Source organism: Rutidosis leptorrhynchoides, chromosome 4 (genome assembly GCF_046630445.1).
Source record: "Rutidosis leptorrhynchoides isolate AG116_Rl617_1_P2 chromosome 4, CSIRO_AGI_Rlap_v1, whole genome shotgun sequence".
NCBI classification, from domain to species: Eukaryota; Viridiplantae; Streptophyta; class Magnoliopsida; order Asterales; family Asteraceae; genus Rutidosis; species Rutidosis leptorrhynchoides.
Genome location: NC_092336.1, coordinates 634,140,407 through 634,212,495, shown reverse-complemented (window position 1 = coordinate 634,212,495; position 72,089 = coordinate 634,140,407). Strand labels below are relative to the sequence as shown.

General features: G+C 33.1%; 1 non-coding gene across 1 annotated transcript; it reads left to right on the top strand.

The window, feature by feature from the left end:
- Positions 1–40,180: 40,180 nt before the first annotated feature.
- On the top strand, positions 40,181–40,287 carry LOC139845674 (small nucleolar RNA R71). Its single transcript, XR_011758438.1, has one exon. It is a non-coding gene; the product is annotated as a small nucleolar RNA R71 (small nucleolar RNA).
- The last annotated feature ends 31,802 nt before the right edge of the window (positions 40,288–72,089 follow it).

Below are 72,089 nucleotides of genomic sequence, written 5' to 3'. Positions count from 1 at the left end.
TCATAGACTTTGCTTATCGTGTCGAAGCGTTAAATCATTTAAAGATAAAGTTTAAATTTGGTCAAAAATTTCCGGGTTGTCACACACAAGTACTTAAAATATATTCTACGTTGAGTTGTACCACCTTACATATCTTCCCTAATAGCTTGGTAACTAATATTTACATGTTGTAAGAACATGTAAGCGCGAATCCTATTGATAGATCTATCGGGTTTGACAACCCCAACCGGGCTAGCCGCTCTAGTATCGTAAACGGTTGCATAGTACTTCATTTTTACTACACTTGGTACAGTGTAGGGAGATTTCATAATAAAGGGAATATGCCACATTAATGGTTAAGTATGGTTACCGAAGCGCTCAACAACCTATAGAATACTTTTATACACTTGCGAGTGTACATATATTTATAACTATGAAAATCTTGTGATCTATATTTATATCGATGCTAAACCTATATATCTCACCAACCTTTGTGTTGACTGTTTAAGCATGTTTATTCTCAGGTCCTTAAGAAAGTCTTCCGCTGTTGCATTATCTGAGCAAGCTGTGCATAGAGTCTCATGCTTTTGTTTAAATAAAGTGTTGTATTCAATAAAACCTTTGTCATGTATTATATTCGATTGTTATGTCACGTATGTAGTATTTGGAAACCGATGTATCATGGGGATTATTTCTTAAATAATCGCCCACTTGTTTAAAACATGCATTATATATAATAATGGTGTGCTTTTTATGAAATGAATGCAATATTTTTCTAAAACGTATCATATAGAGGTCAAATACCTCGCTACGGGACCAATGAATAATGTACTGCGTTTATAGTAATATGGACTGGTCGTTTCAGTGCGGATGTGCATCGATTATCGGGAGTTGAATAAAGTGACGATCAAGAATCGTTATCCATTGCCTCGGATTGACGATTTGTTTGACCAAATCCAAGGTGCGACGTATTTCTCAAAGATTGTCCTACGGTCCGGCTATCACCAAATGCGGGTCCGTGAAGAAGATATCGAGAAAACGGCTTTTTGAACTCGTTATGGGCATTTTGAATTTGTGGTAATGCCTTTTGGTCTTACGAATGCGCCGGCGGCATTCATGGATCTTATGAACCGAGTGTGCCAACCTATGTTGGACAAGTCAGTAATTGTGTTCATTGACGACATACTTGTCTATTCGAAGAGTATGAAGGAACATGAACATCATTTGCGGAGTGTGTTAAAGACGTCGCGGAAGGAGAAGTTGTATGCTAAATTCTCTAAATGTGAGTTTTGGCTAAGGGAAGTTCAATTCCTTGACCACATTGTGAACAAAGACGGTATTCAAGTAGATCCGGGGAAGATAGAGATGGTGAAGAGTTGGAGAAGACCGACTACGCCTACGGAAATCCGAAGTTTTCTCGGATTGGCCGGTTATTATCGTCGGTTTATCCAAAACTTTTCTAAGATCGCTTCTTCGTTGACGAAATTGACGAGGAAGAATGCGAGATTTATTTGGGAGAACGAGCAAGAAATTGCTTTTCAATTGTTAAAAGAAAAGTTGTGTCAAGCTCCGGTGTTGGTGTTGCCGGAAGGTGCGGAAGACATGACGGTCTATTGTGATGCTTCACAAAATGGGCTCGGGTGTGTTCTAATGCAAAGAGGTAAAGTCATCACTTACGCCTCTCGACAATTAAAGGAGCACGAAATGAGATATCCGACTCATGATCTTGAGTTGGTGGCGGTTGTGCATGCGTTGAAAATTTGGCGCCATTACTTGTATGGTGTCAAGAGTACGATTTATTCGGATCATAAGAGTTTGAAACATCTCTTTAATCAACGAGATTTGAATTATCCTCAACGTAGGTGGATGGATGTGGTAAAAGACTATGATTGTGAGATACTTTATCATCCGGGCAAGGAGAATGTGGTCGTGGATGCGTTAAGTCGAAAGAGTCATCACCCGGTGTTAAGAGGGATTGTTACGTATAATTATTACTAACGATTTTCTTGAAAAACTTGGTGTGATCCAAATAGAGGCTTACGTTCACAACAAGCATGCGGAATGAATTGTGGGGCAATCGGAGTTCATTACTATGGGCTCGTGTGGTTTGTTGTCTTTTCAAGGAAGGGTGTGGGTGCCTAAGATGGGTGATTATCGACAAGTGCTACTTGATGAAGCACATAAGTCAAAGTATACCATTCATCCGGGCATGACGAAAATGTTTCTTGATTTAAGAAAATAGTATTGGTGGCCAGGCATGAAACGTGATGTTGTAAAGTATGTTGAGCAATGCGTCACTTGCTTGCAAGTTAAAGCCGAGCACCAAAAGCCGTATGGTAAGTTGCAACCGTTAGAAATCCCGAAGTGGAAATGGGAGCACATTACCATGGATTTCATCACAAAGTTACCTAAAATGGCGAGAACCCAATTTTATTCGATTTGGGTGATAGTTGATCGATTGACGAAAAGTGCTTTGTTTCTTCCCATTCGGGAAGCGATATCGTCGGAGACCTTGGCTAAATTGTTTATCAAGGAAGTAGTTGCTCGACATGGAGTTCCTATATCTATTATTTCGGATCGAGATACCCATTTTACATCTCGGTTTTGGGAAAAGTTTCATGACGATATGGGTACACAATTAAAATTGAGCACGGCGTATCATCCTCAAACGAACGGTCAAACCGAACGTACGAATCAAACATTAGAGGATATGTTACAGGCGTGTATTATTGATTTCGGTGGTAGTTGAGACGAGCACTTACCTTTGGTGGAATTCTCGTACAATAATTGTTATCATACTAGTATCGGGATGCCACCGTATGAGATGCTTTATGGGCGAAGATGTCGAACTCCAATTTGTTGGGGTGAAGTGGGACAAAAGGAAATCGGGAGTACCGATTTGGTTTTAGAGACGAATAGAAAGATTGATGTGATTCGGGATCATTTGAAAAAGGCGCAAGATAGACAAAAGTCGTATGCCGATAAACGTAGGCAAATGATTGAATTCCAAGAGGGCGACATGGTGATGCTTAAGGTTTCGCCATGGAAAGGCATTATTCGGTTTAGAAAACGGGGAAAGTTAGCTCCTCGGTTTATTGGGCCATTTAAGGTTTTAGCTCGTGTTGGTGAAGTCGCATATTGTTTGGAATTACCCGAAGAACTTGCGGGGATTCATAATACATTTCATGTTTCCCATCTCCGTAAGTGTCTTGCGGATGATTCTTCGTGGGTGTCATTAGACGAAATTGAACTAAACAACAAGCTAGAGTATATTGAGGAGCCGGTTGCCATACTTGACGAAAAAGTGAAAAGATTGAGAAATAAAGAGGTGAGAACTTTTAAAGTTCAATGGCAGCGTAGTATAGGTTCCGAGTTTACTTGGGAGCCCGAAGAGTTTGTTCTTGTGTATCTTCCTGCTTGTCATGCGGCTTGGATTGCGAGGTCGCAATCCGGTTCAAGTGGGGGAGAGTTGTAAGATCCAATTTTTCCCTGTTATGTTGGACGCCGTCCATCAGGGTGGGTCGCCGTCTCGTTTTGAAGGGATGGACACCGTCCAGAAATCTGGATACCATCCAGATGGCCTGACGAGCCAGCTTTGGTATTTTGATATTTTAAAATGGGGTAGTTTGGTAATTTCACATTGTGGATGACTTTAAGACCCTAGATCAGTTTTGGTGAGCCTCATTACTCCATTTCCATCTACTTTATCTCCCTCCACTAAATTCTAGAGAGAGAGGAAGTTCTAGAGTGAGAGAGCTCCATTAAAGAAAGAAGGAGGTTAAATTGGGTCTTAGTGCGAGTTCTAAAGTTGTTCATCTAGTCGCTAGCTACGTGGTGATTGTGTTGGTAAGTTATAAAACTTAATTTCTTTACTTAAATTGTGTTAAGGGTTAGGGTTTGGGTTAGTGTTGCACTTAAAACCCATTTGTTAATGATTTGGGGGTTTTGGGTAAGTTTGGGTCATGAAGACCCAAAAGATGACTAACCTAGGGTTTTGAAAAGTTAAAATGTGTAATTGGGTCTTAAAGGCTTATTAAATCACTAGCACATTTGTAGTTAATGTTAGTGGGTGTCATTTGGGTTGTGGGTGACCCAAATGGGCGTGTTGACCTCGAAATGGGTCAAATGGGTCTTGGGCGACCTAGGTTGTTAAATGTGTATGAGAACATACTAAACTTGTGATTATAAAATGTTTAAGACCATATTTGGCTAGTGTTAGGATTTTGTTGGTGTTGATCCAAATATTAGGGTTAAGGGTGCAAATGGGTCGGAATTGCACCTTGGGTCAAAATGGCACTAGAATGGGGAGTAAGTTGGTTGACCAACTTGAGTTGTGATTGATTATGTGCTAAATGTGATAGGTACGTTACATTAAAGTTGCAAGCTCGGTTATCTTTCGCAAAAGATTCTAAGGTGAGTGGAATAATTATATGCGTAGGTATATAATGTATCTATTTGTTGTAGCGTGAGATGTGAAGTGTCGAGGTGCTAAGACACCACGTTTCACGCGACGAGTGAAGTGTCGAGGTGTTAAGATGAAATGTCCCGTTCTTATTGATTAAAAACGTTCCATATTAATTGATTTCGTTGCGAGGTTTTGACCTCTATATGAGACATTTTTCAAAGACTGCATTCATTTTAAAACAAACCATAACCTTTATTTCATCAATAAAGGTTTAAAAAGCTTTACGTAGATTATCAAATAATGATAATCTAAAATATCCTGTTTACACACGACTATTACATAATGGTTTACAATACAAATATATTACAACGAAATAAGTTTCTTGAATGCAGTTTTTACAAAATATCATACAAGCATGGACTCCAAATCTTGTCCTTATTTAAGTATGCGACAGCAGAAGCTCTTAATAATCACCTGAGAATAAACATGCTTAAAACGTCAACAAAAATGTTGGTGAGTTATAGGTTTAACCTATATATATCAAATTGTAACAATAGACCACAAGATTTCATATTTCAATAAACATCCCATACATAGAGATAAAAATCATTCATATGGTGAACACCTGGTAACCGACATTAACAAGATGCATATATAAGAATATCCCCATCATTCCAGGACACCCTTCAGATTTGATATAAATTTCGAAGTACTAAAGCATCCGGTACTTTGAATGGGGTTTGTTAGGCCCAATAGATCTATCTTTAGGATTCGCGTCAATTAGGGTGTCTGTTCCCTAATTCTTAGATTACCAGACTTAATAAAAAGGGGCATATTCGATTTCGATAATTCAACCATAGAATGTAGTTTCACGTACTTGTGTCTATTTTGTAAATCATTTATAAAACCTGCATGTATTCTCATCCCAAAAATATTAGATTTTAAAAGTGGGACTATAACTCACTTTCACAGATTTTTACTTCGTCGGGAAGTAAGACTTGGCCACTGATCGATTCACTAACCGATAACAAATATGTACATATATATCAAAGTATGTTCAAAATATATTTACAACACTTTTAATACATTTTGATGTTTTAAGTTTATTAAGTCAGCTGTCCTCGTTAGTAACCTACAACTAGTTGTCCACAGTTAGATGTACAGAAATAAATCGATATATATTATCTTGAATCAATCCACGACCCAGTGTATACATGTATCAGGCTAGATCACAACTCAAAGTATATATATTTTTGGAATCAACCTCAACCCTGTATAGCTAACTCCAACATTACTGCATATAGAGTGTCTATGGTTGTTCCAAATAATATATATACATGGGTCGATATGATATGTCAAAACATTTGCATACGTGTCTATGGTATCCCAAGATTACATAATATATTAGAATACATGTATAATACAATATAAGTTAGCTAGGATATGATTTGTATAGAATTGTTAATATTTCCCGTAGCTACAAAAATAAAAAAATATCCAATCTTGTTTTACCCATAACTTCTTCATTTTAAATCCGTTTTGAGTGAATCAAATTGCTATGGTTTCATATTGAACTCTATTTTATGAATCTAAACAGAAAAAGTATAGGTTTATAGTCGGAAATATAAGTTACAAGTTATTTTTGTAAGAGGTAGTCATTTCAGTCGAAAGAACGACGTCTTGATGACCATTTTGAAAAACATACTTCCACTTTGAGTTTAACCATGAATTTTGGATATAGTTTCATGTTCATAAGAAAAATCATTTTCCCAAAAGAACAACTTTTAAATCAAAGTTTATCATAGTTTTTAATTATCAAACCCAAAACAGCCCGCGGTGTTACTACGACGGCGTATGTCCAGTTTTACGGTGTTTTTCGTGTTTCCAGGTTTTAAATCATTAAGTTAGCATATCATATAGATATAGAACATGTGTTTAGTTGATTTTAAAATTCAAGTTAGAAGGATTAACTTTTGTTTGTGAACAAGTTTAGAATTAACTAAACTATGTTCTAGTGATTTCAAGTTTAAACCTTCGAATAAGATATCTTTATATGTATGAATCGAATGATGTTATGAACATCATTACTACCTCAAGTTTTGTGGATAAACCTAATGGAAAAGAGACAAATGGATCTAGCTTCAAAGGATCTTGGATGGCTTGAAAGTTCTTGAAGTAGAATCATGACACGAAAACAAGTTCAAGTAAGATTTCCACTCGAAATAAGATTGTTATAGTTATTGAAATTGAATCAAAGTTTGAATATGAGTATTACCTTATATTAGAAAGATATCTTAATGTAAATAAGAAAGATTTCTTGAGGTTGGATGATCACTCTACAAGATTGGAATTAAGCTAGCAAACTTGGAAGTATTCTTGATTTTATGAAACTAGAACTTGTAGAATTTATGAAGAACACTTAGAACATGAATATAGAACTTGTGAGAGATCAATTAGATGAAGAAAATTGAAGAATGAAAGTGTTTGTAGGTGTTTTTGGTCGTTGGTGTATGGATTAGATATAAAGGATATGTAATTTTGTTTTCATGTAAATAAGTCATGAATGATTACTCATATTTTTGTAATTTTATGAGATGTTTCATGCTAGTTTTCAAATGATGGTTCCCACATGTGTTAGGTGACTCACATGGCCTACTAAGAGCTGATCATTGGAGTGTATATACCAATAGTACATACATCTAAAAGCTGTGTATTGTACGAGTACGAATACGGTTGCATACGAGTAGAATTGTTGATGAAATTGAACGAGGATGTAATTGTAAGCATTTTTGTTAAGTAGAAGTATTTTGATAAGTGTCTTGAAGTCTTTCAAAAGTGTATGAATACATATTAAAACACTACATGTATATACATTTTAACTGAGTCGTTAAGTCATCGTTAGTCGTTACATGTAAGTGTTGTTTTGAAACCTTTAGATTAACGATCTTGTTAAATGTTGTTAACCCAATGTTTATAATATCAAATTAGATTTTAAATTATTATATTATCATGATATTATGATGTACGAATATCTCTTAATATGATATATATACATTAAATGTCGTTACAACGATAATCGTTACATATATGTCTCGTTTCAAAATCATTAAGTTAGTAGTCTTGTTTTTACATATGTAGTTCATTGTTAATATACTTAATGATATGTTTACTTATCATAATATCATGTTAACTATATATATATAACCATATATATGTCATCATATAGTTTTTACAAGTTTTAACGTTCGTGAATCACTGGTCAACTTGGGTGGTCAATTGTCTATATGAAACCTATTTCAATTAATCAGGTCTTAACAAGTTTGATTGCTTAACATGTTTGAAACACTTAATCATGTAAATAACAATTTCATTTAATATATATGTAAACATGGAAAAGTTCGGGTCACTACAGTACCTACCCGTTAAATAAATTTCCCGAAATTTTAAGCAGTTGGAGGTGTTGACGTATCTTCTGGAAATAAATGCGGGTATTTCTTCTTCATCTGATCTTCTCATTCACAGGTGAACTCGGGTCCTCTACGAGCATTCCATCGAACCTTAACAATTGGTATCTTGTTTTGCTTAAGTCTTTTAACCTCACGATCCATTATTTCGATGGGTTCTTCGATGAATTGAAGTTTTTCGTTGATTTAGATTTCATCTAACGGAATAGTGAGATCTTCTTTAGCAAAACATTTCTTCAAATTCGAGACGTGGAAAGTGTTATGTACAGCCGCGAGTTGTTGAGGTAACTCAAGTCGGTAAGCTACTGGTCCTACACGATCAATAATCTTGAATGGTCCGATATACCTTGGATTTAATTTCCCTCGTTTACCAAATCGAACAACGCCTTTCCAAGGTGCAACTTTAAGCATGACCATCTCTCCAATTTCAAATTCTATATCTTTTCTTTTAATGTCAGCATAGCTCTTTTGTCGACTTTGGGCGGTTTTCAACCGTTGTTGAATTTGGATGATCTTCTCGGTAGTTTCTTGTATTATCTCCGGACCCGTAATCTGTCTATCCCCCACTTCACTCCAACAAATCAGAGACCTGCACTTTCTACCATAAAGTGCTTCAAACGGCGCCATCTCAATGCTTGAATGGTAGCTGTTGTTGTAGAAAAATTCTGCTAACGGTAGATATCGATCCTAACTGTTTCCGAAATCAATAACACATGCTCGTAGCATGTTTTCAAGTGTTTGTATCGTTCTTTCGCTCTGCCCATCAGTTTGTGGATGATAGGCAGTACTCATGTCTAGACGAGTTCCTAATGCTTGCTGTAATGTCTACCAGAATCTTGAAATAAATCTGCCATCCCTATCAGAGATAATAGAGATTGGTATTCCATGTCTGGAGACGACTTCCTTCAAATACAGTCGTGCTAACTTCTCCATCTTGTCATCTTCTCTTATTGGCAGGAAGTGTGCTGATTTGGTGAGACGATCAACTATTACCCAAATAGTATCAAAACCACTTGCAGTCCTTGGCAATTTAGTGATAAAATCCATGGTAATGTTTTCCCATTTCCAATCCGGGATTTCGGGTTGTTGAAGTAGACCTGATGGTTTCTGATGCTCAGCTTTGACCTTAGAACACGTCAAATATTCTCCTACGTATTTAGCAACATCGGCTTTCATACCCGGCCACCAAAAATGTTTCTTGAGATCCTTGCACATCTTCCCCGTTCCAGGATGTATTGAGTATCTGGTTTTATGAGCTTCTCTAAGTACCATTTCTCTCATATCTCCAAATTTTGATACCCAAATCCTTTCAGCCCTATACCGGGTTCCGTCTTCCCGAATATTAAGATGCTTCTCCGATCCTTTGGGTATTTCATCCTTTAAATTTCCCTCTTTTAAAACTCCTTGTTGCGCCTCCTTTATTTGAGTAGTAAGGTTATTGTAAATCATTATATTCATAGATTTTACTCTAATAGGTTCTCTGTCCTTCCTGCTCAAGGTGTCAGCTACCACATTTACCTTCTCCGGGTGGTAACGAATCTCAAAGTCGTAATCATTCAACAATTCAATCCACCTACGCTGCCTCATATTCAGTTGTTTCTGATTAAATATATGTTGAAGACTTTTTTGGTCGGTATATATAATACTTTTGACCCCATATAAGTAGTGCCTCCAAGTCTTTAATGCAAAAACAACCGCACCTAATTCCAAATCATGCGTCGTATAATTTTATTCGTGAATCTTCAATTGTCTAGACGCATAAGCAATCACCTTCGTTCATTGCATTAACACACAACCGAGACCTTGCTTTGATGCGTCACAATAAATCACAAAATCATTATTCCCTTCAGGCAATGACAATATAGGTGCCGTAGTTAGCTTTTTCTTCAATAACTGAAACGCTTTCTCTTGTTCATCCTTCCATTCAAATTTCTTCCCTTTATGCGTTAATGCAGTCAAGGGTTTTGCTATTCTGGAAAAGTCTTGGATGAACCTTCTGTAGTAACTAGCTAGTCCTAAAAACTGGCGTATGTGTTTCGGAGTTTTCGGGGTTTCCCACTTTTCAACAGTTTCTATCTTTGTCAGATCCACCTTAATACCTTCGTTGTTCACTATGTGACCGAGGAATTGAACTTCTTCCATCCAAAATGCACACTTTGAAAACTTAGCGTACAATTCTTCCTTCCTCAATACTTCTAACACCTTTCTCAAATGTTCACCGTGTTCTTGGTCATTCTTTGAGTAAATAAGTATGTCATCAATGAAAACAATGACAAACTTGTCAAGGTATGGTCCACACACTCGGTTCATAAGGTCCATGAACACAGCTGGTGCATTAGTTAAACCAAACGGCATGACCATAAACTCATAATGACCGTAACGTGTTCTGAAAGCAGTCTTTGGAATATCATCTTCTTTCACCCGCATTTGATGATACCCGGAACGTAAGTCAATCTTTGAATAAACAGACGAGCCTTGTAGTTGATCAAATAAGTCGTCGATTCTCGGTAGTGGGTAGCGGTTCTTGATGGTAATTTTTTTCAACTCTCGGTAGTCGATACACAACCTGAATGTACCATCTTTCTTCTTAACAAACAAAATAGGAGCTCCCCACTGTGATGTGCTTGGTCGAATGAAACCACGCTCTAAAAGTTCTTGTAATTGGCTTTGTAGTTCTTTCATCTCGCTGGGTACGAGTCTGTAAGGAGCACGAGCTATTGGTGCAGCTCCTGGTACAAGATCTATTTGAAATTCAACGGATCGATGTGGGGGTAATCCCGATAATTCTTTCGGAAATACATCTGAAAATTCTTTTGCGACGGGAACATCATTGATGCTCTTTTCTTCAGTTTGTACTTTCTCGACGTGTGCTAGAACAACATAGCAACCTTTTCTTATTAGTTTTTGTGCCTTCAAATTACTAATAAGATGTAGCTTCGTGTTGCCCTTTTCTCCGTACACCATTAAGGGTTTTCCTTTTTCTCGTATAATGCGAATTGCATTTTTGTAACAAACGATCTCTGCTTTCACTTCTTTCAACCAGTCCATACCGATTATCACATCAAAACTCCCTAACTCTACTGGTATCAAGTCAATCTTAAATGTTTCGCTAACCAGTTTAATTTCTCGATTCCGACATATATTATCTGCTGAAATTAATTTACCATTTGCTAATTCGAGTAAAAATTTACTATCCAAAGGCGTCAATGGATAACTTAATTTAGCACAAAAATCTCTACTCATATAGCTTCTATCCGCACCCGAATCAAATAAAATGTAAGCAGATTTATTGTCAATAAGAAACGTACCCGTAACAAGCTCCGGGTCTTCCTGTGCCTCTGCCGCATTAATATTGAAAACTCTTCCGCGGCCTTGTCCATTCGTGTTCTCCTGGTTCGGGCAATTTCTAATAATGTGGCCCGTTTTTCCAAATTTATAACAAACTACATTGGCATAACTTGCTCCGACACTACTTGCTCCGCCATTACTCGTTCCAACACCATTTGTTCCTTTCGTTCTGTTAACCCCTGGTCCGTAGACCTCACACTTCGCCGCGCTATGACCATTTCTTTTACACTTGTTGCAAAATTTGGTGCAGAACCCCGAGTGATACTTTTCACACCTTTGGCATAGCTGCTTCTGATTGTTGTTGTTGTTGTTGTTGTTGTTACGGTTGTTATTGTTTTTGGAATGATTGTTGTAGTTGTTGTTTGGCCGTTTGTTGTAGTTGTGATTGATGTTGCGATTGTTGGGATAGTTGTTGTTGTTTTGGTGACTCTTATTACCGTTTCCTCCCACTTTCTTTTGACTAGCTTCACGTTGGCCTCTTTGGCCGCCTGTTCTTTAATTCTTCCCTCAATCTGGTTCACTAGTATGTGAGCCATTCTACATGCCTTTTGTATGGAGGCAGGCTCATGTGAACTTATATCTTCTTGGATTCTCTCCGGTAACCCTTTCACAAACGCGTTGATCTTCTCTTCCTCATCTTCGAACGCTCTCGAACACAATAGGCACAATTCTGTGAATCGTCTTTCGTACGAAGTAATATCGAATCCCTGTGTTCGTAACCCTCTAAGTTCTGACTTGAGCTTATTGACCTTGGTTCTAGGATGGTACTTCTCGTTCATCAAGTGCTTGAATGCTGACCACGGTAGCGCGTAAGCAGCATCTTGTCCCACTTGCTCTAGATAGGTATTCCACCATGTTAACGCAATACCTGTGAAGGTATGCTTAGCGTACTTCACTTTGTCTCCTTCAGCACACTTACTTATGGCAAAGACCGATTCAACTTTCTCGGTCCACCGTTTCAATCCAATTAGTCCTTCAGTCCCATCAAATTCTGAAGGTTTGCAGGCAGTGAATTCCTTGTAGGAGCATCCTACACGATTTCTTGCGCCGTTAGCTGTATTGCTAGATTCAGAGTTATTGTTGGTATGTAGCACGGCCTGTACTACGGCTATGTTTGAAGCAAGAAAGACACGAAATTCCTCTTCGCTCATATTCAAGGTGTGTCAAGTAGTCGGTGCCATTTCCTTCAAAATAGTCAAATGAAACGAGTTAATCATATAGAATATCAAGAGTAGTCAATAGTATTTCGTAGCGTAATATGAACTTATTTATAAAAGCTCTTTCTTCATATTAGCATTTTATACTCTTTAATTCGGGTAGTACCTACCCGTTAAGTTCATACTTAGTAGCTAACATACCATTTCAACTACTACAATTCTATATGAAAAACTAATAATAAAAAAAAAATCATATTCAAACCTTTATACAATAACTTGCAAACTTACAATACCGCTATTTTACATATAGCATGAAATATAGCACATAAAACTTTGATACAAAGTAGTTGCGAAGATAATTCTAGTTAATAAATAAGGCGTTCAGCAAAGGCAATAAAGACACGTAATTCATACGTCCAGAAACAAGTCATGCATTCTGGTTTTACTAATACCACTTCCCATCCTTGGTTTTGTGGAACATAACCGTTGTGACCGATAGTATGACAATGTGTTGTAACGTCGTCAAAAGGATGAAGGTTACGTAATGACCAACAGTCTCGTAATAACCTAAAAACCTCATTTCTTACCCCAATTACCGACTCCGTCACTTGTGGGAACATTTTGTTTAATAGTTGTAGCCCGATGTTCTTGTTCTCACTTTGGTGAGAAGCGAACATTACTAACCCGTAAGCATAACATGCTTCTTTATGTTGCATGTTAGCCGCTTTTTCTAAATCACGAAGTCCTATATTCGGATATATTGAGTCAAAATAATTTCTTAACCCGTTGCGTAAAATAGCATTTGGGTTCCCGGCAATATATGCGTCAAAGTAAACACATCGTAACTTATGGATTTCCCAATGTGATATCCCCCATCTTTCGAACGAAAGCCTTTTATAAACCAAGGCATTCTTAGAACGTTCTTCGAATGTCTTACAAACTGATCTCGCCTTAAATAGTTGTGCCGAGGAATTCTGACCGACTCTAGACAAGATTTCATCAATCATGTCTCCGGGTAGGTCTCTTAAAATATTGGGTTGTCTATCCATTTTGTGTTTTTATACTGTAAAATAGACAAGAGTTAGATTCATAAAAAAATACTTATTAATACAAGCAATTTTTACATATATCATAAAGCATAAGCACACTATATTACATATATTACACCACACGAATACAAATATCTTATTCCGACTCGCTCATTTCTTCTTCTTCTTCGGTTTTGGTTCGTTTTGCCAAGTTTCTAGGGATATATGATGTTCCCCTAATACGAGCCGTTGTTTTCCACATTGGTTTAGAAAAACCTGGTGGTTTAGAGGTTCCCAAGTTATTGTCACAACTTAAGAAATACGGGTGTTGACGATACATATAAAGTTCATCGGGTTTGGAATCAAATTTCTCTATTTTTATGCCCTTTCCCTTATTATTCTCTTTTGCCTTATTAAATTGTGTTGGGGTAATTTCTAAAACATCATCGAAATCCTTGTCGGGATCCGATTCATCGGAGAATTGGTAATCTTCCCAATACTTTGCTTCCTTGGCGGAAACACCATTGACCATAATTAACTTTGGTCGGTTGGTTGAGGATTTTCTTCTACTTAACCATTTTATTATTTCCCCCACCGGTTCTATTTCTTCTTCCGATTCCGATTCTTCTTCCGGTTCCGATTCTTCTTCCGGTTCTGACTGTTCTTCCGGTTCCTCTTCGGGAACTTGTGAACCAGTCCATGAATCATTCCGATTTACATTTGACTCTTCATTATTATTAGGTGAGTCAATGAGACTTGTTTTAGAGGTAGACATCTATCACATAATATCAAACACGTTAAGAGATTAATATATCACATAATATTCACGTGTTAAAAATATATAGTTTCCAACAAAATTTGTTAAGCAATCATTTTTCAAGTAAACACGGTCGAAGTCCAAACTCACTAATGCATCCTAACAAACTCGATAAGACACACTAATGCAAAATTCTGGTTCTCTAAGACCAACGCTCGGATAACAACTGAAATGTCCCGTTCTTATTGATTAAAAACGTTCCATATTAATTGATTTCGTTGCGAGGTTTTGACCTCTATATGAGACGTTTTTCAAAGACTGCATTCATTTTAAAACAAACCATAACCTTTATTTCATCAATAAAGGTTTAAAAAGCTTTACGTAGATTATCAAATAATGATAATCTAAAATATCCTGTTTACACACGACTATTACATAATGGTTTACAATACAAATATATTACAACGAAATAAGTTTCTTGAATGCAGTTTTTACACAATATCATACAAGCATGGACTCCAAATCTTGTCCTTATTTAAGTATGCGATAGCAGAAGCTCTTAATAATCACCTGAGAATAAACATGCTTAAAACGTCAACAAAAAAATGTTGGTGAGTTATAGGTTTAACCTATATATATCAAATCGTAACAATAGACCACAAGATTTCATATTTCAATATACATCCCATACATAGAGATAAAAATCATTCATATGGTGAACACCTGGTAACCGACATTAACAAGATGCATATATAAGAATATCCCCATCATTCCGGGACACCCTTCGGATATGATATAAATTTCGAAGTACTAAAGCATCCGGTACTTTGTATGGGGTTTGTTAGACCTAATAGATCTATCTTTAGGATTCACGTCAATTAGGGTGTCTGTTCCCTAATTCTTAGATTACCAGACTTAATAAAAATGGGCATATTCGATTTCGATAATTCAACCATAGAATGTAGTTTCACGTACTTGTGTCTATTTTGTAAATCATTTATAAAACCTACATGTATTCTCATCCTAAAAATATTAGATTTTAAAAGTGGGACTATAACTCACTTTCACAGATTTTTACTTCGTCGAGAAGTAAGACTTGGCCACTGGTCAATTCACGAACCTATAACAAATATGTACATATATATCAAAGTATGTTCAAAATATATTTACAACACTTTTAATACATTTTGATGTTTTAAGTTTATTAAGTCAGCTGTCCTCGTTAGTAACCTACAACTAGTTGTCCACAGTTAGATGTACAGAAATAAATCGATATATATTATCTTGAATCAATCCACGACCCAGTGTATACACGACTCAGGCTAGATCACAACTCAAAGTATATATATTTTTGGAATCAACCTCAACCCTGTATAGCTAACTCCAACATTACTGCATATAGAGTGTCTATGGTTGTTCCAAATAATATATATACATGGGTCGATATGATATGTCAAAACATTTGCATACGTGTCTATGGTATCCCAAGATTACATAATATATTAGAATACATGTATAATACAATATAAGTTAGCTAGGATATGATTTGTATAGAATTGTTAATATTTCCCGTAGCTACAAAAATAAAAAAATATCCAATCTTGTTTTACCCATAACTTCTTCATTTTAACTCCGTTTTGAGTGAATCAAATTGCTATAGTTTCATATTGAACTCTATTTTATGAATCTAAACAGAAAAATTATAGGTTTTGTGACGACCCGTCCTTATCCACCTGGACGAAGTCATCAACATTTGGTCCCATTGCGATGATCGACTCCAAGTAATGTCCTTAAAATGAGCAAATGCACAGCGGAAGACTTAATTCGTACCTGAGAATAAACATGCTTAAAAGTGTCAACCAAAAGGTTGGTGAGTTCATAGGTTTATCATAACAATCATTTCAATATCTTAATAGACCACAAGATTTCATAATCATAAACATAATACACTCGCAAGTGTATGTAAAGCATTCTAAGTGGTTGAGCACTTGGTAACCATACTTAACATTTAATCACGTCGCTTATTCCCTTTATTAAGAAATCTCACTACACCGTACCAAGTGTAGTCACCGAAACGAAGTACTGTGCAACCGTTGAATACTGGTCGTCCAGTCCGGTTGGGGTTGTCAGGCCCGATAGATCTATCAACAGGATTCGCGTTTACAATACCACATGTAAATAGTAGTTACCAAGCTACAGGGAAGTATGCTAGTGGTACAACTCAACGTAGAATATATTTTTAAGTACTTGTGTCTATTTCGTAAACATTTATAAAAGCAGCGCATGTATTCTCAGCCCAAAAATATATATTGCAAAAGCAATTAAAAATGGAGCAAATGAAACTCACCATACTGTATTTTGTAGTAAAAATACATATGACGACATTGAACAAGTATAGAGTTGTCCTCGGATTCACGAACCTATATCAGTTAAAATTTTACGAATAATTATAAAGATAATGATAATAGTATTAGTATTAATATTAATAATTCCAATAAGGATTATAGTGATAATATTATATTAATAATAATATTAATTTTTGATAAAGGTAATAATTTTAGTAATAATGATAATTTTAATAATAATGATAAAATAATAATAATTTTAATGAAAATGATAATAATAACTATAAAAATAGTAGTTTTTCTAATGTTAATAATAATACCAAATTTAATATTGATAATACTAATAATGATACTATTAATAATAATGATAAAAATAATAATAATAATAATTATAATAATAATTTTACCAATAATTTTACGAATAATAATAATAATAATAATAATAATAATAAAAATAAAAATAATTGAATTTATACCATTATCATTATCATTATCTCCATCATTCATGTACGTGTTTCATCATCATCATTCGAGCATCATACCATAACTATAATCTTAATCATACCCATAATCATATACTAATTATGATCTTTATCATTTTGCTACAACCATCATCATAATCAACCTCATTCATGTTATCATCTCTTCATCATCATAACATCAAGCCATCATCATTTTTTTTTTATTATTATCGCCATATGATCATTAACATCATCATCTATATATAACTCGATTATCCATTCGGTTATTATCATCATTATTAACAAACATCACCATTTCATCATCTTATACATAATAACCCGTTATCATCATAACGTAATCATCTGCAATCATACGTATCACCTTATCATGATCATCTTTAACATCATTATCATAATCATCTTCATATTATTATGATCATAACTTGTCACATACAAGGAATTCAAAGTAACAGCCTAGACTACTCATTGTTGTTTACAGCCCATTTAGACAAAAGAAGATAGCAGCCCAATACTTAAAGCAAGTTCACGGTTCAACATATACATGGCCCAACAACTAAATTAGTTACGGCCCAATTGTAAAACCATTTAAACACTTCGGCCCAACAAATCCCAAAGACACGGCAGTTCAATGTAAAAAAATATAATCAATGGCCCAAGTTCTAATTATGTTTATAATTTGTAATAACAAACATCACCCGTAAATATCTTCTCAACTTGATCACCACTTTTCTCAAGTGGGGTCTCGGTTTTGTCCAGTAACATAAAGAACAAACATCATCACCCATCATTTATAATCATCACTTCTATTATCTTGATCATAATCATCATCTTTATATATACCATCATATTCTTGTTACGAAAAGATATTAGTAGCAGAAGAATAACAGCGATCTTGTACTGTCTAAATAAGAAAACAGTTGGTTTGCAGGTTCGTTGATGGTTTTGGAGGGTTGATATATATCTCGTTAAAACAGAAAAAAAAATCAGAAGGAAAGAAAACAAAAGAGAAAAGGTGACGGGTGATGATTTGGGTTCGGTTGAAACAGAAATCTGGTGCAGGTGGTTGATTAGTTGATAAGGATAGTGGTTATTTGACTCAATAGACACTAGATAGTAACAGTTACGGCAGTGATTACAGTTCGTGGGACTCCTGGATAGAAAAAAAGACATCGAAAGAAAGATACAGAAAGGGGATGTTCATGGTATTTGTTGTGGTAATGAAAGGTGATTTGGATGATGAGGGTGGTTGATGGTAGTGGCGGGTGTGGTTCAAACGGGTTGATGATCACCGGTGGGTTCACGAGTTAAATCAAGAAAAGAGAGATAGAAGATGGTGATTCAAGGTGGTTCTTGATGGAGGAGGTGGTGGTTTAAGGGTGATCTTGGTGGTTGCCGGTTATGGCCCGTGGAACACATTGATGGCGGTTATGGTGCAAATGATTACTCATCGTGTTAGTTATGCTTGGGTTGTTAGAGAAGATTATGGTTTGGTTGGAATTGTGACTTTTACAGAGATTTTGAGGCAATTTAGGAGCGTTGTTGGTTCGTGGAGTAAAAGTGAGGAAGAGAATACAAAGATTCAATAACAAAAGTTTTGGTATAAGTTATGAGAGATGGTTGAAGAAGAGATATGAGTAAATGTAATGTACCATATGTTTGTATATAACATATACTTCAGTATTATAATTCATAAAGTTAATAATAATTATAATATAATAATTAATAATAATAATTTAATAATAAGAAGAAACATGTGAGTAATCACATAGCAGCCTCACATATTTAAATCTACCGACACTTTTAACTCACAGTATAATATCGTGTCCACTGCTAAACAATTAATGTATAAAAGTGTTCCTAAAAATCCCAAATTTTTAGATTAAATATATTTAATTATTTCACTCGTTAACTGTTTGAAACCTGATCAAAAAGGTTAGATAATTATTTATTTTCTGTTTCAATTTATCTATACGAAGTACTAATATTTAAACTTAAAAATGTAAATTTTTTTTAACAAATCTAAAATCTTCGTAATCAATTTACAGTCAAATTTTTATCTTAATCATTCATGAACATGTATTACATCTATATTAAAACTAACAAAACATCAACTGAGTGTCGCTGACGTTTACTAATTAGTCTTGAAAACAGTTATTTTTAATGTATTCTCTTTCTATATACAAACAGTTTTAAATAGAAAGTTTTTAACTACTAAAATAAATATATTATATATTTTTAATATAATTATACATATTTACAAGAAATATTTATATATATATATATATATATATATATATATATATATATATATATATATATATATATATTTTTAAATATACATGTAGGTATTTACAATTAGTTGTTCGTGAATCGTCGAGAACAAGTCGAAGGGTAACTGCATATATGAAGCAGTTCAAAATTTTTGAGACTCAACCTAACAGACTTTACTTATCGTGTCAGAAATATTAAATCGTATCAAGAGTTTGGTTTAAAATTAGTCAAAATTTTCCGGGTCGTGACAGTACCTACCCGTTAAAGAAATTTCGTCCCGAAATTTGATCGAGGTCGTCATGGCTAACAATAAGAATGTTTTTCATGATGAATATGAGTTGATAATAAGAGTTTTATCATTATTGAGTGATATAGATAAAACGATTCAATTATGTGAAGCGTACGAATGAAGCTGTCACAAAAGATTGAGATAGAGATAACTTTTTGACGTAGTCATGGTGGATTTCCGGAATTCAAGGAATTTAAGGAAATCTTCTAATTAGAAAGAAAATGTAATAGCACGATTTATTAGCAATTTGTTGGAATTACGGAAGAACAGAAATATCGAGAAAATATTTTCGTGATATATTTAGAGCTTAAGTAGAATGAAAGAGTCGTGTAACATGGCACATAATGACGTTATGATCTACTGTGAACCATCATCACGTTTCATTAGAAACTCAGCATGACTTACTGTAATATAATCACGTTGGCCAAGTGTCATTATATTATACTAACCCATGCTTCAATTCCCAACACTACTCCACAATTCATTCATAATTTATACTTGTATTTTACCGAAGTTTCCAATATAATGGGATACTGGAAACACGAAGAGGTAGATAATTTCGGACAAGAATATTTATGTAAATATCCTCAGAAATATCGAAGATATTTATGATGATATTTTGAAATTTCTAAGTTCGAAGGTGAATGAAGAAAGATTTTCCGCAAGATTTTAACACGACTTTGGAGCAAGATATTCTCTAAAGATTTCATCGGATCCAGAAATTCCTGGATTCTTTGAATATAGCGTTTGGTATTTGTATTTGTTCTTTGTTTCCTTCACGGTGTGCTCAATCCGATTTTTAGTACAAAATTTTCTATCGAGCGTTCCTAACACTTCCTTCTTTATCATCAACTATTGGCCATTAAGACCATCTACAACATGCTACTTTATCAGCATTTTCAAAGTTAACGGATCTGGGTCATCGGGTATCAAACTGAGGTGGTTTCAGGAGAATTGTATTTTTAGATGATTAAACGCTGATGGTAATATGGTGGAATATAAAAGATTCTCCAGTAACAATAAAGAGTACACATATATATCAAGGTTATAATAAGGTTATTTCGAATGAAAAGTCGGAGTTGACTTGCTGGAGCTGTGATAAAATTTGCTACTTTGAAAGGGATTACCAAATCATTTTGGGTAATAATAACACTAAAGGAATTGGTACAGCTACGTGTTAAACGTTTTCTCAGTTTCCGAGGGTTTTTCAGGTGTATAACTATATGCATCAATCTTTTCTTCCATAGATGAAGTGCGGCTGGTTCATCCTCTCGATCGAGGTGTTTTCAAGAATCGCAGATTGTAATCGTCAAGATACGAATGAGGTTTAAGATGAAATCAAGTGGCAAACTTGAAGAATTATTTAGTTTCATATGTTATAATCAGTATTTTAATTCATTTTAATTGCCCAAAGTTAGCAGTCCAATAGTCCAATTGTCCAATAATCCAATATATTCATACATAATTTAATATATAATATTCGAATTAATTAATACGTATCGTGACACGTGTACCGGTCTCAGTATTGATCACAACTCAAACCATATATATATTTTGGAATCAACCTCAACCCTGTATAGCCAACTCCAACATTCACATATAGAGTGTCTATGGTTGTTCCGAAATATATATATAGATGAGTCGATATGATAGGTCGAAACCTAGTATACGTGTCCCGTTATTTAAAGTGAGTAAAAGTAAATAACAGAAATTAAATGACGATAAATAAAATTGCGAGAATGTAAATTGCGATAAATAAAATGTAATACGGAATTAACAGTTAGCTGGGAACAGTTAACTAGGAACAGTTAGCGTGGAATCTTAACAAAATTCTTTATAATTAATTTGTTTGTTTCTAACAAATTTTATCATGTCCAATGTTTTCTTCATTATGCCACTTGTTGGATTCTGATAGGTCAAAATCCAAATATGAAATTGAATAAAAATGGTTATTCTGTGGTGAACAGATTCGTATATTGGTGGTTGTAAGTAGGATAGTAAATGACCGTTGAATCAGATTCGAAGAATGTACAGTGTAACTTATTAATGTGAAATCTAAATATTCCTCGGGTACTACCTACCCGTTAAAATATTTTCATCATTAACAGTTTGTACGAAAGAATTTTTAATTACAATCTTTATGAAAATATACTTACATATATATTTTATTCAGATGTAATATAGATTTAATGAGTTGATATGATATTAATCTCATTTAATTTACCGTTAGAACGAGAATATATAATCTCTAAAACATCAAAGATTACATAATCGTCATGTCGAACAAAGGTAATTGATGTAGAATGATTCGTAGAACGATGATTATACTCGAGGTACAGAATGAGATGGTGAGGCATGGATTGTTGAAACTTGGGTTATTGGTGGTACTGGTACCGTTGGTGCTGAAGCTGGTGATGTTACTGGTGTTGGTGATACTGCTGGTGCTAGCAAATTGTGTACCGTGCTCTCTAAAGTTAATACTCGAGCTCGGAGTTCTCTAACTTCTTCTACTAACCCTGGTTGGTTATCAGTGTGAGGTAAAGGTCGAATATCTTCTCTAGTTCCGTTAATGGTAGTCTCAAGACGAAAAATTCTTGCAAAAAGGATATAAACGGTGTTGCGAACGGGTTCGCCGGTAAATGCTTCAGGTTCTTCGCCAAAAGGTGAATTTGGTTGGTGGAAGGGATCGTCTTTTTCTCGTATCCATTGATTAAGTCGACTACAAACCCATCAGATGAATCTGGGATGACTGATCGCTTGATTCATTCTGGTGACGCTACTTCTGGGTCTGGAGTGGGACTCCATATCGGAATCCGAGGGACTTGATCTAATGGTGAGTTCCATTGCGTACGATTGAATAAAGGATTTTTCGATATGAAATGATTTTCGGATATCGGATGATATTCTAATTATATATAATACCTATACATAGTACAAAAAATCCCGTAGATTACGAAGAAAAATAAGGAAACGTGTCAGATAAAGTCTACAGTAACAGATACGCTAAGATATGAATTAGCAGATACGCTAAGATATGGATTTATCGGTACACTATCTATCAAATAAGTGCAGGAAGTCGTGTCTAGACTTAGAAATGATAAGCAGATAATTTTCCGCTAAGAATGATAAACAATACGTATAATATGCAGCTAAGGTCGAAGTCCAGACTTGCTAATGCATCCTAACAACTATCAGTTAGACACACTAATGCAAGACCTGGTTCACTAGGACCAACGCTCTGATACCACCTGTGACGACCCGTCCTTATCCACCTGGACGAAGTCATCAACATTTGGTCCCATTGCGATGATCGACTCCAAGTAATGTCCTTAAAATGAGCAAATGCACAGCGGAAGACTTAATTCGTACCTGAGAATAAACATGCTTAAAAGTGTCAACCAAAAGGTTGGTGAGTTCATAGGTTTATCATAACAATCATTTCAATATCTTAATAGACCACAAGATTTCATAATCATAAACATAATACACTCGCAAGTGTATGTAAAGCATTCTAAGTGGTTGAGCACTTGGTAACCATACTTAACATTTAATCACGTCGCATATTCCCTTTATTAAGAAATCTCACTACACCGTACCAAGTGTAGTCACCGAAACGAAGTACTGTGCAACCGTTGAATACTGGTCGTCCAGTCCGGTTGGGGTTGTCAGGCCCGATAGATCTATCAACAGGATTCGCGTTTACAATACCACATGTAAATAGTAGTTACCAAGCTACAGGGAAGTATGCTAGTGGTACAACTCAACGTAGAATATATTTCTAAGTACTTGTGTCTATTTCGTAAACATTTATAAAAGCAGCGCATGTATTCTCAGCCCAAAAATATATATTGCAAAAGCAATTAAAAAGGGAGCAAATGAAACTCACCATACTGTATTTTGTAGTAAAAATACATATGACGACATTGAACAAGTATATAGAGTTGTCCTCGGATTCACGAACCTATATCAGTTAAAATTTTACGAATAATTATAAAGATAATGATAATAGTATTAGTATTAATATTAATAATTTCAATAAGGATTATAGTGATAATATTATATTAATAATAATATTAATTTTTGATAAAGGTAATAATTTTAGTAATAATGATAATTTTAATAATAATGATAAAATAATAATAATTTTAATGAAAATGATAATAATAACTATAAAAATAGTAGTTTTTCTAATGTTAATAATAATACCAAATTTAATATTGATAATACTAATAATGATACTATTAATAATAATGATAAAAATAATAATAATAATAATTATAATAAAAATTTTACCAATAATTTTACGAATAATAATAATAATAATAATAATAATAATAATAATAATAATAATAATAAAAATAAAAATAATTGAATTTATACCATTATCATTATCATTATCTCCATCATTCATGTACGTGTTTCATCATCATCATTCGAGCATCATACCATAACTATAATCTTAATCATACCCATAATCATATACTAATTATGATCTTTATCATTTTGCTACAACCATCATCATAATCAACCTCATTCATGTTATCATCTCTTCATCATCATAACATCAAGCCATCATCATTTTTTTTATTTATTATTATCGCCATATGATCATTAACATCATCATCTATATATAACTCGATTATCCATTCGGTTATTATCATCATTATTAACAAACATCACCATTTCATCATCTTATACATAATAACCCGTTATCATCATAACGTAATCATCTGCAATCATACGTATCACCTTATCATGATCATCTTTTACATCATTATCATAATCATCTTCATATTATTATGATCATAACTTGTCACATACAAGGAATTCAAAGTAACAGCCTAGACTACTCATTGTTGTTTACGGCCCATTTAGACAAAAGAAGATAGTAGCTAAATACTTAAAGCAAGTTCACGGTTCAACATATACATGGCCTAACAACTAAATTAGTTACGGCCCAATTGTAAAACCATTTAAACACTTTGGCCCAACAAATCCCAAAGACACGACAGTTCAATGTAAAAAAAATATAATCAATGGCCCAAGTTCTAATTATGTTTATAATTTGTAATAACAAACATCACCCGTAAATATCTTCTCAACTTGATCACCACTTTTCTCAAGTGGGGTCTCGGTTTTGTCCAGTAACATAAAGAACAAACATCATCACCCATCATTTATAATCATCACTTCTATTATCTTGATCATAATCATCATCTTTATATATACCATCATATTCTTGTTACGAAAAGATATTAGTAGCAGAAGAATAACAGCGATCTTGTACTGTCTAAATAAGAAAACAGTTGGTTTGCAGGTTCGTTGATGGTTTTGGAGGGTTGATATATATCTCGTTGAAACAGAAAAAAAATCAGAAGGAAAGAAAACAAAAGAGAAAAGGTGACGGGTGATGATTTGGGTTCGGTTGAAACAGAAATCTGGTGCAGGTGGTTGATTAGTTGATAAGGATAGTGGTTATTTGACTCAATAGACACTAGATAGTAACAGTTACGGCAGTGATTGCAGTTCGTGGGACTCCTGGATAGAAAAAAAGACATCGAAAGAAAGATACAGAAAGGGGATGTTCATGGTATTTGTTGTGGTAATGAAAGGTGATTTGGATGATGAGGGTGGTTGATGGTAGTGGCGGGTGTGGTTCAAACGGGTTGATGATCAGTGGTGGGTTCACGAGTTAAATCAAGAAAAGAGAGATAGAAGATGGTGATTCAAGGTGGTTCTTGATGGAGGAGGTGGTGGTTTAAGGGTGATCTTGGTGGTTGCCGGTTATGGCCCGTGGAACACATTGATGGCGGTTATGGTGCAAATGATTACTCATCGTGTTAGTTATGCTTGGGTTGTTAGAGAAGATTATGGTTTGGTTGGAATTGTGACTTTTACAGAGATTTTGAGGCAATTTAGGAGCGTTGTTGGTTCGTGGAGTAAAAGTGAGGAAGAGAATACAAAGATTCAATAACAAAAGTTTTGGTATAAGTTATGAGAGATGGTTGAAGAAGAGATATGAGTAAATGTAATGTACCATATGTTTGTATATAACATATACTTCAGTATTATAATTCATAAAGTTAATAATAATTATAATATAATAATTAATAAGAATAATTTAATAATAAGAAGAAACATGTGAGTAATCACATAGCAGCCTCAAATATTTAAATCTACCGACACTTTTAACTCACAGTATAATATCGTGTCCACTGCTAAACAATTAATGTATAAAAGTGTTCCTAAAAATCCCAAATTTTTAGATTAAATATATTTAATTATTTCACTCGTTAACTGTTTGAAACCTGATCAAAAAGGTTAGATAATTATTTATTTTCTGTTTCAATTTATCTATACGAAGTACTAATATTTAAACTTAAAAATGTAAATTTTTTTTTAACAAATCTAAAATCTTCGTAATCAATTTACAGTCAAATTTTTATCTTAATCATTCATGAACATGTATTACATCTATATTAAAACTAACAAAACATCAACCGAGTGTCGCTGACGTTTACTAATTAGTCTTGAAAACAGTTATTTTTAATGTATTCTCTTTCTATATACAAACAGTTTTAAATAGAAAGTTTTTAACTACTAAAATAAATATATTATATATTTTTAATATAATTATACATATTTACAAGAATATATATATATATATATATATATATATATATATATATATATATATATATATATATATATATATATACATGTAGTTATTTACAATTAGTTGTTCGTGAATCGTCGAGAACAGTCGAAGGGTAACTGCATATATGAAGCAGTTCAAAATTTTTGAGACTCAACCTAACAGACTTTACTTATCGTGTCAGAAATATTAAATCGTATCAAGAGTTTGGTTTAAAATTAGTCAAAATTTTCCGGGTCGTGACAGGTTTATAGTCGGAAATATAAGTTACAAGTCGTTTTTGTAAGAGGCAGTCATTTCAGTCGAAAGAACGACGTCTTGATGACCATTTTGAAAAACATACTTCCACTTTGAGTTTAACCATGATTTTTGGATATAGTTTCATGTTCATAAGAAAAATTATTTTCCCAGAAGAACAACTTTTAAATCAAAGTTTATCATAGTTTTTAATTATCAAACCCAAAACAGCCCGCGGTGTTACTACGACGGCGTATGTCCAGTTTTACTGTGTTTTTCGTGTTTCCAGGCTTTAAATCATTAAGTTAGCATATCATATAGATATAGAACATGTGTTTAGTTGATTTTAAAAGTCAAGTTAGAAGGATTAACTTTTGTTTGTGAACAAGTTTAGAATTAACTAAACTATGTTCTAGTGATTTCAAGTTTAAACCTTCGAATAAGATAGCTTTATATGTATGAATCGAATGATGTTATGAATATCATTACTACCTCAAGTTTTGTGGATAAACCTACTGGAAAAGAGACAAATGGATCTAGCTTCAAAGGATCTTGGATGGCTTGAAAGTTCTTGAAGTAGAATCATGACACGAAAACAAGTTCAAGTAAGATTTCCACTCGAAATAAGATTGTTATAGTTATTGAAATTGAATCAAAGTTTGAATATGAGTATTACCTTATATTAGAAAGATATCTTACTGTAAATAAGAAAGATTTCTTGAGGTTGGATGATCACTCTACAAGTTTGGAATTAAGCTAGCAAACTTGGAAGTATTCTTGATTTTATGAAACTAGAACTTGTAGAATTTATGAAGAACACTTAGAACATGAATATAGAACTTGTGAGAGATCAATTAGATGAAGAAAATTGAAGAATGAAAGTGTTTGTAGGTGTTTTTGGTCGTTGGTGTATGGATTAGATATAAAGGATATGTAATTTTGTTTTCATGTAAATAAGTCATGAATGATTACTCATATTTTTGTAATTTTATGAGATGTTTCATGCTAGTTTTCAAATGATGGTTCCCACATGTGTTAGGTGACTCACATGGCCTACTAAGAGCTGATCATTGGAGTGTATATACCAATAGTACATACATCTAAAAGCTGTGTATTGTACGAGTACGAATACGGTTGCATACGAGTAGAATTGTTGATGAAATTGAACGAGGATGTAATTGTAAGCATTTTTGTTAAGTAGAAGTATTTTGATAAGTGTCTTGAAGTCTTTCAAAAGTGTATGAATACATATTAAAACACTACATGTATATACATTTTAACTGAGTCGTTAAGTCATCGTTAGTCGTTACATGTAAGTGTTGTTTTGAAACCTTTAGATTAACGATCTTGTTAAATGTTGTTAACCCAATGTTTATAATATCAAATTAGATTTTAAATTATTATATTATCATGATATTATGATGTACGAATATCTCTTAATATGATATATATACATTAAATGTCGTTACAACGATAATCGTTACATATATGTCTCGTTTCAAAATCATTAAGTTAGTAGTCTTGTTTTTACATATGTAGTTTATTGTTAATATACTTAATGATATGTTTACTTATCATAATATCATGTTAACTATATATATATAACCATATATATGTCATCATATAGTTTTTACAAGTTTTAACGTTCGTGAATTACCGGTCAACTTGGGTGGTCAATTGTCTATATGAAACCTATTTTAATTAATCAGGTCTTAACAAGTTTGATTGCTTAACATGTTGGAAACACTTAATCATGTAAATAACAATTTCATTTAATATATATATAAACATGGAAAAGTTCGGGTCACTACATAAGACGCCACTCGGAGTGAATCATCGAGGTGTTAAGATGCCACTCTATGTAATTGACGGGTGAAGCATCGAGGTGTTAAGATGCCACTCGGGGTGAAGCATCGAGGTGTTAAGATGCCACCTAGGAGTGAAGTGTCGAGGTGTTAAGACGCCACTCCGTAAAATAAAGAGTGAAGCATCGAGGTGTTAAGATGCCACTCGGGGTGAAGTACCGAGGTGTTAAGGTGCCACCCTAGGGTTTAGTGATACGAGGTGTTAAGTACACTAACGGATGTTATGAAAACCGATGGCATTTTCGTGAGCGCCATTCCCTTGTACGATTGGTTGACCATGGTTATTGTGTTGAGTTGTAAGCATATTATATAGTTCGAGTTATATATATATATGCCATTGTTATGCTAGCTTGTGATATTGGAAGTTAATAGCGTTGTACTTGAGATGTTAAGCCCATTTGTGTTGCTAGCATGTATGCGGAATTTGTGTAAGTATGTGCAAGTAGGTATTTTATATATGTACGTGTATAACTATTGCATTCACTAAGCGTTAGCTTACCCTCTCGTTGTTTACCTTTTGAGGCTCCGGCGTGGACAAAGGCAAAGGTATTCAGTTGGATTAGTGGTCTCCCACTTATTTTGATAGGGGATGCTTTTGGGTTAGCTTTTGGAAGTTTGGCCAAGATTTGGGTAGTTTAACCCTAAACACCATGCTCTAGTGTCGTTTGGAAATTAAACTTGTATTGGTTGAAACTTGTATTTTTGAACGATTCGCGTAAGACGGGTGGATGTGGGCCCGATGTTGTAAAACTTGTTTTGATGATGGAAACCTCTTAGTTTATTATATTATGATATGTTGTAAAAAGGTTTTCGTTTAAAAGTGTCGGGAAGCGGGATTTCCGCTCACGTGGGTTGGACCCGGGGACAGCAGCTGCCAGGCAATCTGGACGCCGTCCAAATATGCTGGACGCTGTTTCGGTATTAAGTGCTGGACGTCGTCCAGATAACTGGACGCCGTCCAGATGGGCAGGTCCAGAAATTTTTTTTTTTGGGCGTGTTCTTGGATTAACGAAGTCGGGTCGTTACACTGTACCATATAGACATCTTCCTCAAGATATCCAATTAGGAAAGCGGTCTTGACATCTATTTGCCATATTTCATAATCATAATGAGCAGCAATGGTAAGTAATATCCTAATAGACTTTAGCATTGCCACAGGCGAAAAAGTTTCATCATAGTCAACCCCTTGAGTTTGAGTGAAACCTTTTGCTACAAGTCTAGCTTTATATGTATCTAAGTTTCCATGTATGTCGGTTTTCATTTTGAAAAGCCATTTACAATCAACTAGCCTTGAGCCAGTAGGTTGTGCAACAAGTTCCCAAACTTGGTTGTCATATATGGATTGCATCTCAGCGTTCATGGCTTCCTGCCATTTATCTTTATCAATACTTGATAAAACATCTTGGTAGTTTGTTGGTTCATCCAAATCAACCACATAGCAACTGTCTATGAGAAACCCATATCTCTCCCATATCTCTCAGGAGGATTACTAATCCTACCAGATCTGCGAATGTCATGTATACTTTGATCATCCATTTGATCATTCTCAACATTTTCATGTTGAGTGCTAGTGTCAACCAATTGTGTATCATCTACTTGATCTTGAACCTCCTCAATATCTATCTTCCTTTCACTATTACCTTCCATTAGGAACTTAGTTTCAAGGAATTCAGCCTTCCGAGCAACAAATACATTCTGCTCGGATGGATCATAGAAATAATATCCCATATCATCCTTGGGATATCCTATGAAGATACACTTAGTGGATCGAGCATTCAACTTATTAGGGACGTAACGCTTGGGATAAGCTTCACATCCCTATACCTTTAAGTATGATAGAGATGGAGGTTTTCCAAACCACATCTCATGAGGAGTTCGTTCCACTTTCTTGGTTGGGGCCATATTTAGAATACGAGCAACGGAGCATAGACAATAACCTCAAAATGATAGAGGTAACGAGCTTCTAGCCATCATAGATCGAACCATATCCATTAGGGTTCGGTTCCTCCTTTCGAAAACTCCATTAAGTTGGGGTGTTCCAGGAGGAGTGAGTTGCGAGATAATCCCACAACTTTTAAGATGATCTTGGAAAGCATCGCTTAGGTATTCACCTCCTCTATCGGTATGAAGTACCTTGATTGTCTTATTGAGGTGATTTTGTACTTCGTTATGATATTCCTTGAATGCTTCAAAAGTTTCGTCCTTGTGTCTTAACAAGTAGACATATCCGAAACGACTAAAGTCATCAATGAAAGTGACGAAGTATCTTTCACCTTTCCTAGTCATGGGCTTAAAGGGTCCACATACACCCGAATGTATTAAACCCAATAAGTCCTTAGCCCTTTCATAGGTCCCTTTGAAAGGTGCTTTAGTCATTTTGCCTTGTAAACAAGATTCACATACATCAAACGAGTCTAGTTCATTTGATTTCAAAAGTCCATTCTTTTAAAGTGTATGCATTCGATTCTTGTTTATGTGACCAAGGCGACAATGCCATAAGTAGGAATCACTCAAATCTCTTTTGAGTTTCTTGGTGTTTGCATGGAACATTGAGCTATTGTATGATGTGTCGTCATGAACCAATTCATAAATACCATTCAAAGGCGAAGCCTTAAAATAGAACACATCATCTAAATAAACATGGATATCATCATTAATGAAATTAAGATTAAAACCACATTGTTTCAAACGGGATACAGAAATAATGTTTTGAGATAAATCGGGTGCATACAAAACATTTTTCAAAATAAGCTCCAAACCACTTGGTAGCTTCAAAACAAAGTCTCCTTGAGCTTTCACTTGCACCCTTGCTCCATTACCCATGAAGAGACTTGTTGTTCCCGCATCTTGATTACTTCTTTTGAACCCCTGCAAATAATTGCAAATATGAGTTCCACATCCTGTGTCTAATACCCATGTATTAGAAGAAGTAATACTAAGCTCAATGTATACCATATATACGTTACCTGAGGTTTGCCCTGCATCCTTCCTTTCTTTCAACTCCTTCAGGTAGATCGGGCAGTTGCGTTTCCAGTGACCCATTTCACCGCAACCAAAGCACGGATCTTCTTTGGGGTTTGTTTTACCAGCAACCTTTTGCTTCTTGTTATTGTTGGTTGGGGTAACCATCTTCCCCTTTCCCTTGCCCTTGCCTTGGTAGGCGAGTCCTTTCCTCTTAGCCACCTTTGGCTTAGAAATGTTATTGGTTTTGGACCCGCCTTCATTGATCATAAACATGGGTGAAGCCCTTTTACCCATGCTTGCTTCGGCCGTCTTAAGCATGACATGTAATTCGCCAATGCTCTTATCCCAACCATTCATATTGTAATTCATTACAAATGTGTCAAACCTCTTTGACAAGGAATTAAGGATAAGGTCCGTGGCTAATTCATTAGACACGTTGCAGTTTAGATGGTTCGCTCGATCAATTAGGCTTTTCATCTTAAGGACATAAAATGAAACAGATTGGGACTCGTCCATCCGACATGCATGAAGCGCTCGAACCGTTTCGAAGTGCTCGACACGAGCTTGTTGGAGGAACATCTCCTTCAACTGTGAGATCATGTCATATGCACAATGATACTCGAAGTCCTTTTGGAGTTTGGGTATCATAGTCCCAAGCATAAGGCAACAGACTTGCATCGAATCGGTGCAATACTTATCCCAATAAGCCATGCCTTCTGTATCATCCTCGTCGGGTTGATCGGGAATGGGGTCTTCCAACACATACCTATCCTCGAGTTTGAGGACAATTCTTAGATTGCGAAACCAATCCATGAAATTCGTATGGTTGAGTTTTTTCTTTTCAAGGATTGACCTCAACGATAGGTTGTTAAAGTTGATTGGTGCGTTTGGGATGTTGTTGTTATTGGCGGCCATCTACAAAATTTAACAAAGTTGTTTAAGTATCAATTTTAATTTAACAATCAATACCCTTTAAATCCAATTGATATTTATTAAATTTTAGAATCCAACGGTAAACTAAATTTCGGTTAGGTGACCTTTATCCCGTCATTTGATTTAGCTAGGTAGTCATTATATGACAATTGCAATCCTTTTGCAACTTCTAAGTTATGGGATCATGCAATCCTTTTGCATGACATATTTATCCCATCAACGCCTATTTGTTCCTCATGCTTCGGTGACCCTAAGTTCATGATTCCCAAATCAAGTCGTCCTACTTGTGTAAACGTGTAAATTTAACATACAAGTGGTTAGGTGACCTTTATCCCACAAGCATGCGAAATTCACCTTAATCATAATAGTTTTCTCATAATGGTTAGGTGAAATTTATCCCATTATGAGTTTCCTAATATTTTTTAAGTGTCACAAAAAAGGAAGGCGTTTAACTTGTTTGCCTTGTTAATAAGGGATTTTAATTTTTCATTATTTCTAGTTTAAGAAAAAATTTATGCCATACACCAACATGCATTTAGTGTATGGTACTTATGAAAAACCATTTTCATGTCTTGTAATTAAGCCAATTACATGATATAAACCATTTTATATATGTGATCCTTTTCGTATTCTTAATAACCGTTTATCAATGTCCTTTTCCCACTTTTAATTTAACCAATTAAATTGTCGTTTTGCATGTAGTTAATAATGTCTAATTTAACCAATTAAATTATCATTTTGCTTGTTGTTATCTTGTGATTTACTTGTAGCAACCAAACATACAAACACAATAAACAACCATGCATACAAAACAAATATGTTCACAATCAAGCCAATTTGGTAGACATTTGTTTAGCCGAAAACAAATGCCACCGGTTAAGGGGTTATAACACTAAGTAGGAGATTTTAAATCTCCCACTTAATCTTGCATCCAAATGCTTCTTCTTGTGTTCTTCCAAGTCTTCATCATCTTCATCTTTTTACAAAATATATCCTAATACATTTTGTCTAGAAAATGAAATACAACCTAATCTATTTTACATACCAAATATAAAATAAATTACATAACCAAAATAATATTATCACAAACCAATTGAATAAATATTTTTACAAACCAAATGAATGAATAACAAATCAACCAAACAAGCATTCATTCAAACACAAGGTCATGGCTATGATTGTGAACATCAATATATCAACAAAATGACCAAAATGGAAGAACCCGAAACCCATTTTGGGTCCTAAACAATTCGGCCAAACTAACCAACCCTCCCAAACCCGAACATTTTTACATTCTACTTTCATGCATGTTAATAGAATGCAAAGTTGGTGGGTTTTAAAGACCATATATAAGAAGCATATTTCATAGACCTCGGCTCTAATACCATTGATGGAATTCAATAAAACAACATGTTCTATGAGTTTACATAATCAAAAAACCAATTTTATGATAGTAAAGCAAGCGGAAGCATGATTATCAAGAAAACAAGGTTATATGTTTAACCATTTAAATTGAATTCCATGTTAATATCAAGTCTTGAATATATGCTTACATATAAGAACACAAAGATAAGATATATATACTTCCTCAAGCTAGTTGAGGGTTGTTTTCTAATGTGCATGATGATGATGAAGATGATGGAATGAAAGCCTCTAACTTGAAGCCTCAAGTGTGTAAATACCCCAAGCAATAACCCTTACACCTTTGCCTTTAGTTAGGATTTGATTGACACTTAATATGAGCCTGCAAAAACAAATTTAGAACTCCCTTATGAGTCCCAACAGCCCACGGCCAACAGCAACAGCAACAGCAGCAGAATATTTTGTGCAGTTTTTTTTGCAAGTATCACTTGATGTTTTATGCATGTGTGTCAGACTTCTAGTCAAGGGACATGCATATATGGAATTGTGTTATAGAAAGCAACAAGAATAAGCATAGGATGGTCTTTCTTGGGGCATAAAAAACTGCCCACCATCACCACATTTTATAAATAAACTTTTTTATTTATAAAAGTTGTATAAAACCCATTTATTGTCATGTTACTTATATATTTTATAAACCTTTTATAAAATATAACACAATATAATTATTTAAACCTATAAATAATTAAATATAAATTATCCAAATAATTTATCTCAAGTGATAATATTTTAGAAAACCGATTTTCTAAAATCCAAGTGTCGCTTATTTATTTAACGATCCAATCGTTAAGATTAAATACGTATAAGGTGTCGATAAGCTTGTTATTGGGTATGACCCGACTTGGATCATAACATGTTGGCCACATTAATTTTATATGACTCTCGGGCATACGAAATACCTTCAGATTTTCTATGTAACTTTCACAAATTCAACTAACATTTCCTTTTCTTTAGGCGACAAATTGGATACTAATCGGTTACATAACTTAAAGTTCCCATTAATCCTAGCATCTTGAATCCGTTTATAAAGTTTCTTCGTTGAACTGTTAAAAACGGGTTCATCTAATTTCGTATCAACAACGGGGTTCTTTTTTATCAGGTCATCATTGGTTGTTGCTTCATCTTTCCCACACTTAGGCGTTTTCATTGGTTCAACAGTTTTGGTTGGTGGAGATCTAAACTTTCGGTTCACAAAGGTAACCAATTTGTCATCATCCCTAAGTGTAATTCTACCTTCTCTTACATCAATGAATGCTTCGGTGGTTGCTAAAAATGGGCGACCTAAAATTAGAGGAATATCAAGGTCTTCCTATATATTAATAACTATAAAGTTTGCAACAAAGGTCAAACTTCCCACTTTAACAAGTAAATTATCGGCTATTCCAACCGGGTGTTTAATGGTTTGATCAAATAATTGAACACCTATTCTAGTTGGTCTTAATTTACCAACACCTAATCTTTTGTATAAGGAAAGAGGCATAACATTTGCACTTGCTCCTAAATCTGCGAGTCCATTATACATAGCACCATCATTAAGCAAGCAAGAAATGATAAATTCACCAGGGTCTCCTACTTTAGTAAGTAGAGTTGGTTTGTTAACCTTTTCCAAGTGATCTTTTCTTGGTTCTTTCACTTCTACTTGAACTTCTTGTTCACATTTTTCTTCTTTTCTTGGAATTGGAGATTTGTATAGGAATTCTTCTTCATCACTCCAATTTGAAGCTTCCCCGTCTTTCAATTTTGGTTTTTCATATGTTATTGATAACATATATATGTTTTCATTCTGAGGGTTTTCTTGAGTGGTGAAATTATGATTGACTTCATTGTCAACTTCCATCGGACCTTGTATGTAATGTTTAACTCTGTGACCATTAACTTTAAATTCAATCCCATTTGAATTTATTAACTCTATTGTTCCGTATGGGAAAACTCTTTTGACTATGAATGGTCCAGACCATCTTGATTTCAATTTTCCAGGAAATAGCTTGAATCGTGAATTGAAAAGAAGGACTCTGTCTCCTTCTTTAAATTCTTTTGAACTTCTGATTCTTTTATCATGCCATTTCTTCGTTCTTTCTTTATAGATTAACGAATTTTCATATGCTTCATGTCTTAATTCTTCTAATTCTTTTAGTTGACTTAATCATAGACGTCCAGCTTCTTGCAAATCAAGATTACATGTCTTCAAAGCCCAAAATGCTTTGTTCTCAATTTCTACTGGAAGATGACATGCTTTTTCGTAAACGAGTTTAAAAGGTGTAGTTCCAATTGGAGTTTTGTAGGCTGTTCTAAAAGCCCAGAGTGCATCTTCAAATTTCATGGACCATTCCTTCGGATTTGATCCTACGGTTTTCTCTAGAATACGTTTTAAAGCTCGGTTGGTATTTTCAACTTGTCCACTTGTTTGTGGATGATAAGCGGTTGAGATTTTATGAGTTACTCCATATCTTTTGAGAACTTTCTCAAGTTGATTATTACAAAAGTGAGTACCCCGATCACTTATTAAAGCTTTCGGTGTTCCAAACCTTGCAAAAAGACGTTTTAAGAAGTTGACTACAACCCGTGCATTGTTAGTTGGGAGAGCTTGTGCTTCCGCCCATTTAGATACATAATCAATGGCAACGAGAATGTAGAGATTATTATGAGATTTTGGAAATGGACCCATAAAGTCAATACCCCAAACATTAAATACTTGACATACTTGAATGACATTTTGTGGCATTTCATCACGTTGACTTACTTTTTCGGCCCTTTGACAAGCATCACAGGATTTACAAAGAAGGTGCGCGTCTTTGAAAATTGTAGGCCAATAGAATCCAGCGTCGTAAACTTTTCTTGCTGTAAGTTGAGGCCCATAATGCCCTCCTGTTGGTCCTGTGTGACAATGGTTTAAGATTTGACTAGCTTCATCCCCGAATACACATCGGCGTATTATTCCTTCGGGACAACTTTTAAACAAATGTGGATCTTCCCAGAAATAGTGTTTTATATCACTAAAGAATTTCTTTCGTTTTTGGTACGACAACCCTTTTTCAAGGAATCCACATACTAAGTAGTTTTCAAAGTCTGCAAACCATGGAATTTCATTATAATCGATCTTCAATAGATATTCATCAGGAAAGTTATCTTGTATGGCCGATTCATTTAGAACTTCTAATTCGGGATTTTCAAGACGAGAAAGATGATCAGCAGCGAGATTTTCTGCTCCCTTTTTGTCTCGGATTTCAATATCGAACTCTTGTAAGAGTAAGATCCAACGGATTAATCGTGGTTTGGCATCTTGTTTTGAAAATAGGTATCTAAGAGCAGAATGGTCAGTATAGACCGCCGTTTTTGATTGAACGAGATATGAACGAAATTTGTCAAAAGCAAAGACAATAGCAAGGAGTTCTTTTTCAGTAGTTGTGTAATTCATTTGTGCTCCTTGTAACGTCTTACTAGTGTAATAAATAGGTTGAAATCATTTTTCAATCCTTTGACCTAAAACGGCTCCCATTGCAAAATCACTTGCATCACACATGAGTTCAAATGGTAGATTTCAATTTGGAGTTATCATGATCGGCGCATTAGTGAGTTTTTCTTTAAGAATATTAAAAGATTTGATGCATTCATCCGAAAAGATGAATGGAGCATCCTTTTCTAGGAGTTTATTCATAGGAGTGGCAATTTTAGAAAAATCTTTTTTGAAACGTCGGTAAAAACCGGCATGTCCTAGAAAACTCCTAACTCCTCTAACATTGGTGGGATGTGTAAGTTTAGCAATTACATCTACTTTAGCTCTATCCACTTCAATTCCTTCCTTTGAAATTTTATGACCAAGAATGATGCCTTCTTTAACCATGAAATGATATTTCTCTCAATTAAGTACTAGATTTGATTGTTCGCATCTAATAAGCATTCGTTCAAGATTAACTAGACATGTTTCAAAAGTATCACCGAAGACTGAAAAGTCATCCATGAAAACTTCCATGCATTCTTCTATCATGTCGTGAAAAATCGCCATCATGCACCTTTGAAAGGTTGCAATGGCGTTGCAAAGTCTAAATGGCATGCGTTTGTAAGCAAAAGTACCATAAGGGCATGTGAATGTTGTTTTCTCTTGGTCCTTGGGTGCGATTGGAATTTGAAAGTATCCGGAGAAACCGCCAAGAAAACAATAGTAACTGTTTTCGGCTAATCTTTCCAACATTTGATCAATGAAAGGTAAGGGAAAGTGATCTTTTCTGGTGGCGTCATTTAATTTTCTATAATCAATACAAACTCGCCATCCTGTTACAGTCCTAGTAGGAATAAGCTCATTTTTTTCATTTGTGATGACAGTCATGCCACCCTTCTTAGGTACGCATTGAATTGGGCTTACCCATGGACTATCAGAGATTGGATAAATTAAGCCTGCATCTAGCAGTTTAATAATTTCTTTCGTAACAACATCTTGCATATTAGGATTTAGTCTTCGTTGGCGTTGCACATAGGTTTTATGGCCTTCTTTCATAAGGATTTTATGTGTGCAATACGAAAGACTTATGCCTTTAATGTCATGAATCTTCCATGCAATAGCTGGTTTATGAGCTTTTAGCACAGAAATGAGTCGAGATTTTTCATTTTCCGTAAGAGAAGACGATATTATTACAGGTAATTCAGATTCACCATGTAAATAAGCATATTCCAAATGGTTTGGAAGTGGCTTCAACTCTAATATTGGTGATTCTTCTATCGATGATTTGTATCGATATCTGTCTTCTTCTTTTAGCATTTGAAGTTCTTCTGTTGTTGGTTCATATTCATTAGCCATAAGTGTAGCTAATATTTCAGCTTCATCAATTGGTTCAATTCCTTCGCCTAAAGAACATTCTAATATTCCTTGTAATTCTAGAAATTCTTCTAACAATTCTGCATGTGAATCTATAGTTTGAATATAATAACATGTATCATCTGCAGATTTCGGTTGTTGCATGGCTCTATCAACAGAAAAGGTAACACTCTCGTCCTCTATACTTAGGGTCAGTTTCTTACCAAACACGTCTATTATTGCTTTAGCCGTGTTTAAGAAGGGTCTTCCTAATATAAGAGGAACTCGAGAATCTTCTTCCATGTCTAGAATAACAAAATCTACTGGAAATACTAAAGTACCAACTTTAACTAGCATGTTCTCCATTATCCCCCTAGGATATTTTACTGATCGATCGGCTAGTTGTATGCTTATTCGTGTTGGTTTCAATTCTCCAAGGTCTAGTTTAGTGTATAATGAATACGGCATTAAATTTATACTAGTACATAAGTCTGCCAATGCTTCTATTGAACTAAGACTACCCAGAAAATATGGAATTGTGAAACTTCCTGGATCTGAGAGTTTTTCTAGTAGCTTATTCAACAGCACTGTAGAACAATTAGCATTCATTGTAACAGCCGAGAGTTCTTCCATTTTCTTTCTATTTGTGATTAGATCTTTCAGAAATTTAGCATATCTTGGCATTCCTGATATCACATCAATGAAAGGAAGATTGACATTTATTTGTTTAAACATATCCAAGAATTTGGATTGCTCGGCTTCAAATATTTCTTTTCTCATTTTACTTGGGGTAAGGAGGCGGTGGTTGGTATGGTTTAACATAAGGCTTTGACTTAACTGTGTTATCTTCATTAACCTTTTTAACTACCGGTTCTTTTTCCTTTTCTTGCTCAGATTGTGATTCTTGTGGAGTAGGAATAGAGTCATCAGAAATTTCAGGTATTTCAGGTGGTTTAAGTGTAATACCACTTCTCGTGGTAATGGCTTTAGCTGTTTCATTCCGAGGATTAGCATTTGTATCGCTAGCTAGACTCCCTGGTTTTCTTTCACCTATCAACCTTGCTAGGTTGCTTACTTCTTGTTCCAGATTTTGAATAGAAGATTGTTGATTTCTAAATGCTTGAGCATTTTGTTCATTAGTTTGTTTCTGAGATGTGAAAAATTGAGTTTGAGATTCAACTAGCTTCGACATTATGTCTTCCAAATTTGGCTTTTTATCATCGGTTTGTGGTGGTTTATTTTGAAAAATAGGTCTTTGCTGATTGTAAGTATTATTGGATACTTGCTGATTGCTAGGACCTTGTTGATCGTTGTATGGAACATTTCGGTTATAATTCTAGTTTTGATTGTAGTTTGGTCTTGGCGGTTGATAATTACTTTGATAATTATTTTCAGGCCTTTGGTTCATGTATGAAACATTCTCTCTTTGTTCCATTGTTTGTTCAATACTGAGACAATCTTTTTTCAAATGTGGTCCTCCACACTGCTCACAACTAATTCGTATTGCGTGAATATCCTTAGTCATCTTTTTCATTCGTCTCTCGAAAGCATCTATCTTTGCGGAAATGAAATCAAAGTCATGGCTAGAATCGGCTCTAGCCGCTTTAGATGATCTAACGATATCTTTTTCTTGATGCCACTCATGTGAGTAGGAAGCAGTGTTATCAATAATTTTGTAAGCTTCAGTTGCGGTTTTCTTCATAATGGAACCACCAGCTGCTATGTCGATGTCTTTTCGTGTAGTAATATCACATCCTTGATAGAATATTTGTACTATTTGATAAGTGTCTAAACCATGTTGAGGACATCCTCTCAACAATTTTTCAAATCTTGTCCATGCCTCATATAATGTTTCATTTGGCTTTTGTATGAACGTAACTATTTCTCCTTGAAGTCTCACAGCTTTAGATACCGGAAAGAATTGTTTAAGAAATTTTTCAACTAAAACATCCCATGTATCAATCGCCCCTTCAGGTAACGATTCTAACCAATCTTTGGCTTCTCCCTTTAAAGTCCAGGAAAATAACATGAGATATATCTGTTCATCCTCAACTTCTCGGATCTTGAATAGAGTACAAATCCTATTGAAGGTACGAAGATGTTCATTTGGATCTTCCTTCGGCGCACCACTAAATTGGCATTGATTAGTTACCATGTGTAGGATTTGTCCTTTGATTTCATAATCTGGCGCATTAATATCTGGTTGAGTAATTGCGTGATCTTGGCCAGTGCGTTTAGCCCTTATTCGGTCTTCCATACTTAGAGGTTCCAGATTTTCCATGATTGAATTTGTTGAATCTGAATCACTAGAGGATTCTGACTTAATGGTTTCTTCCTCGACAATCTCTGGATGAGTGATTTGTGGTTCAGGAGGAATGATTAGTGGTTCAGGATCTCTGAATTCTCCCTGAATATCCTCCGGATTCTCAATTGTGAGGTCGGGTTCAAAAAATGGATTATCGGAAATTTGAATTGGAGTACTTGGTCGACTAGATGACGATTCTAAAGAAAAATCAACGGCGACAATGTTGGCTAGATGTCTTGATCAAGTTACAGGTGGTGAACGTATGAAAGGTGGTGAACGTTTTGCTCGGTGCATTCACTAAATGTCCTATTAGTTATAAAAGATAAAAATTATATAAGCTATCAAATTAATAGACTTTTCTGATTTTGCCTACGTTTCGAATAGCCAATAGATGCAGCAGGTAGCCAGGACCCTTTAAATCGGAAGCCCACAACTCGCCACTAACAAATCCAACTATTACTACTAACCAGAAAATTTTGGATGTCTATCAATTTAACCGCTTAAAATAATTTTTCGTCGAAATTTAAAGAAAATAAATAAAATTCTATGTCCTAAAACTAGAGCGTCGAGAAATAAGAAAGAAAAATAGTGCGTCGTAAAACGTCAAAAAATAAAAGGTCAAAAAATAAAAATAAGAAAATAAAGCGTCGAAAATTAAAATTCTAAAAACTAAATATTAACAATTGCGTCTAAAGGTATTAAAGCTTAAAGGAATTCTATATCCAAAACGGCGATAACTTAAAAAGTACTAAAATCTTAAAACGGCTTCGCAAAATTCTAAAGCACCTAAATCTTAGTCTAAAGAAAAAGCACTTAAGGAATTTTACGGAAAAGCCTAAAAATCTAGAAATAAAAATAACTACGGCAAAAACTATATCTTAAAACTAGTTACGAACGAAAAATATACAAAATTACGCTTGAACGATTAAAATGATACGAAATATAAAAATAAAACTTAAAGTTATAAAAATACAATTTTTATATTATTTTTATATAAAGTATTTTATAAAAATATTAGCTTTATATATTAATAAAACTAATTAAAACTTAAAAATACATGATAATGCTAAAAACGAACATATATTTCATAGCATTATTCCTCAAGAAAGACAAGCTTTTAGTTGCAATTGTTCTATTTACAAGTGATATTCGTTTAAATAATAAAAGGTGAAGACAAAAGACAGATTCGACGAATTGAAGACGCAAACGACCAAAAAGCTCAAAAGTACAAAAGACAATCAAAAAGGTTCCAATTATTGATAAGAAACGTCTCGAAATTACAAGAGTACAAGATTCAAAACGCAAAGTACAAGATATTAAATTGTACGCAAGGACGTTCGAAAATTCGGAACCGGGACCAGAGTCAACTCTCAACGCTCGACGCAACGGACTAAAAATTACAAGTCAACTATGCACATAAATATAATATAATATTTAAATAATTCTTATAATTATTTATATATTATAATAATTAATAAAAACCGTCGGCAAGAAAGACTCCAAAGGGACTGAGCTGTAATTTCATTCTCCGCGACTCGCGGAGTTTGAAGGGTATTTCACCGCGAGTCGCGGAGCCCCAAATTCAGAAACCCCCTATATAGCTCGCGCATTCTGATCGCAAATCATCATCTTTTTCTTCTTCTCCTCATACATAAAATATATATATATATTTATAATTTATATTTTAATTTTAATTATAATTCTAATAATAAGGGTATGTTAGCAAATGTTCTAAAGGTGTAAGTCGAAATTCTGTCCGTGTAACGCTACGCTATTTTTAATCATTGTAAGTTATGTTCAACCTTTTTACATTAATGTCTCGTAGCTAAATTATTATTATGCTTATTTAAAACGAAGTAATCATGATGTTGGGATAATTACTAAAATTGGGTAATTGGGCTTTGTACCATAATTGGGGTTTGGACAAAAGAACGACACTTGTGGAAATTAGACTATGAGCTATTAATGGGCTTTATATTTGTTTAACTAAATGATAGTTTGTTAATGTTAATATAAAGATTTACAATTGGGCGTCCCTATAAATTACCATATACACTCAATCGGACACGATGGGCGGGGTATTTATATGTACGAATAATCGTTCATTTAACCGGACACGGGAATAGATTAATAGCCACTATATTGCTAAAAACGAACATATATTTCATAGCATTATTCCTCAAGAAAGACAAGCTTTTAGTTGCAATTGTTCTATTTACAAGTGATATTCGTTTAAATAATAAAAGGTGAAGACAAAAGACAGATTCGACGAATTGAAGACGCAAACGACCAAAAAGCTCAAAAGTACAAAAGACAATCAAAAAGGTTCCAATTATTGATAAGAAACGTCTCGAAATTACAAGAGTACAAGATTCAAAACGCAAAGTACAAGATATTAAATTGTACGCAAGGACGTTCGAAAATTCGGAACCGGGACCAGAGTCAACTCTCAACGCTCGACGCAATGGACTAAAAATTACAAGTCAACTATGCACATAAATATAATATAATATTTAAATAATTCTTATAATTATTTATATATTATAATAAATAATAAAAACCGTCGGCAAGAAAGACTCCAAAGGGACTGAGCTGTAATTTCATTCTCTGCGACTCGCGGAGTTTGAAGGGTATTTCACCGCGAGTCGCGAAGCCCCAAATTCAGAAACCCCCTATAAAGCTCGCGCATTCTGATCGCAAATCATCATCTTTTTCTTCTTCTCCTCATACGTAAAATATATATATATATATATATATATTTATAATTTATATTTTAATTTTAATTATAATTCTAATAATAAGGGTATGTTAGCAAATGTTCTAAAGGTGTAAGTCGAAATTCTGTCCGTGTAACGCTACGCTATTTTTAATCATTGTAAGTTATGTTCAACCTTTTTACATTAATGTCTCGTAGCTAAATTATTATTATGCTTATTTAAAACGAAGTAATCATGATGTTGGGCTAATTACTAAAATTGGGTAATTGGGCTTTGTACCATAATTGGGATTTGGACAAAAGAACGACACTTGTGGAAATTAGACTATGAGCTATTAATGGGCTTTATATTTGTTTAACTAAATGATAGTTTGTTAATGTTAATATAAAGATTTACAATTGGGCGTCCCTATAAATTACCATATACACTCAATCGGACACGATGGGCGGGGTATTTATATGTACGAATAATCGTTCATTTAACCGGACACGGGAATGGATTAATAGCCACTAGAATAATTAAAACAGGGGTGAAATTATGTACAAAGGACACTTGGTATAATTGATAACAAAATATTAAAACCTTGGGTTACACTCAGTCGACATCCTGGTGTAATTATTAAACAAAGTATTAAAATCTTGTTACAGTTTAAGTCCCCAATTAGTTGGAATATTTAACTTCGGGTATAAGGATAATTTGACGAGGACACTCGCACTTTATATTTATGACTGATGGACTGTTATGGACAAAAACCAGACGGACATATTAAATAATCCAGGACAAAGGACAATTAACCCATGGGCATAAAACTAAAATCAACACGTCAAACATCATGATTACGGAAGTTTAAATAAGCATAATTCTTTTATTTCATATTTAATTTCCTTTATTTTATATTTAATTGCACTTCTAATTATCGCATTTTTATTGTTATTGTATTTAATCGCACTTTTAATTATCGTACTTTTTAATTATCGCAATTTTATTTTATCGCACTTTTATTATTCGCAATTTCATTTATTGTTATTTACTTCATGCTTTAATTTAAGTCTTGTATTTATTTTTAATATTTTACATTTGGTTTTAACTGCGACTAAAGTTTTAAAATCGACAAACCGGTCATTAAACGGTAAAAACCCCCCTTTATAATAATAATATTACTTATATATATATTTGTATTTTTATAAAAGTAAACTAATATAGCGTTGAGCTTTGTTTAAAAAAGATTCCCTGTGGAACGAACCGGACTTACTAAAAACTACACTACTGTACGATTAGGTACACTGCCTATAAGTGTTGTAGCAAGGTTTAAGTATATCCATTCTATAAATAAATAAATATCTTGTGTAAAATTGTATCGTATTTAATAGTGTTTCGTTGTAAAATTTAATAGTATTATATACCACTCCGCTACCACATCAAGTATTTTTGGCGCCGCTGCCGGGGACTTCTCTTAAAAGCCGGAAGCGCAACGCTAATATAAAAAAAAAAAAGATTTTTAGTTTACTTTTATTAAAATTCGTTTTTGTAAAAAAAAAACGTTTTAAATATTCGAAAATATAAAAAGAAAAACAAAAATATAAATATTTTTAGGAGTTTGATAAATATTTAAGTTTTATAAAGTTTCTTTGTTTTTATAAAAACATAAGTTTTATTTAAGTATTTTGTTTTTATTTAAAAACATATAAATATAAAAATATATATATATATATATAAATCTAGTTTTAAGATTTTTATTTATAAAATTATAAAGTGATTCTATTTTTATTTAAGTTTTAAATATAATAGTATTATTAATACACATATTTAAAAACAGAAAATAAAATAAATAAATAAATAAAGAAAAACGCGTTGAAATTAAACCTGTCAGTTGAAATTCTGAACCCCGCGACTCGCGGGGTTTGATGCATTAAATACCGCAACTCGCGGAGGTATTCTGACACGCGACAGAAGCCCTAATCAGGCATTAATTACGGAGTTATTATTATTATTATTTATTAATTAAAACCCTAATTATGTTTTTAGTTTTTAATTAGTTTTTAGTTTTTATTATTATTTTGTATATTTTGTTTAAATTAGTTTAATTAATTTGTAAAATTAATAGTTTTATTAAATAAATAATATAAAAATAATATTTTTATAAAAATTGTAATTTTTACAACTTTTTGTATATTTTTATATTTTGTCCCTTTTTAATCGCTTTAGCGTAACTTTTATATTTTTAGCTCATATTTAGTTTTAAACTTAGTTTTTGCCATAGTTATTTTTACTCCTAGATTTTTAGGCTTTTCCGTAGAATTCCTTAAGTGCTTTTTCTTTAGACTAAGATTTAGGTGCTTTAGAATTTTGCGACGCCTTTTTAAGTTTTAGTTTCTTTTTAAGTTATTTCCATTTGGGATTTAGTTTTTCTTGTAAGCTTTAATATTTTTAGACGACTTTTTTCCTATGTATCAATTATCATTCCAATTAGTAATTTCAATTTGCGATTATAATTTTAAGTTAGTTGTAGTAATAAGGTTAGGTTAGTCAAGTATTTTTAAGTTTTATAAGTTTCTTATATTTTTCCGTCACCTTTTATTTTTCAACCATTTTTCTTTTTCGACCTTTTTCGACGAACTCTTTTTCTTTCTTATTTCTCGCTATTCTAGTTTTAGGACATAGATTTTTATTCTACTTCTTATCTAAATTTCTTAAAATTACGAAAATTTATTTTAAGTGGTTAAATTAATAGACATCAAAATTTTCTGGTTCGTAGTAATAGTTGGATTTGTACGTGGACCGGGTTATTGGAGCCAAACAGTCCTCAATTATATTGAGACCAAACGAATCCTGCCCCTCTGCTGCATCTTTTGGCTATTCGAAACGTGGGCAAAATCAGAAAAGTCTATTAATTGGATAACTTATTATAATTTTTCTTTCCTTTTTAAAACTAATAGGATATTCAGTGAATGCACCGAGCAAGACGTTCACCACCTTTTGTACGTTCACCACCTGTAACTAGATCAAGACATTTAGCAAATATAACCGCCGTTGATTTTTCTTTAGAATCGTCATCCAGTCGACCAAGTACTTCAGTTCAAATTTCCGAAAATCCATTTTTTGAACCCGACCTCACAATTGAGAATCCGGAGAATATTCAGGAACGGTTCGTAGATCCTGAACCACTAAACTTTCCTCCGGAGCCACCAATCATTCAAACAGAGATTGTTGAGGAACGAACCATTAAATCAGAATCATCTAGTGATACCGATTCAACAAATTCAATTATGGAGAATCTGGAACCTTTAAGTATGGAAGACAGAATGAGAGCTAAACGCACTGGCCAAGGTCACGCAATTACTCATCCAGACATTAATGCGCCAGATTATGAAATCAAAGGACAAATTCTACACATGGTGACTAATCAATGTCAATTTAGTGGTGCGCCGAAGGAAGATCCAAATGAACATCTACGTACCTTTAATAGGATCTGCACACTATTTAAAATCCGAGAAGTGGAGGATGAACAGATATATCTCATGTTATTTCCCTGGACTTTAAAGAGAGAAGCCAAAGATTGGTTGGAATCGTTACTTGAAGGGGCGATTGATACATGGGATGTTTTAGTTGACAAATTTCTTAAACAATTCTTTCCTGCATCTAAAGCCGTAAGACTTCAAGCAGAAATTGTTACGTTCACACAGAAACCGAATGAAACTCTATATGAGGCATGGACAAGATATGGAAAGTTGTTAAGAGGATGTCCGCAACATGGTTTAGACACCTGTCAAATAGTACAAATATTCTACCAAGGATGCGACATCACTACAAGAAAAGACATAGATATAGCAGCTGGTGGTTCTATTATGAAGAAAACCGAAACTGATGCTTACAAAATTATTGATAACACTGCTTCCCACTCACATGAGTGGCACCAAGAAAAAGATATCATTAGATCATCTAAAGCAGCTAGAGCCGATTCTAGCCATGACTTAGATTCCATTTCCGCAAAGATAGATGTTGTGGAGAGACGAATGGAAAAGATGACTAAGGATATTCACTCAATACGAATTAGTTGTGAGCAGTGTGGAGGACCACATTTGACAAAAGATTGTCTCAGTATTGAATTAACAATGGAACAAAGAGAGAATATTTCATACATAAACCAAAGGCCTGGAAATAATTATCAGAATAATTATCAACCGCCAAGACCGATTTACAATCAAAACCAGAATTATAACCGAAATATTCCATACAACAACCAACAAGGTCCTAGCAATCAACAAGTATCCAATAATACTTACAATCAGCAAAGACCGAATTTTCAAAACAAACCACCACAACAAACCGATGATAAAAAGCCGAATTTAGAAGATATGATGACAAAGCTAGTTGAAACTCAAACACAGTTTTTCACATCTCAGAAACAAACCAATGAACAAAATGCTCAAGCATTTAGAAATCAACAAGCTTCTATTCAAAATCTGGAACAAGAAGTAAGTAACCTAGCAAGGTTAATAGGTGAAAGAAAACCGAGAAGTCTACCTAGTGATACAAACGCTAACCCCCGGAATGAAACAGCTAAAGCCATTACCACAAGAAGTGGTACAACACTTAAACCACCTGAAATACCTGTAACTTCTGATGAAGCCATTCCTACTCCACAAGAACCACAACCTGATCAAGATAAGAAAAAAGAACCGGTAGTTGAAAAGGTTAATGAAGATAACACAGCTAAGGCTAAAGATTATGTTAAACCATACCAACCACCACTTCCTTATCCGAGTAAAATGAAGAAAGAAAAACTTGAAGCCGAGCAATCCAAATTCTTGGATATGTTTAAACAGATAAATGTAAATCTTCCTTTCATTGATGTGATTTCAGGAATGCCTAGATATGCTAAATTCTTGAAAGATCTAATCTCAAATAGAAAGAAAATGGAAGAACTCTCGGCTGTTACTATGAATGCTAATTGTTCAGCAGTGCTGTTGAAAAAGATACCAGAAAAACTATCTGATCCAGGAAGTTTCACAATTCCATGTTTTCTGGGTAGTCTTAGTTCAATAGAAGCATTGGCAGACTTAGGTGCTAGTATAAATCTAATGCCGTATTCACTATACGCTAAACTAGACCTTGGAGAATTGAAACCAACCAGAATAAGCATACAACTAGCCGATAGATCAATAAAATATCCTAGAGGGATAATGGAGAACATGCTAGTTAAAGTTGGTACTTTAGTATTTCCAGTAGATTTTGTTGTTCTGGACATGGAAGAAGATTCTCAAGTTCCTCTCATATTAGGAAGACCATTCTTAAACACGGCTAAAGCAATGATAGACGTGTTCGGTAAGAAACTGACCCTAAGTATAGAGGATGAGAGTGTTACCTTTTCAGTTGATAGAGCAATGCAACAACCACAATCTGCAGATGATACATGTTATTATATTCAAACTATAGATGCACATGCAGAATTATTAGAAGAATTTCCAGAATTACAAGGAACAGGAGAATGTTCTTTAGGAGAAGGTAATGAACCAATTGATGAAGCTGAAATGTTAGCTACACTTATGGCTAATGGATATGAACCAACAACAGAAGAAATTCAAATGCTAAAAGAAGAAGACAGATATAGATACAAATCATCGATAGAAGAACCTCCGAAATTAGAGTTAAAGCCACTTCCAAACCATTTGGAATACGCTTATTTACATGGTGAATCTGAATTACCTGTAATAATATCGTCTTCTCTTACTGAAAATGAGAAATCACAACTCATTTCTGTGTTGAAAGCTCATAAACCAGCCATTGCATGGAAGATTCATGATATTAAAGGAATAAGTCCTTCGTATTGCATACATAAAATCCTTATGGAAGAAGGTCATAAAACGTATGTGCAACGCCAACGAAGACTAAATCCTAATATGCAAGATGTAGTTAAGAAAGAGATTATTAAACTGCTAGATGCAGGTTTAATTTATCCAATCTCTGATAGTCCATGGGTAAGCCCAGTTCAATGCGTGCCTAAGAAGGGTGGCATGACTGTCATTACAAATGAGAAAAATGAGCTTATTCCTACTAGAACTGTAACAGGATGGCGTGTGTGTATTGATTATAGAAAATTAAATGACGCCACCAGAAAAGATCACTTTCCCTTACCTTTTATTGATCAAATGTTGGAAAGATTAGCCGGAAATAGTTACTATTGTTTTCTAGATGGATTTTCCGGATATCTTCAAATTCCAATAGCACCCGAAGATCAAGAGAAAACCACATTCACGTGCCCTTATGGTACTTTTGCTTACAAACGCATGCCATTTGGACTTTGCAACGCCCCTGCAACCTTTCAAAGGTGCATGATGGCAATTTTTCACGACATGATAGAAGAATGCATGGAAGTTTTCATGGATGACTTTTCAGTCTTCGGTGATACATTTGAATCATGTCTAGCTAATCTTGAACGAATGCTTCTTAGATGCGAACAATCAAATCTAGTACTTAATTGGGAGAAATGCCATTTCATGGTTAAAGAAGGCATCGTTCTTGGACATAAAATTTCAAAAGAAGGAATTGAGGTGGATAGAGCTAAAGTAGATGTAATTGCTAAACTTCCACATCCCACCAATGTTAGAGGAGTTAGGAGTTTTCTAGGGCATGCCGGTTTTTACCGACGTTTCATAAAAGATTTTTCTAAAATTGCCACTCCTATGAATAAAATCCTAGAAAAGGATGCTCCATTCATCTTTTCAGATGAGTGTATCAAATCTTTTAATATTCTTAAAGAGAAACTCACTAATGCACCGATCATGATAACACCAAATTGGAATCTACCATTTGAACTAATGTGCGATGCAAGTGATTTTGCAATGGGAGCCGTTTTAGGACAAAGGATTGAAAAACGATTTCAACCTATATATTATGCTAGTAAGACGTTACAAGGAGCACAAACGAACTATACAACTACTGAAAAATAACTCCTTGCTATTGTCTTTGCTTTTGACAAATTTCGATCATATCTCGTTCTAGCAAAAACGGTGGTCTATACCGACCATTCTGCTCTTAGATACTTATTTTCAAAACAAGATGCTAAACCAAGATTAATCCGTTGGATCTTACTCTTACAAGAGTTTGATATTGAAATCCGAGATAAAAGAGGAGCAGAAAATCTCGCCGCTGATCATCTTTCTCGTCTTGAAAATCCCGAATTAGAAGTTCTAAATGAATCAGCCATACAAGACAATTTTCCTGATGAATATCTATTGAAGATAGATTATAAAGAAATCCCATGGTTTTCAGACTATGCAAATTACTTGGTTTGTGGATTCCTTGAAAAAGAATTATCGTACCAAAGATGAAAGAAATTCTTCAGTGATATAAAACACTATTTCTGGGAAGATCCACATCTGTTTAAAAGTTGTCCCGATGGAATAATACGCCGATGTGTATTTGGAGATGAAGCTAGTAAAATATTAAACCATTGTCACACAGGACCAACAGGAGGGCATTATGGGCCTCAACTAACAGCAAGAAAAGTTTATGAAGCTGGATTCTATTGGCCTACAATTTACAAAGACGCACACCTTCTTTGCAAATCCTGTGATGCATGTCAAAGGGCCGGAAAAATAAGTCAACGTGATGAAATGCCACAAAATGTCATCCAAGTATGTGAAGAATTTGACATTTGGGGTATTGACTTTATGGGTCCATTTCCAAAATCTCATAATAATCTATATATACTCGTAGCCATTGATTATGTATCTAAATGGGCGGAAGCACAAGCTCTCCCAACTAACGATGCACGAGTTGTAGTCAACTTTTTAAAACGTCTTTTTGCAAGGTTTGGAACACCGAAAGCTTTAATAAGTGATCGGGGTACTCATTTCTGTAATAATCAACTTGAGAAAGTTCTTAAAAGATATGGAGTAACTCATAAAATCTCCACCGCATATCATCCACAAATAAGTGGACAAGTTGAAAATACCAACCGAGCTTTAAAACGTATTCTAGAGAAAACCGTAGGATCAAATCCGAAGGAATGGTCCATTAAATTGGAGGATGCACTCTGGGCTTTTAGAACAGCCTACAAAACTCCAATTGGAACCACACCTTTTAGACTTGTTTATGGAAAAGCATGTCATCTTCCAGTAGAAATTGAACACAAAGCATTTTGGGCTTTGAAGACATGTAATCTTGATTTACATGAAGCCGGACGTCTACGATTAAGTCAACTAAATGAATTAGAAGAATTAAGACATGAAGCATACGAAAATTCATTAATCTATAAAGAAAGAACGAAGAAATGGCATGATAAAAGAATCAGAAGTTCAAAAGAATTTAAAGAAGGAGACAGAGTTCTTCTTTTTAATTCACGATTCAAGCTATTTCCTGGAAAATTGAAATCAAGATGGTCTGGACCATTCATAGTCAAAAGAGTTTTCCCATACGGAACGATAGAATTGATAAATTCAAATGGGATTGAATTTAAAGTTAATGGTCACAGAGTTAAACATTACATACATGGTCCGATAGAAGTCGACAACGAAGTTAATCACAATTTCGACACCACAGCTAACTAAGTGTGGGGAGAATCAAGTCTTTAAAGGATAATATGTATTTCTGTTAGAGTTAGATTGTCTGTTTTCGTGTAGTTCTCGAAAATGGAACCCGAATGGTCTTTCCCTAGCAGACCCTAAAGAACTAGTCTTCTCCCCCCATTCTGAATTTTTATTTTTTTTAGGTTTTTACAAAATGAAGACTGCCTGTGAACTAAACCATGGTCTAATGCTACACGCTTTGATCACTAAAAGAAATAATGACATACTACCAAGTGAAATAGTATCAGTAATCAGAGAAAGAATGGACGGAGTTAGAAAAGAATCCAGATGCGAAGATAATAAGTTACAATTTGGTAAAGGAAAATCAAAATCCGCAGCGAAAAGAAGAGCACGACACCTAGAACGATGTCACAAATGCGGAAAATGGTCACATGGAGGTAAATGTTCAAATAATCAAACCTATTCAAATACCGAATTTGTTACTTTATGCAGAGACGGACCGTTCATATGTTTAGAAGAAAAGACACTGAATGCTCGAGGTTACGCCTATGTAGCTATGGAAAACCAATTAAACTGACTATCTTATGAATGGGATAGATCATATAACTAAGAAATGTATTTCACAGGTATGTCTGTACAGTTTTTATTTTTATTTTTAACCTTTTGATAATAAACGCTAATTTGTTCGCTAAAAAGTATTAAATTGGTATTGAATAAAATTAGGTTTGGCGACCGAAATTATTGATATCATTCAAAAATTTATTACATCACTGCGAAATTTAACGTTTATTCTTAAGGTATAAATATCTTTAATCAATCAACACAAAATATTTCAAAAATTCGTCATGAGTTAAATTAGGTCTTGGAACCGAAATTACTTTACCGAAAAGAAGGGCGCATATTTTTGATAATATTTGATTGATTAAAGTGGGATAAAAAGACAAAAAGATTTTTAATTTTATTTTTACCATGTTTTTAAAATTAATATATAAATCTTAAATTAATCTTGTAAACTTTGTAAAAACAATATTTTTAAAATTGTAAATATTTGAAAAATTAATATAAGTTTGGTATGAATTTATAATATGAATTTTTAAATTAAGTTTGGTGTGAATTTTTAATTTTTAAAATATGAATTTTTAATTTTATGCATTTCAAATTTTAAGTTTGGTGTGAAATTTTAATATTAATTTTGAATTTTATATTTAAGTTGTGTGAATTTAAAAACAAAAATTTACTTTATCTGATTAAGTTAAAATATGATTTTTAAAATTCGTCGTAAGTTGAAGACTAGGTCTTTGAACCGAAATTGCTTTACCCGAGGGAGGGACGAGAACTTTTATTATCATTATTTTTAATCTTATTGAATTAAAGTATGCCAAAAACATTAAAAACAAAAAAAATCTTAGCTTTTAAAACAATCGCTACAAAAAGACAAATTTTAAAATTTTGTCGAGGGACGGACTAGGACATCGATCCGAAACGACCTCGTCCTAAATAACAAGGGAAACAAAATTTTAAAATTAAATACTTAATTGTTTTATAAGTTAATGATTATAAAAAATATATATATATATATATATATATATATATATATATATATATATATATATATATATATATATATATATATATATCAAACTCCCCGACTCGCGAAGTTTGAAGGGGAAATCTCCGCGAGTCGCGGGAGGACCAATTTACAGAAAAAAAATAAAACGCAAGAACAGCTCAAACCACACACCACAACTCAAAAATACTGCGAAAACTGCACGAAAAAACCCGAGAAAAAACCCCCAAAATCACAATTTTTAACCGTTAATCACCAAATCTTTTACTAAAATCATGTTGAGAAGGATGCTATCTAGGAATTACTCAAGAAAAACGGTAAATTTCTACACCTAAACACCATTTAATCCGAAATTAGTGTTCTTGAGCCATTTTTTTTTCCCAATTTGATTTTGATGCTTTTTAGTGTAATTAGGCTTAATTTGTTTATGTATTATGCTTATATAACCTAGATTGATGCTGTTTAACATGATTAGAAGCTTTAAACTTCAAATTTTGAGTAATCTAGGATTTGTGTTCTTGAGCAAATTTGGGGCTTTTTGATATAAACAGGTTATGGCCGATTTTTATCATGAATTGTTGCTAAAATAAGTAGTGTAACATGTTTAGGTAGTTAAATGATCCAAACTTTGAGCCTAAATATGATTTTGAGAATTAAAGTGGACTTTTTCAAGTCTAAAATTCATGAACTTGATTTTTGAAAGACAATGCCATTTGAAACTTGTTTAATTAATAGTAATGATTATTTTGACATGTTATTTGAGTTGAATGCTTATGAACTTGGCGAACATTTTCGTATATGCTTATTTGAAAAAGTGTAGATTTGATAAAAATGTGAAAATGAGCTTAAGTTTGATATAAATTGATCATGTCATTATAATTATTTTGATTGATGATTTTGCTGACACTAATGCATATTTGGATGCACAAAAATTGTGTTTGATGTGTTTTGCAGACTGAAAGGGGTGAATCTTCATCCCAAGCCCGCAATGCTCCTGCTGAGAATGTGGAACAACAGGAGGTGGATAACTACTACAAGCAGGATATACCTCATCCAGTCATGACCTTTTCTGATATGCACTTAGAAGAGTTGCACCCGAACCTGAGATTTGACAGACTTTGGATAGATTATCCAAAATATCAAAGGGGTTTGCATACTCTTCATTCTAAGGTTGTTGAGGTACCGAGGGTCATAGAATGGGGACCCTTAGAAGCTGTAGAATTGGCCGGGCCAATTAGGGAATTACTTGTACAGAGGTATGGTAATTCTTCTTTTAATGACTGGGTACGTTTATTCACCATGCGTAGACCTGTATATAAAGTATGGTGTGAAGAATTTTTGTGTAGTATAGAGTTGAATGATCGGGTAGCTAGTTTAACCGATCGTTCTTTTATTAGATTTTTGTTAGGCGGTTCGATGCGCCACATGTCTTTACTGGACATGGCTCAGGCTTTACGTATATATACGCCTGAGGAGTTAGCATCTACCGATTGTAGAGGGTTGATACTAAACGGTAGAAAGATAGATGAAAATTTTGATACACATGGTGTGTGGAGTCAAATGACAAGCCATCACCGTTTCAAAGGGGGAAATTACTCTTATTTGGATATAGATAGAGCCGAATTAAGAGTGATTCATAGGTTTTTAGCTAATTCGATTACACAAAGGGGTAAGAACAAGGAAAAAGTAAATGAACAGGATTTGTTTTACCATATGTGTATTCGAGACCCACAAAGCGCTGTAAGTATACCATATTGTGTGGGTTATTATTTATCAGCTATGGTTCGGGGGATGCGACCGCATAGCATAATAGGAGGTGGTATTTTTATTACTTTGATTGGTGAATATCTCGGTGTGGATATAAGTCGGGGGGATTATTAGTAGAAGAACCGGAACCCCGCGATACTATAGGTTTAAATGTATACCATGGTGCGAAAGTTTTGAAGAGGCGAAATAACGCCGCAGTACAATACCATGGTAGACATCCACAGGTGGAGAGAAACCAACAGCAAGGTAATGTAGGAGGGGGGAATGAGATGCAAGAAATGCAAAGGTTTATAGCTTCTCAGGAATACGAAAATGCTAGACAGAGAGCATTTGAAGATTGGCAAGTTCATCAGAACCAAATCATAGCTCATTGCCAACATATAGGTAGAAACTATATTCCTACACCGAAACCCATCTTCCCTCCTTGGTCTATAGAGATGCAGCCACCATATCCTACGTATAACCCTGCCGAAGCATTCTATAGCACCTATGGTTATGCCTGGAACCCCTATTGGTACCAGTATCATCCCTAGTATACTTAGTTTTATTTTTTTTGTAATTTGTAATTATTGATACGTTTAATGCTTTTGTTAATATTGTAATCATTTTTATAATTATCTAACTTTTATTCTTAGATTTTAATAATTTTTGAATGTGGGGTAATATACCAAACTTCAAAAATATGTATATATGTTTGCAGTTTATCTTATGTACACAACAGGGTAAAACAACGCATTTTCAAAGACTGGCATTAAGTTCAGCAAAAGCAACTAATTTTGACGACAAGATGCAAAATATATGTGAAATAACAACAAGACGGAATGAACAAATGATGTGCACCATTTATCATTCAGCAAACAAACGCCAATATATTTGGAAACTTTGGTAAAAATTTAATCATTTTCACACAAATCACCCTCAATAATTTAAATTGTTACTGATTTCTTGCAAATGAGGGCATTGCAAGATCTTAAGTGTGGGAAGGGGTTAAATTCTTTCGGATTTTAAAATTTTTATCTTAAACACTTGGTTACCATTAAAAATACTAGTAAAGCAGTAGTTGTATTAGAATCTAGTGCTCTCTGATAATAAAGAATAGCCCTAGTCTTATATACTGACTACCCAATTCTAGTAAAATTTTTCAAAATTTTCAATTAAATGAATTCAAAATCATGTTTATACATATTTATGAACGATAAAACTAGGTTTTAACACCAAAATTATTGTTACCTCGGAAAGGACATAAATTGAGAAACAAACTAAAATGTTAAAATTCATTTAAAATGGAATAGAGGACGATAAAAAGGAAAATAAAAGCCAAGTGTGGGAAAATTTACCAAGTTATCTTAAACATATGTCACATATATTTGTAACAAATAACTGAAAATACTTTTGCTTTGGACTAAACTAAACTGTTTTACCAAATGAAAGAAAAGAAAAGATGGATCTACACGATGAATCAATTCCATCATTAAAAGGAAGTAAAGTCTTCCGAAAAAGAAACGCGCTTCTTGATCTAGGTCATGAAGTTGTCGTCCAGGCCAGCTGTAGGTTGACGAAAAATCCAGAAAAGTCATCACTAAAATCAGCAGGAAATCCACGGACCTCAGCATCAAACAGGGTCGCCAAGTGGTCAGATTTATCCTAACCATGAGAAGGATTTATCTCGTACAATGGGGGGGCACCATGCAAATTAGCTGGATAAGACTAATGAATCAGATCCCCAGAAAGGATAATCTCCTTAAAGATTAAAAATCAGCTTTTAAGACTGATATTACTCAATCCTAGAGATTGACCTTAAAGATTGAGAATTCAAACTCATGGAATTCAATGATATCTAAACTCGAGCTTGAACGAGAAAATATTTTGATCAAAATTATAAACCGATTTGTTTTCTGAAAACCCATTTTCAATGCGTTCATTACCATTGAACGTAAAATCCTAGGAATTCACCTGGAATTCATTAGGTCACCTGAACTAAATCGGGTGTCAACTGTAAGAACGGTGGTTGCATAGTGGTCAAAGACAGGACCTTGTGCCATACCGAAAAATCATAAGGGTGAACTTTACTATTGCTCCTACCAAGGATAGTAATTGCGTCCGACACGTTATAGACCATAATTAAAAGCATGTCAGGGGACATTGCCTTAACAGTTGTTGTTCAACGCTTTCCTTTACAACCGGACGGTAGTTTACCGAAAGGTAATATACGGGACAAGTAAACTGGACGTGTTGCTTTCCAAATACAAGGTTAGCAAGTGGGTGACACAAAACCATAAGTTTTGAGCTAAAATTTTCAAATCTGAAACCCACCAAACCCACAAAAATATTTTGCAAACACCGGTAAAGGGTTATTCCGGAAAACTTATCTAGGGTAAAAACTAGATTTAATTTTCAAAAGATCAAATGTTTTCATAAAGATCCAATTTCCTTAATGGATCTAAATTTTTATAGTCATGTGGAACTGTAAAACATATCGTTACTACCATTGTTTATACCGCCGTATAGAAATCACTGATGTACAAAGTGTGAAGAATAAAGAAGTGATTCTAGTATTTCAAGACGATATTGCTTGAGGACAAGCAACGCTTAAGTATGGGAATATTTGATAATACTAAAAACGAACATATATTTCATAGCATTATTCCTCAAGAAAGACAAGCTTTTAGTTGCAATTGTTCTATTTACAAGTGATATTCGTTTAAATAATAAAAGGTGAAGACAAAAGACAGATTCGACGAATTAAAGACGCAAACGACCAAAAAGCTCAAAAGTACAAAAGACAATCAAAAAGGTTCCAATTATTGATAAGAAACGTCTCGAAATTACAAGAGTACAAGATTCAAAACGCAAAGTACAAGATATTAAATTGTACGCAAGGACGTTCGAAAATTCGGAACCGGGACCAGAGTCAACTCTCAACGCTCGACGCAACGGACTAAAAATTACAAGTCAACTATGCACATAAATATAATATAATATTTAAATAATTCTTATAATTATTTATATATTATAATAAATAATAAAAACCGTCGGCAAGAAAGACTCCAAAGGGACTGAGCTGTAATTTCATTCTCCGCGACTCGCGGAGTTTGAAGGGTATTTCACCGCGAGTCGCGGAGCCCCAAATTCAGAAACCCCCTATAAAGCTCGCGCATTCTGATCGCAAATCATCATCTTTTTCTTCTTCTCCTCATACGTAAAATATATATATATATATTTATAATTTATATTTTAATTTTAATTATAATTCTAATAATAAGGGTATGTTAGCAAATGTTCTAAAGGTGTAAGTCGAAATTCTGTCCGTGTAACGCTACGCTATTTTTAATCATTGTAAGTTATGTTCAACCTTTTTACATTAATGTCTCGTAGCTAAATTATTATTATGCTTATTTAAAACGAAGTAATCATGATGTTGGGCTAATTACTAAAATTGGGTAATTGGGCTTTGTACCATAATTGGGGTTTGGACAAAAGAACGACACTTGTGGAAATTAGACTATGAGCTATTAATGGGCTTTATATTTGTTTAACTAAATGATAGTTTGTTAATGTTAATATAAAGATTTACAATTGGGCGTCCCTATAAATTACCATATACACTCAATCGGACACGATGGGCGGGGTATTTATATGTACGAATAATCGTTCATTTAACCGGACACGGGAATGGATTAATAGCTACTAGAATAATTAAAACAGGGGTGAAATTATGTACAAAGGACACTTGGTATAATTGATAACAAAATATTAAAACCTTGGGTTACACTCAGTCGACATCCTGGTGTAATTATTAAACAAAGTATTAAAATCTTGTTACAGTTTAAGTCCCCAATTAGTTGGAATATTTAACTTCGGGTATAAGGATAATTTGACGAGGACACTCGCACTTTATATTTATGACTGATGGACTGTTATGGACAAAAACCAGACGGACATATTAAATAATCCAGGACAAAGGACAATTAACCCATGGGCATAAAACTAAAATCAACACGTCAAACATCATGATTACGGAAGTTTAAATAAGCATAATTCTTTTATTTCATATTTAATTTCCTTTATTTTATATTTAATTGCACTTCTAATTATCGCATTTTTATTGTTATTGTATTTAATCGCACTTTTAATTATCGTACTTTTTAATTATCGCAAGTTTATTTTATCGCACTTTTATTATTCGCAATTTCATTTATCGTTATTTACTTCATGCTTTAATTTAAGTCTTGTATTTATTTTTAATATTTTACATTTGGTTTTAACTGCGACTAAAGTTTTAAAATCGACAAACCGGTCATTAAACGGTAAAAACCCCCCTTTATAATAATAATATTACTTATATATATATTTGTATTTTTATAAAAGTAAACTAATATAGCGTTGAGCTTTGTTTAAAAAAGATTCCCTGTGGAACGAACCGGACTTACTAAAAACTACACTACTGTACGATTAGGTACACTGCCTATAAATGTTGTAGCAAGGTTTAAGTATATCCATTCTATAAATAAATAAATATCTTGTGTAAAATTGTATCGTATTTAATAGTGTTTCGTTGTAAAATTTAATAGTATTATATACCACTCCGCTACCACATCAATACAAAATTTAATTAAAACTTAAAACTAATTATATTAAATTACTAAACCCTAATTAGGTTATAATAATAATAAAATTTAAACCCTAATTCAGCATTAATTACGTACTAGGTTTGCCTGTCACAGCAGCTCATGCGACCGCATGAGTTTTACACTGGCGGGCCATGCGATCGTATCGAACCAGATACCAGGCCAGGAGTTGGGCTTCGGCAGGCTCGGCCCAGATTCTTTTTATTTTAATTTTTCTTTTTCTTGTTTTTATATTTTTGTTTTTAATATTTAAAACTTACTATATTTTTACAAAAATAGATTAAAAATAAATATTTTTTTTAGAAAAATAGCGTTTCGCTTCGGCGTACCCCGGCAGCGGCGCCAAAAATACTTGATGTTATGCGAGGTGTATACGAAATAGTTATATTTTTGTTGCGAAATACTATTAAATACGATACAATTTTACACAAGTTATTTATTTATTTATAGAATGGATATACCTAAACCTTGCTACAACACTTATAGGCAGTGTACCTAATCGTAGAGTAGTGTAGTTTTTAGTAAGTCTGATTCGTTCCGCAGGGAGCTAGCCAAGTTTAACGCTATATTTTTAAACTATATTTGTGTGTGTGTATATATATATATATATATATATATATATATATATATATATATATATATATATATATATATATATATATAAAAGTAGTATTATTTGAAAGGACCCATTCATATACATTATAAACGATTCACAATAGTTGATTACATTGCGAGGTATTTGACCTCTATATGATACATTTTACAAACATTGCATTCGTTTTTAAAAGACAATCTTTCTTTACATCAAAAATTGACAGGCATGCATACCATTTCATAATATCCACTATCCAACTATAAATTGATTTAATAATAATCTTTGATGAACTCAATGACTCGAATGCAACGTTCTTCGAAATATGCTATGAAAGACTCCAAGTAATATCTTTAAAATGAGCAAATGCACAGCGGAAGATTTCTTTAACACCTGAGAATAAACATGCTTTAAAGTGTCAACCAAAAGGTTGGTGAGTTCATTAGTTTATCATAATCATTTATTTCCATCATTTTAATAGACCACAAGAATTTCATTTCCAGTTCTCATAAATATACGTCCCATGCATAGAGACAAAAAAATAATCATTCGTATGGATTGAACACCTGGTAACCGACATTCACAATATGCATATAAGAATATCCCCATCATTCCGGGATCCTCCTTCGGATATGATATAAATTTCGAAGTACTAAAGCATCCGGTACTTTGGATGAGGTTTGTTAGGCCCAATAGATCTATCTTTAGGATTCGCGTCAATTAGGGTGTCTGTTCCCTAATTCTTAGATTACCAGACTTTAATAAAAAGGGGCATATTCGATTTCGATAATTCAACCATAGAATGTAGTTTCAATTACTTGTGTCTATTTCGTAAAACAGTTATAAAAGCAGCGCATGTATTCTCAGTCCCAAAAATATAAAGGGTAAAAAAGTAAATGAAACTCACCATACTGTATTTCGTAGTAAAAATACATATAACGTCATTGAACAAGTGCAAGGTTGGCCTCGGATTCACGAACCTAAATTAATTATATATATTTATGTGTTGATCAATATTTGTCTAACAAATTAGGTCAAGTCATAGTGTACCACAATCCTAATGCTCGAGACTAATATGCAAAAGTCAACAAAAGTAAATTTGACTCAAAATAATTTCCAAAAATCTATACATGATTAATATATAGTTTAAATATCGTCATTTTATATTTTTAAATATTTTTAAAAGATTTATTAGAGTAAATAATATAATTTATTTATTAATAAATAAAATTTTATATTATATTTATATAATAAAATATACTTTTATATATATTAAGTAATAAAATTTATAGGGTTCATTTAATATTATAAAGATAATATGATAGGTATTATTAAAGTAAGTTATTACACGTAGTAAAATATGTTTGTATCAAATATTTATTTGATAAAATAATATCTATAATGATAGTAAGTAAAAGTTGTATTATTTTGTAATAATAATTATTATTATAAAAATATCAATATTTATAATTACTAAGATGACATTATGATAAAACGATAATTCTAATTATGATAACTTTAATATTTACGATAATTTTTAATATTATCTTTAAAATAATAATTCTATTTAAAATAATAATAATATTAATGATATTTTATAGTAACAATGACATTTCTATTAAAATGATAATTTTTGTTAAAATTATAGTTTTAATACTAGCGATAATTTTAATAATAATAGTAATGATAAAAATAATAAGAACGATAATTTTATCTAAATCAATATCTTATAATATTTTAATTTCATCATGATACTCTTACCCATTATTTCCTAATCGTTTCGTTTAATAGCTTTTAATCGTCTTTTATATCGTGTTCGTAATAATGATAATAATAGTAATCAAAATAATTAGGTGTTACAGATATTTGTTTTAATTACACTAATATTAATAATGATAGTTACTATAACATTATTAACGATAATACTAATAATTATCTTAATGATAATATAGTAATAATAATAATAACAATAACAATAACCATTTTTAAATAATGATATATATATTAATAATGATAATAATAATAATAATACCAATAATAATAATAATAATAATAATAATAATAATAATAATAATAATAATAATAATAATAATAATTGGATAATAATAATAATACTAATTATAACTTTAACGATAATAACGATAGTAATAATAAAAAAAATAACAATTTTTAATGATAAATCCTTTTATTGATAAAGATAATAATAATAATAATAAGATAAAACTAGAACGACGATAATAACGATGATAATAATAATCATTTTTAATAATAATACAAAAATTCGATGGACTATAACTTCAAATCCGTTCATCGAAATCATTCGATATCTAAATGAAAAGTTCTAAATTTTTCGCTAGCTTTCCAACGACATGCATATCTTATACCTTATCTCAGTCGCATATATAACTAATTCAGGATTCAACATAACCTAACTAAAGGCAATATCAAAAGTACAAACATGCATAATCCTATATACTCGAGCACTAGTCAGGGATACACTATTAGTATGTAAAAGTTAAATTATGAGTACTCACGTATCAATATTGAGATTCAATATTGCAGGAAAGGTACGTAGACGCAACGGAGATGATAAACACTATATTGATCTTACGAGCACACCCATGAACCATACCCAATCACCTCCATAGCTATAACCCATAATTTCCTTAATCCAATCCCACTCGAAAAACAATTTCGAAATCACTCGGACAGCACTCTGACGTAATATTTTATGTATACTAATAATATCTTGAAATAATACGGAGTAAATATATATATGTAAATCGATTGAGAGAGTTTAGATAAAAATATTTTCAAGTTTCTTATGAAATAATGAAACCTATTGAATTCTATTTATAATAGATTTTTGAATTATTAAAGTGAATTATTAAAGTATGAATTATTAAAGTGAATTATTAAAGTATGAATTATTAAAGTGAATTATTAAAGTATGAATTATTAAAGTAAATTATTAAAGTATGAATTATTAAAGTGAATTATTAAAGTATGAATTATTAAAGTGAATTATTAAAGTTAAAGTAAAGTAAAAATAAAGTAAAGGTAAAGTTTAAGTATAGTAAAAGTATAAAACTATGTACGTATAATACGCGTATAAATATATAATATTAATTTAAATCGTTATATATATTTAATAAAATAAAATATAACTATCGTTATCTTTATCATACTGGTTAAGTAATGAGTTGTCAAAAGTGGTTCTAGATATTTATAAAAGTTATATACGTTTTAATAATAAAGTTCTTTTTAAACTGAAAACGTTTTTGTACGTTTGAAACTAAATCAAATAAATATAATAATTTTGTTTTCCAAAACCAAATATATTTTTAAGAATCATTTTGTTTAAAGGTTAAAATAATGGAAATCGTTATATCATAAAATATTTTAGAAAAGTAGAATCATATATATTCATAATAGGTTTCAAGTTTTTAAATTACAGTTTGTTGGTGAAGCATGGGATAAAGTTCAAAGATTAAATAAACGTATGAAATCATCTTAATGAAAAATGTCGAGTTACATAACTTGTCGATATCCAACATCTAAGTTATTTACACTTCACGTTCTTACTTATAAATCACTTTACCATTTTCCGAATGTTGTCAAAAAGAATAGATTTCTTAAATCACAGTGGACCTCATAACATAGACCCTTAATCATATCATAATGTATCTGATAAATCAATCATTTGATATTATCTTCTAATTCCATCGATAAACATATTGAAACAAATACGTTCATGTAAAGTATTATACGTTTAATACTTTATTAATATTCTCAAGTTATAATATATATATACATATATATACATATTTATTTATCTATAACGGTTCGTGAATCGTCAGAATTTGGTCGAGGTTATAATGAATGTATGAACACAATTTAAAATTCTTGAGATTTAACTTAACAAACTTTGCTTATCGTGTCGGAATAATATAAAGATAAAGTTTAAATTTGGTTAGAAATTTTCGGGTTGTCACAGTACCTACCCGTTAAAGAAATTTCGTCCCGAAATTTGAGTGGAAAGGTCGTGAATGATAATAAGTATGTTTTCATGATGCATACAGGCTGAAAATTAGAGTTTTATCATCAGCGAATAATTTAGATAAACAATCCATTTATATGAAGAGTACAAATGAAGCTAACATAGAAGAGTGAAATGAGTAAGTGTAGATTCATCTTATCATTTGACGTAGATATGATTGATTTCCAGATTTCAAGGGATTTGAAGAAAATCTTTGTAATAAGATTTGATTCTCCGGTAACAAAAGGAATTAGGATCCGCTTTAAATGCGATCATCCATTTTAATTGTTCTGTCTGAGATTTTCTTATAAATTCACCTCCTTCGTTTTCTTACAACTCACACCTTCTGTTGATGGATTTTATGCAAGTCCCTAGACATCTACCCACATCCATTGCAGGTACAATAGTTTACAGGCCACCATGATCGTTCGTTATTATCCTATCCGTGTTTTTATGTGGTTACAGCAACTGCAGGAACGAGATTTGGATGTTTGACTATGTTAGACTTAGTCAGACGTCCGAGTGAAGCCTCACTCATGCGGCTGACAAGCTCATACACACGGTTGATGCTGAGTTAAGTCACAATTACAACCTAAATGAGAAGACACGAGTGAGTGATCACCCGTACGGCTGATGAAGCCAACTCGTATGTGTGATGGATGAATCGTACGGGTGAGTCAACAGCAGGGGTATATAAAGTCTTATGTTCTTCATTTTAGGTTAAGCCTCTCATTTGTTACACACACTCAGATCTGGTGAGCTTCTCCGATTCTCTCTCAACCCAAATCACCCAGGTGGTGAATAATAGCTCTAGGTGTTGATCTAATCACACTTGATTTAGTTGTGGTATGACTAAATTAATCCCAAAAAGCTTAACCTATTCACTAGAGGGTTTGATTCACTTATTCCGTCATTGTGTGAGTTAAATCTGTTGATTTCTAAGTTCCTAGTCATGTTTCATCACCTTCTATTCTTTTCCCCTCAACTCATATTTTAAAGTATGCATCAATATGCTCCATCCAGTTCTGATTCTCGATATACTTATAACTTTCATATCGATCATTCTTCTTTTTCATCTACCGCCAGAGGAATCTATTTACTTCTACTATACTCTTGGGTTTATAGTGTTTCTAGTTCTCCCGTGTCTTTATATTGCTATATGCATCGATATATATGGTTTATAATTTTTGGTTTGTCGTTGGGCTTTATATCTTCCCTTATTTTTCAAAGTCTCTGTTTCTATCTTCTATAATCATTGTCATCCACAGTTAATGCTCTCTTTTATTTGCTGCAATTTATACCCCAATTTCTATTTCGGAGTTTTGTCCTTTCGTTTCTTCTTCTTGGGATTAAGCACCACTTGTAATGGTCCAGAATTCACAGATATGAATTTCGGAATGAACATTGTTAATGTTCTAGGAAGGAAATTGTGATGGCACGATCTTGACTTGTCAAATTACTAGAATACCTTGAAAAAGGCCGAATCATCAAGAAATATTTTCTTGATATTTTAGAGGTTAAATAGAATACAAGAGTCGTATAACATGACACATGATGATGTTATGATCTGTGAATCATCACGTTCCATTTAGAAACTCAGCATGAATTACTGTAATATAATCACGTTGATCAAGTGTCATTATATTATACTAACTCATGCTTCAGTTTCCAACACTACTTCAAAAACATTCATATTTTAAACTCAAAGGTTTACAGAGTATAGGAACTAAACAGTTTCCTTTTTGATGTAATACAGATAGCGCAAAGAGATAAATGATTCCAGATAAGAATAGTTATGGAAATATCTTCAGAAATATGGAGGATATTTATAATGAAAGATACGATGATATATTAGAATTTCTCATATCAGAGGATGATGAAGAATATTGTCTGTAAGGGTTTAGTGTCGGGAGCAAGGTATTCGTTAATGACTTCAGCAGACACTGAATCATTTGGATTCTTTGAAGGCAGGTTCAGTCTTTGTAATTTGTCCACAGCCTCCTTCATACTTTGCTCAATCCGTTTTCCAGTTCCAAAACTTCTCTATTTCTGAGCTTTGTTAATACACTAATCTTTATCATCAAACTTTTTATTGCTAAGGTCGTTTACAGTTTTTGTTGCTTCATCAGCATTTCGAGAACTAGTTCGCGGTTCAGAGTGTTTTTCAGAAACTTCACATTCGAAGTATGTAAGCCTTGGAAATAGACGTTATGTATAACTGTTGGCGTCAACATGCTGTGAGATTTCAAAATACTGATTGCTAATTCCCAATGATTCGTATGGCAATTCTCGTTACAAGAGGCAGATGAGTAAATGATGAGGTTTTGATAAATATAAAGATTCTTCGGAATGCCCAAGATCAGTGAATTTGTTGGTAAGTTTATTGCTAATGTGGTGGAATATGAAAGGTTATCCGGTAACAAAAGGGGTAATCACATATATCAAAATTATGATAAGGCTACTCTGAATGAAAAAATTGAAGTTGTCTTGCTGGAGCTGTGATATAATTTGCTACTTTGCAAAGGAATTGCAAGGTTATTTTAGCTAATAAATGCCAAAAGATCTGACACGGATATGTGTTGAATTATGACTTTGGTTTCGAGAGCTTTTTAAGTACATAACTGTGGGTAATATGTGGTTGGATCATTATCTCGATTGCTCATTATTTGAAGTGTCTTCAGAGATTTTTGAAGGGTTTGAACACATATTGTAATCGTTTGTATACATTTGATGTTCTAACACACTTTTGAAGTCAAAGTATAGATTTGAAAGATGTAGGAATCTAAAAGTGATGGTACCGGTTATATCTCGAATTGAATTCTGAGATTTTAAAATCAGAATATGTAATTGGGTTTGAATGAGTATGGTTGTTTTGATTTCTATGAAAGAATGGAAATTATTGTGAAAGTAGGAAGTATAATTGATAATTTGCTTAATTTGATTCGAAGAATGTAACATATTAATTGTGAATTTATATATATCTCTCGGGTATTACCTACCCGTTAAAAAAATTTCACAATTAATATTTTGTACATAAGAATTTTATTACAGTCTTTATGAAAATATATATGTATATATTCTCCTCAGATGTAACATAGATTTTAATGAGTTAATACTAAATTAAACTCATTCGATTTACAGTTGGAACTAGAATTGAATAATTCCTTGAAGGCTTTAGAGGTTACATAAGTATTTATTCAATAATATTGAAATTATGAATCAATACTTCGTTATTTGTTGAGATGTGATGTTGGTTTTCGTTAAATTCTTGTGAACTTCGCAAAGTACGAATGATGTTATCTGAAAAGTTTCGGTTACATCAATGATGAAGTGTAAAATCAAATATATACTTGATTTATTAGGAATTGGAACTTGTTGTATTGAGACAGAGATTGTAGTTAACGATGGTTAAGTTGCGGGCGAGGGACGTACATTATTGCATATTTGTAATATGAATTAACCGAGTAGTTAAGATTCACACACAATAGCTTAGCACGGAAAGATTTATTTTTTATTTCAAAATATATATATATAAAATATATATATAATTTCTTCAGAGGGAATGAGTTAATTCTTCATAACTTGTTGATACAATATACATGTTATTGATTCGTAATGATGTCCACAGTGATTCTTGAACTGACGGAGTTTGTGATGTTATAGGTGTTGTTGATTCTGATATTGACTGTACTGACGATGCTGGTGACGTTGACGGTACTGTTGATGCTGTTGGTAAAACAAGTTTAACTTGTTAATCACACACCATTTTTGTCAGGGTTTCTACTCTTCCTTCTATCATTTTGGTTCGCTTAACTGATTTATGGTTAGGGCTAGATTAGATAATCTCTAAGACTTTAGAGATTATATAATCGCCGCGGAATGTTTCTCCAATGAAGTTATGAATTAATACTTCGTCAGTTATTGTTGTTGGTACTCCTTGGTATCTATGGTGCGTATGACGTTGATGCTCGTGGGACAGATTGTGAAGTTGAGGTTTACAATGCGGTTGTGGTTGGAGGTGGTAATGGTACTGTTGGCGTTGATGATGGTGGTACTGGTTATGCTGCTGGTGCTGCTGCTGGTGTTTGTAATCTCTGCACCATATTCTCCAAATCCACTACCCGAGTGCGAAGTTTGTTGACTTCTTCTATTATTCCAGGATGATTGTCGGTCGGAACTAGTGGATAAATAAAATCTAGAATTTGATGTAGTATATAATCGTGACGAGATACCCTGAAAATGAGAGAGAAAATGGTGTCTCGAACAGGTTCGCCGGTAAGTGCTTTAGGTTCTTCGCCAAGAGGGCAATGTGGTGGATGGAAAGGATCACCTTCTTCTTGTTTCCAATGATTGAGGAGGCTACGAACCCATCCCCAATTCATCCAGAATAGGTGATGACTGATTGGTTGATCCATTTCAGTCACACTGCTTTCGGAGCTTGAGTGAGATTCCATTTCGGAATCCGAGTGACTTGTACTGATGACAAATTCCATTTCGTACGATTGGATAAAGGATTTTCGATATAAAATGATTTTTCGGCTATCGGGTGGTATTCTATTTACATAGGATATCTATATATAGAGATCAAAAGATTTCATAAATTACGGAGGAATTTGCGGGATATGTCAGGCAAAGTTTAAAGTAACAGATACGATAAGATATGATTTAGCAGATACGCTAAGATATGAATTTTGTCTATACACTACTCATGCAATTAATGTAGCAAGATGTGTCTAGAATAATAATGATAAGCAGGTAATTTCCTGTGGATGATAAGCAGATGATTTTTGACTAGAAATGATAAGCAAAACTTTTGACATGCAGACACGGTCGAAGTCCAGACTCACTAATGCATCCTAAAGACTTATCAGTTAGACACAGTAATGCAGACCTGGTTCGCTAAGACCACCGCTCTGATACCAACTGAAAGGACCCATTCATATACATTATAAACGATTCACAATAGTTGATTACATTGCGAGGTATTTGACCTCTATATGATACATTTTACAAACATTGCATTCGTTTTTAAAAGACAATCTTTCTTTACATCAAAAATTGACAGGCATGCATACCATTTCATAATATCCACTATCCAACTATAAATTGATTTAATAATAATCTTTGATGAACTCAATGACTCGAATGCAACGTTCTTCGAAATATGCTATGAAAGACTCCAAGTAATATCTTTAAAATGAGCAAATGCACAGCGGAAGATTTCTTTAACACCTGAGAATAAACATGCTTTAAAGTGTCAACCAAAAGGTTGGTGAGTTCATTAGTTTATCATAATCATTTATTTCCATCATTTTAATAGACCACAAGAATTTCATTTCCAGTTCTCATAAATATACGTCCCATGCATAGAGACAAAAAAATAATCATTCGTATGGATTGAACACCTGGTAACCGACATTCACAATATGCATATAAGAATATCCCCATCATTCCGGGATCCTCCTTCGGATATGATATAAATTTCGAAGTACTAAAGCATCCGGTACTTTGGATGAGGTTTGTTAGGCCCAATAGATCTATCTTTAGGATTCGCGTCAATTAGGGTGTCTGTTCCCTAATTCTTAGATTACCAGACTTTAATAAAAAGGGGCATATTCGATTTCGATAATTCAACCATAGAATGTAGTTTCAATTACTTGTGTCTATTTCGTAAAACAGTTATAAAAGCAGCGCATGTATTCTCAGTCCCAAAAATATAAAGGGTAAAAAAGTAAATGAAACTCACCATACTGTATTTCGTAGTAAAAATACATATAACGTCATTGAACAAGTGCAAGGTTGGCCTCGGATTCACGAACCTAAATTAATTATATATATTTATGTGTTGATCAATATTTGTCTAACAAATTAGGTCAAGTCATAGTGTACCACAATCCTAATGCTCGAGACTAATATGCAAAAGTCAACAAAAGTAAATTTGACTCAAAATAATTTCCAAAAATCTATACATGATTAATATATAGTTTAAATATCGTCATTTTATATTTTTAAATATTTTTAAAAGATTTATTAGAGTAAATAATATAATTTATTTATTAATAAATAAAATTTTATATTATATTTATATAATAAAATATACTTTTATATATATTAAGTAATAAAATTTATAGGGTTCATTTAATATTATAAAGATAATATGATAGGTATTATTAAAGTAAGTTATTACACGTAGTAAAATATGTTTGTATCAAATATTTATTTGATAAAATAATATCTATAATGATAGTAAGTAAAAGTTGTATTATTTTGTAATAATAATTATTATTATAAAAATATCAATATTTATAATTACTAAGATGACATTATGATAAAACGATAATTCTAATTATGATAACTTTAATATTTACGATAATTTTTAATATTATCTTTAAAATAATAATTCTATTTAAAATAATAATAATATTAATGATATTTTATAGTAACAATGACATTTCTATTAAAATGATAATTTTTGTTAAAATTATAGTTTTAATACTAGCGATAATTTTAATAATAATAGTAATGATAAAAATAATAAGAACGATAATTTTATCTAAATCAATATCTTATAATATTTTAATTTCATCATGATACTCTTACCCATTATTTCCTAATCGTTTCGTTTAATAGCTTTTAATCGTCTTTTATATCGTGTTCGTAATAATGATAATAATAGTAATCAAAATAATTAGGTGTTACAGATATTTGTTTTAATTACACTAATATTAATAATGATAGTTACTATAACATTATTAACGATAATACTAATAATTATCTTAATGATAATATAGTAATAATAATAATAACAATAACAATAACCATTTTTAAATAATGATATATATATTAATAATGATAATAATAATAATAATACCAATAATAAATATAATAATAATAATAATAATAATAATAATAATAATAATAATAATAATAATAATTGGATAATAATAATAATACTAATTATAACTTTAACGATAATAACGATAGTAATAATAAAAAAAATAACAATTTTTAATGATAAATCCTTTTATTGATAAAGATAATAATAATAATAATAAGATAAAACTAGAACGACGATAATAACGATGATAATAATAATCATTTTTAATAATAATACAAAAATTCGATGGACTATAACTTCAAATCCGTTCATCGAAATCATTCGATATCTAAATGAAAAGTTCTAAATTTTTCGCTAGCTTTCCAACGACATGCATATCTTATACCTTATCTCAGTCGCATATATAACTAATTCAGGATTCAACATAACCTAACTAAAGGCAATATCAAAAGTACAAACATGCATAATCCTATATACTCGAGCACTAGTCAGGGATACACTATTAGTATGTAAAAGTTAAATTATGAGTACTCACGTATCAATATTGAGATTCAATATTGCAGGAAAGGTACGTAGACGCAACGGAGATGATAAACACTATATTGATCTTACGAGCACACCCATGAACCATACCCAATCACCTCCATAGCTATAACCCATAATTTCCTTAATCCAATCCCACTCGAAAAACAATTTCGAAATCACTCGGACAGCA